At 57.6% G+C, this 69,124-nt stretch overlaps 1 protein-coding gene and 1 long non-coding RNA gene across 7 annotated transcripts; both read right to left on the reverse strand.

Annotated features, from left to right (window-relative positions):
* Positions 1–4,323: 4,323 nt before the first annotated feature.
* RPS6KA1 (ribosomal protein S6 kinase A1) lies at positions 4,324–42,366 on the reverse strand. Of its 5 annotated transcripts, none has more exons than XM_051856819.2 (22): positions 42,159–42,366; positions 36,689–36,733; positions 28,207–28,323; positions 27,895–27,976; positions 24,446–24,526; positions 24,232–24,311; positions 22,826–22,932; positions 21,760–21,797; positions 21,348–21,490; positions 20,978–21,048; positions 20,618–20,706; positions 19,570–19,634; positions 19,263–19,365; positions 17,812–17,942; positions 15,903–16,028; positions 15,620–15,709; positions 15,135–15,293; positions 7,743–7,904; positions 7,507–7,583; positions 7,251–7,368; positions 5,608–5,745; positions 4,324–5,203 (listed from the first exon to the last, which is right to left on the reverse strand). In XM_051856819.2, exons 1-22 carry the CDS (start codon positions 42,219–42,221, stop codon positions 5,081–5,083), a joined length of 2,208 nt encoding a protein of 735 aa, XP_051712779.1. In that variant the 5' UTR covers positions 42,222–42,366; the 3' UTR covers positions 4,324–5,080. The 5 variants fall into 5 exon arrangements, with proteins under 5 accessions (XP_051712779.1, XP_051712781.1, XP_051712782.1 ...); XM_051856821.2 differs by having other exon boundaries at positions 20,978–21,015; positions 42,159–42,355; XM_051856822.2 differs by lacking the exons at positions 36,689–36,733; positions 42,159–42,366 and adding an exon at positions 30,907–31,041.
* A 24,232-nt stretch (positions 42,367–66,598) lies between these two features.
* LOC138850707 (uncharacterized) lies at positions 66,599–68,436 on the reverse strand. 2 transcript variants are annotated; one of them, XR_011390829.1, is made up of 2 exons: positions 67,923–68,436; positions 66,599–67,128 (listed from the first exon to the last, which is right to left on the reverse strand). It is a non-coding gene; the product is annotated as an uncharacterized lncRNA (long non-coding RNA). The 2 variants fall into 2 exon arrangements; XR_011390828.1 differs by having other exon boundaries at positions 66,872–67,128; positions 67,942–68,414.
* Between the last annotated feature and the right edge of the window lie 688 nt (positions 68,437–69,124).

Consider the following 69,124-nt stretch of genomic DNA (forward strand, 5'->3'; position numbering starts at 1 on the left):
CTCGTGGCACTGCTTTGAGCTTTAGGGGTGACGTCTACACTGTGCCTGGTACAAAGCGGGAACCTAGGGAGTTGTGCCTACTACATTAACCAAATGGCCAAATCATAGATTGGCAGGTTCTTTGGTGGTTTGAGTGAGATTGAACTCCACGTGTTAACCAAGGAACTAGATGTTTGGATACCTAAATATTTAGGAATCCAGCTTTTGTTTTGTTTTTCGACCAGGGCTCGTCTCTGAAATAATCATGGAAAATGATACCCGAGAGGGTAAAATGCAAGCAGCCTTTGGGGACTTTGATGTCTGTGCCAACCATTGAGAATCTGAGTCTGGCCCAAAGGGGACACCTGAGGTCACCTGACAGTCCCCTGTGGGAACAGGAGTCTCCTCCAGGCCCCGACAAGCTGTCCTCGGTTCTCCCCACGTGCAGCCCAGGGACTCTGGGGCCGTCCGCAGAAAGTCCCCGGGGTCGCCCACTGTTTTTTTTTTTTTTTTTTTTTTTTTTTAAGATTTATTTTATTTATTTGAAAGAGTTACAGAGAGGTAGAGACAGAGAGAGAGGTCTTCCATCTGCTGGTTCACTTCCCAGATGGGTGCAATGGCCAGAGCTGGCTGATCTGAAGCCAGGAGTCAAGAGCTTCTTCTAGGTCTCCCATGCAAGTGCAGGGGCCCAAGGACTGGGACCATCTTACACTGCTTTCCCAGGCCACAGCAGAGAGCTGGACCGGAAGAGGAGCAGCCGGGACTAGAACCGGCGCCCATATGGGATGCCGGTGCTTCAGGGCTTTTAACCCACTGTGCCACTGCACCGGCCCCCCTGCCCACAGGTTTTCTGCTGTCAGGGACAAGGACTTACTGACAACAATGTCCTCTAATTGAGAACAGACCCCAGTCGGAGAGGAACTGCCGGACCACATGGCTGCCTGGAGGTAGGGGGCTTCCAAGACAGATCTGTGCCATGCGGAAGTGGTTCTTGGGACATTCTCAGAAGCAGAGAGGTGGGCCAGCCCACAGAAGGAGCGGAGTTTCAGAATCACAGATCCCAGCCGGAGTTCTGCTCCGCCTCTCAGCTGTGCCCTTGGGCAAGTCGCTAACGTGAGCCTCGGTTTTCCTGTGCGTGAAATGGGATGGATCCAGTCTTGCTCTCGTGAGCATTGAAGGAAGGAGGGAAAGCAGTGAAGGGATGATGGGAGGGGACGGGCCACAGGGCGGGGGCTCGGGGGTATCATGTGGGCCTTAGAGGCAAGAGCGACTCTCGAAACCGGGGTGCCTGCGCTGGCAATTTGCTCCCCCAAATTGCATTGTTACTCTCTGCCGGTTGTGCCCAAGGAGCAGGTGCTCAGGGAGGGAAGTTTCTGTCCTTTAAGCTGGTGACCGGAAAGCAATTTCGGATTCCAGCGAGGTTTTCTGGCGGGGAGGAGGGAGCTGGCCTTGTGGAAACTAGAGCGAGCTTAGTGGGACAGCACCCCAGTGAGGGGTCAGTGCTGTGTCCTCAGCCCGTGGGACCCCAACAGAGCCCTCTCAGTGCCCAGAGGGGAGCTGCTGGGTGTAGAACCTGACACCGAGGCCAGCCCCGACGCTGAGCCATGCCAGGATCTTAGCTCGTCACAACAGGACTGGTCCACCTCCAGAGCTCCGGATCCTTCATCTGTGAAGCAGGGGAGGGTGGGCCGAGAAGTGATGGAAGCAAAGGCCCGGCCCATAGGCCGCCAGCCCTGCCCCGTGGCACGGCCTCGCTCACGGGCTGTCACCCGTCTCCCTCGCCAGTGCTCCACCTTCGCATGCCGTGTGCACTGGGCAGCACTGCCTCCTGCCTTCTCAGTCCCCAGGACAGCCTTCCTCAACTCACATGCAGATCTTACCGAAATGTCGAATCCTGGGGTAGGCACCGGAGCTTGGCAGGTTCAGCTTCCCCCAGGACTTCCGCATCCCGTCACAGTGCCTGGGTTTGAGTCTCACCCTCGTTTCCTGTCCAGCTTCCTGCTAACGTGCCTGGGAAGGCATGATGGCCCAAGTCCTTGGGCTCCTGTCACCCTTATGGGAGACCCAGTAGCGTTCCTTGTTTCGGGCTGCAGCCTGGCTCAGCCCTGGCTGTTGTAGGCATTTGGGGAATAAATCAGGAGATGGAAAATATCTATCTCTGGCCAGCGCCGTGGCTCACTAGGCTAATCCTCCGCCTGTGGCACTGGCACCCCAGGTTCTAGTCCCAGTTGGGGTGCCCGATTCTGTCCTGGTTGCTCCTCTTCCAGTCCAGCTCTGCTGTGGCCTGGGAGAGCAGTGGAGGATGGCCCAGGTCCTTGGGCCCTGCACCTGCATGGGAGACCAGGAGGAAGCACCTGGCTCCTGGCTTCAGATCGACACAGCGAACCAGCCGCAACCCACTGGGTGAACCAACGGAAAAAGGAAGATCTTTCTCTCTGTCTCTCTCTCACTGTCTAACTGCCTGTCAAAAAAAAAAAAATCTCTATCTCTCTCCCTAACCCATAAATATTTTTAAAAATGCAGATTCCACCTATGGCCACACCACCCTGAACGCACCCGATCTCATCTAAAAATGTAGATTTCTGGGGGCGGGGTGCTGTGGTTAAGCGGGTAAAGCCCCGGCCTGCAGCGCCAGCATCCCACATGGGTGCCAGTTCCAGTCCCGGTTGCTCCACTTCTGATCCAGCTCTCTGCTAATAGCCTGGGAAAAGCAGCAGAGGACGGCCCAGGCACCCACGGGGGAGACCCAGATGAGGCTCCTGGCTTTGGTTTGGCTCATCTCTGGCTGTTGCAGCCATCTGGGAAGTGAACCAGTGGATGCAAGATCTCTTTCCCTCCTCCCCCCTCTCTTTGTAATTCTGACTTTTAAATAAGTAAATAAACCTTTAACAACAAAACGTAGATTCCCATGAATCAGCTCCCCGAGGATCTGGTGGCGCAGGTCCAGGGAGCACACGCTGAAAAGCCAGCGCTCAGCTTCACCAACTTTCTCCAAGCCAATGACTCAAATTCAGGTTTCTAGTCCAGACCTCTCCCCAGAACTCTAACTTCCTCTTTTTCTTCTTCCTTTTTAACAGTTATTTATTTATTTGAAAGGCAGAGATACAGAAAGAGAGAGAGAGAGAGAGAGAGAAAGACAGAGAGAAGATCTTCCATCTGCTGGTTCACTCCCCAGATGGCTGCAATGGCCAGGACTGGGCCAGGCTGAAGCCAGGAGCCAGGAGCTTCTTCCGGGTCTCCCACATGGGTGCAGGGGCCCAAGACTCAGGCCATCCTCTACTGCCTCCCAAGCCATAGCAGGGAGCTGGATGGGAAGTACAGCAGCCAGGACTGGAACCCACTGTGTCCTGATGCTGACCTCTCAGATCCCAGCTTCTGAGTCACTTCCCCAGATGGCCTTCCGTGGCCACACAACCCCTCACTCAGGTTGACTCTGCATATGCCTTACCAGGAGCTTACCTTGGTCTGCTAACTGTCCGTTTCTAGGAGGCATGGCCCATGAAAACAATGACTTTGCTCTCTACCTGGCTTCCAGTACCTGGAGCAGGGCCAGAGTACGTGGCCAGAAAACACTGCGAGCAGAGGTTCTCCTCTTGGAGCCTGCTTGCCTGTCATAACCTGGAGAAAACAGGATGGCAACAGGTTCGCAGGGCGCACAGTCAATGAGGCAGGGGCCGGCGTCAGCGCGGCAGTTAAGACGCTGCTTGGAATGCCCGCCTCCTATCTGGAGTGCTGGTTCGAGCCCCACTCTGCTCCACACTTGCTTCCTGCTAATGTGCACCCTGGGAGGCGGCAGGTGACGGCTCAAGTGCTTGGGTCCCTGCCACCCACGCAGGAGACCTGGATGGAGTCCCAGGCTGCTGGCTTTAGTCTGATCCAGTCCTGGCTATTGCAGGAATACGGGGAGTAAACCAGCAGATGGATGATCCCTCTCTCTCTCTCTTTGCCTCTGAAGCAAAATGAAGACAAATAAAAATTGAAAGAAGATTAAATGAGATAAATGCAGTGCCTGGCACTTGGAGCCCAGGGGTTAACAGGACTGTCACTGACACAGTGGGGTGATTACAGCTCGCAACACGGGCGGCATACTCCACGCGGATCTGCAAGAGAGCAGCTGGCAGGCTCCCAACGCACAGAAAAATAAGAGGAAAAAAGCCATAGCTCCACTGTTAGTAAGGCAGCAGTGGGATCCCCAGCCCCCACGACTCCCGCACACTTCCCACATGACCTTGGTGCAGCTGGGCTCACTGCCCCCGGCCCGTTTCCTGTCGCTGCCGAAGTCCCCGACACCCCATAGAGACGAGAGGGCAAATTCAGCCATGAAACGTGGAAGAAGGGAGCTGCTTCATCTTGACCGTTAAGTTTATTAGAAAGGCCGTGGACAGATGAACCCTGAGTTACCAGCTGAGGAAGAAACGAGAAAGCCCCCTGGCCCTGGCGGCCTGCCCTGGCCTCCCAGGAACTCTGTCCGGTGGCGACCCCAGCAGAAGTCCGCCCCAAAGTACTGTCCACGCCCTCTCTCTGCTGGTGCCCGGGGCCAGGAGCCGGCGGGGCCGGGGCCCTCCCCAGCACGATGTGGTCTGGACGCCCCCTGGGAGAACAGAACGGAAGAGGGGCTGACTCGGAACACAGGGAGTTCTGAGAGGCGTTGCGGGGCTGCCTGGAGCTATGTGCAGATGGCGCCGCATGGCCGACCGTGGGGGCGCAGGGCCGGCCTCCAAAGCCGCTCTAAGGAGTCCTGGCCACAGAGCGCCCAGCGTGACTCAGTGTCCCTCCTGAGGCTGTGCTGCCCCTCTCTGCTCCCAGAAAGGCAAATGGATCCTGCAGAAATCCATGGCGGTGGAAGCCGTTGTTTCCTTACAAACAAGGCAGGAGTCTGTACAGTGGATCCGCTTCGGCCAGCAGGGCCGGGGCTGAGAAGTCTGACCTGGGGAGGGACAAGGCACTTCTCACGTCCTCGCCGGGGTGACCTGCGCTGGCTGCCTCCGGGCCGCTCGGGGCTCCGAGTCGCTCTGGCCTCGAGACTCAGGCCTGCTCCCTCGGGCAGGGAAGACACCTCCATCGAGCTAGCACGAGCCTGCGGTCTGGACGCGCTGGGCCCTCACAGGGTGGTGGACGGCAGCTTCCTCACCCGCCGCTGGGCCAGGATGGACGACTCTATGGGCTTCAGCTGCGGGGTGGGCTTGGAGCTGTTGAGCGCGGAGTATGTGGCTGCCATGGCTCCCTGGGAGAGAGGGGGGAGGTGGGTTCACGGGGGTGTGAGAGGCGTGGCGGGGAGGGGACACGTGGCCCAGGGCCGGGACAGTCCCTCCTGGTGTTCCACAGCCCACGCAGATGGCTGCTAACCCAGGCGTGGTGGCATTTCTCAGTTGCTGGTCCCGCCTCTGCCATCAGACTGGATGGGCTTCAGAGGTCAGTGGCTGTGTTCCCCAGAGGCCGGGAGCCCGTGTGGGCAGTGACACCGCTGCATGTTAGCCTGCAGTGCCCCGAGTGCTGGGCTGTCTTTCCTCCCTGCCTCACTGTCCTACCAGTTACGGCATCTCCCGGTTCTGCGACCCCAGTCTCTGCCCAGGCCACCTGGGCCCGCTCCCCACCCGGCTGCCCGGCAGCACGGGCGTGGGGCTGTACCTTCACGAGCTGCAGATCCTGGTGGGACAGCTGGCTCTGGGGGAGCTTGTCCTTCTGCGTGATCCACGGGTGCTGCAGCACCTGCTTGGCTGTGAGGCGCCGGTGGGGGTCCACGTGCAGCATCTTGGACACCAGGTCCTGGGGTGGGGGAGGAGGGAGGGCAGCAGGGCTGCGGCAGCTGCGTCCCACGGGATGGGGGGTGGGGTGGAGGCAACACCTCCCAGCACCTCTGGCGGCAGCCTTGCCACCTGTTCTCCACACAGCCCAGCCTCCCCAGGCGCAGCCAGGGCATCCACTCCTTCTCTGGGCCTCTGCTCTCCGGGCACTTCCTCCATGAATGCCCTTCCTTTTATTTATTTATTTTTAAAAATGTATTTATTGGGTCCAGTGCTGTGGTACAGTGGGATAAGCCTCTGTCGGCATTGTCAGCATCCCATCTGGGCACTGGTTCAAGTCCAGGCAGCTCCTCTTCCAATCCAGCTCTCTGCTATGGAATATCTCTCTGGGATAGCAGTAGAAGATGGGCCAAGTCCTGGGCCCCTGCACCCACATGGGAGACCCGGAAGAAGCTCCTGGCTTCAGATCGGCACAGCTCCATCTGTTGTGGCCATCTGGGGAGTGAACCAGCAGATGGAAGACCTCTCTCTCTCTCTTCTGTCTGTAACTCTACCTCTCAAGTAAATAAATAAAATATTTAAAAAAAACCTTATTTATTTATTTGAGAGTCAGAGCTACAGAGACAGAGAGAGAGACAGAGAAATCTTCCATCTGCTGGTTCATTCCCCAGATGGTAGAAAACAGCCAGTATTGGGCCAGGCCAAAGCCAGGAGCCAGGAGCTTCCTCCAGGTCTCCCATGAGGGTAGCAGGGACCCGGTACTTGGGCCATCTTCTGCTGCTTTTCCCGGGTCTTAGGAGGGAGATGTGTCAGAAGCGGAGAGGCCAGGACACAAACCAGTGCCCTCACCCCTCCCTCTCTCCTTCACGTTCAAAAACCCATGTGGTAAGTGGGGACAGGCCTAAGGGTCGGGTCAGGCAGGCTCAAGTTCAAACGCAACTCTTCCACTCATCAAATGAGTGCCTGGGGCTAGTTATGTTAACTCTCCAAGCCTCAGTTTCCCCTCTGGGAAGCACAGATAAGTACATAAGTGCAGGGCTGTGTTGTCACTACAGTGCTCTACCTGTTGCTACTGCCACTCCTCTGAGAGACCCTCTGCCTGGCAGGGGCTCTGCTCTGGGCCCCCACGGCCCGGCCCCCTGGCCAGGAGCACCCGCCTCTCCCTGCTAACTGCGTCTCCCACCACACTAAGTCAGCATGGTTAGTGGCTGTACTCATGACGCTCTCGGTCCCCCACAGGGTCAGGACACAGGCAGGGCCCATGGACGATCACCACGTTACCCAAACACAGCGGGGCACGGTCTTCCACTGGAGAAAAGAGGCTTTCAAAGAGTTCATGGGAAGCACGCTTTGCGAAAACACTACGCATGCAGTTCAAAGTTCTTATACGAAAACAAACGTCTTCTAATTCCATTTTCCCATGAACTTGTCGAGGTCCCCTCGTACAGCACCGGGGACCCGTGGAACATCCCGTTGGGAGAAACCCGTTCAGGAGCGGCTGCAGAGCCCCGGGACGGCTCCACTCACCTTGGCGGCTTCGGACACTGTGTTCCAGTTGCCCCCGCTGAGGGTGAACTTCCCACTGCCGATGCGGCTCAGGATCTCCTCCGGAGTGTCGCTGGGCCCGTTGGCGAACGGTGTGTATCTGGAGGAAGCCACAGAGGCCGTCTGCCCCTTCGCCTGGGTGCTCCGGGGTGACGCTCCCACAGGCCGGGCTGCGCCTCTGCCACCGGCCAAGCGCCCCCCAGGCCCGATGCGGTGTGGAGGGCGGCCGCACACTCACCCTGCCAGCATGGTGTACAGCAGGATGCCCAGGCTCCAGATGTCACAGCCTTCATCATAGCCCTGGCGCTTCAGCACCTGGAGGGGGCATTAGTCTTAGCGGCCACATTCTCCCCAAAACGGTCCCCGCCATGGGCTGGGTCTTCCCCAGGTATCTGGGCCCAGGTCATACACACACAGGGGTCCTGCACAGCCTGGGGCCTCTGGGAGGGGACCTAAGGAGGCCGGGCCTCTCACCTCGGGTGCCACGAAGTTGGCTGTGTAGCAAGGGGTCATGAGGAGCCCGTTCTCAGCCCGCAGCTGCTTGGCAAAGCCGAAGTCACAGATGCGCAGGCACTCGGGGTTCCCCGACTCGTCCACGTATAGGATGTTGCTGGGCTTGAGGTCCCTGTGCACCACCTAGGGGCAGGGGGCCGCGGTCAGTTCTCGATGTAGGGAGGCTGCTCAGGGATGCAGAGAGGTCCAGCCCAGCTGTCTGGGGCAAGGACGGTCAGACACAGAAGGGGGGTGGGGGGGCTGGAATGGGGGCCTCGCGGCTGCTGCTGTCCCCTACTGGGAATCCCCATGCAGGCGTGGACAAGGTGGCTCGGTTGTAGCCCGCCTAACACCGAACTCCCCATTTCTCGCCTAAAATCTCATCACATAACCTGACCCAGCAGCAACTCCACCCTCGCTGGTGCGTAGGTCAAAGTCCGAGGAGTCATCCCCAAGTCTGTCTTCCCCATTTTCCTCAATCAACGCATCAGCAACCTCTGCTGACTTTCCCGTTAAACCACATCCAGGGAGCGGGCACGCAGCCACGCCCCACACCCGAGTGCTCGTGGTCAGTACCCGGCTCTGGCGCCTAACTCCGGCTTCCCGCTAGTGCAGACCCCGGAGGGCACTGCTGACGGCTCAGGTAACTGGGTTCCCAGCGCCTATGTGGGAGACCTGGATTGAGTCCCCAGTTCCCAGCTTCAGTGCTGGCTGAGTCCTGGCTGTTGTGGGCATTTGGGAAGTGAACCAGCTGATGAAAGTGGCCTGTCTCTTTACCTGCCTCTCAAACAAATAGCAGTTTAAAAATATAGCTATCCAGAGCCCAGCCGTCTCAGCCCTCTCCTGCACCTCCTGAACTGGCCCGGCTGCTCCCGCTTGCACTTCCTCCCGTGAGGGTTAACAAGGACCCTGTGCAACACAAGTCAGAGCTGCCATCGCACAGGGAACACGCCAAGGCTTCCCTTCCTAGGGACCCCCAGCTCCCCCCTGAACCCCCACCCACATCTCTCTGCTGCTCTCTGCTCTCCCAGGACCCCTCTCCCTGCTCGACCTGATCCGCCACATCAGCCTTTTCACTCTTCCTTCAACTGCCAAGCATGCACCTGCCCCTGGAACTTTTACAGGGTTTCCCTCTTTCTGGAAGACTGTCCTCAGCCATCCTCTCTCAGGTCTTGGCACAAATGTCACCTGATCAGTGAGGCCATCCCTGCACCCCAAATACAACACCAACCACCGCTCAGTACTCCTTAGTCTCCTTACCCGGCTTGGTTTTAATCTATGCACCCAGCACCGTCTGATTTTACATCTCACTTATCCTCTGAACCCTCCCACTGGAACGTAAGCTCCCTGGAGTGTTGGGTTCACAACTGTATCCCAGTACTCACAATGCTTCCTGTATTGAACATAGTAGGTGTTCAATAAGTATTGTTCAATAAGTATCAATGATACCCCTAAGACCATAAGCAGATGACTTATTTTTCGGGTCCCCATCTGCTCATCTGTATCCTGAGGGGCTGGGCCACCCCACTTTTCACTTTGCTGCCCCTTCCTCTCTGTGTGGTTCCATTCAGAATCAATCCTGTAGCTGCGAGTACAACGCCTGGAATGCTAACCTGAGCCCAGAATTTTCCCAAGTTCAAGCTCATGTATCACTGGATGTTCCTGAATCACGAACTCGACACGCCCTGCTCTAAACTCATCATGCACCCGCCTGGGAGACCGGAAGGAAGCTCCTGGCTCCTGGCTCAGCTCAGGCCGTTGCAGCCATCTGGGGAGTGAACCAGCGGATGGAAGACCTCTCTCTGTCTTTCCCTCTCTCTGCCTGTAATTCTACCTCTCAAATAAATTAATTAAGTAAAAGTCCCCACAGGTGACTGATGCCTGACCGCCAGTGTGTGTGTGGCGTGGGCGGAGGACATCCTCACGGGCCCTGAGCTGAGAGTCGCAGGCTGGGCGTAAGGTGCAGAGCCAGGCCGGGCAAGAACCCTGCAGAGCAGTCCAGAGGCACAGCTGTGCCTGGGCACCAGAGTTTCTAAAACAGTCAAATCGCCGACCCCGAAACCAGCAAACAGAAACAAACACCACCCCGCGTCCTGCAGGTCAAACGCAGTCAAGCAGCTGTGCTATGGGGCGGCCGGGCAGGTGTCCCGGCGTTGTCATCACAGCTGTGTGGTCTCGGCCGTGTCACTCACCCCTCTAGCCTCAGCCTCCTTGGCTGTGACACGGGGCTCAGTTCCCAGGTTGCAGGAGTGTTTAGCACAGGACTCGGGAAACGGCCCGAGGCCACTGTGGGGCTGGATGTTCAGACACAGTGACTGCTCACAGAGGAGCACTTACAGCAAGAGGGTCAGACGGAAAAGGAAAAGCAGGAGCCCGGGTGAAGAGCACAGACCTTGGAGACCCTGGGTCACTTACTGAGGCGTCCAGAGCCCCGATTCCCTCGCCTATGCAATGGAGAGAATGGTACCTTCCTCATGGCTTTGTTGGACCAACTAAGTGAGTGCAAACGCACAGTAGGGACAGCTGCCAGCAGCAGCAGCAGAGGGTGTGCGTTTAGGCCCCGGTGACCGGGCCACACGAGGTGAGGCTGTCCTGTGTGAATCAAGTTGTTAAAGAGGGACGCCCGAGCCTGGGGCCGCCTCTGCAGAGTCCGTGCCACAGAGGCTGCACCACACGGCTCTTCCTGGCAGGATGCAGACCTCACAGAAACAACCAAGAGGCAGGCGGGCAGCTCAAAAGACTCCACATCGTAAACAAACAGCTCCTGCAAAGATGAAAAGCGCAGACGATCCAATTTTAAAAAGGAACAATGGACGAAAGATTTGGACAGGCATTTCAAAAAAGAGGCTGTCCAAAGGGCAATAAACGTTAGTCAGCAGGGAAATGCAAATTGAGAACACGAGGAGGGAGCAGACGCCGGTGGGTGTCCGGTGTCCCCTGTCGGAGCGTGAGTGCCGGGGCTCAGTTCCTGGCTCCAGGTCCTGACCCCAGCTTCCTGCTAGTGCAGACCCTAGAGGCAGTGGTGATGGCCCGAGCGCCTGGGTTCCTGCCACCCGAGTGGGAGTCTGGGGTGGAGCTCCTGACTTCCGGCTCTGGCGTGGCCCTATGCTGGTTGTTGTAGGCATTTAGGATGTGAACCAGCAGACGGGAGCTCGCTTTCCCTGCCTCTCAGAAACAAAACAAAACTGAAAACCCACAAGAAGAAACTTCCCCACACCTTCCAAAATGGTGACGTTTACAAAGATGGAACACACGCAGTGCGCACAAGCCCTAGCACTTCCGCAGCTTCTGGTAGGAGAGCACTTTGGAAAAAACTGGCAAAATCTACTACAGATGAACATATGCACACGCGGCAGCCCAGCGATTCCACTGCTAGGTGTGCAACCAATATTAACACTTACACATTGCCACCAAGACAGAAGTACCGGAATGTGACAGTAGTGCGATTTGTAATAGTAAAACGTTGGGAACAACCCAGTATCTATTAATGGTGGAACGGACAGTCACACTGTGTGCACATGGTAGAAATCTACTCAGTGAAGAGGAGGCGTGCGTGCAGCCACACCGCAGCAGGAATGGATTCCAAGGACAACACTGATGCAGAAGCCTGGATACAACAGAGAATGTTGACACAGAATTCAGAAACGGGTGAGACTCGTCTATCAGAAGTTGGCTTCAGATGGTACCCAGTGGTGGCCAGCACTCGCAGCCCACATGCCTCTGGCGGGAAGGGCTCACTACCTGGAGGCTCCCCACCCTGGAAGGTTTTTGCTCCGAGCTTCAAATGACCCATGGGTAACTCACTGGCTCAGCTGGCTTCTAAACGTTCTTGGGGTAAGGAAACACAGTTACTGTCTGCCCTGACATGTCTAAACACAAGGCTGCTTGTGTTCATTTCAAAAACCACAGCCTCTTCAAACGTGACCATTAGAAGCACATGTTGGGGCTGGCGTTGTGGGTGGAGCCGCCACCTGCAGTGCCGGCATTCCATGTGGGCACCGGTTCGAGTCCCGGCTGCTCAACTTCCAATCCAGCTCCCTGCTAACGGCCTGGGAAAGCAGCGGAAGATGGCCCAAGTGTTTGCGCCCCTGTACCCATGTAGCAGGGAAGACGCTCCTGGCTCCTGGCTTCAGTCTGGCCCAGCCCAGGCCGTTGCAACCATTTGGGGAGTGAACTAGCAAATAGAAGATTTCTCTCTCTCTCTCTCTCTCTCTCTCTCTCTAATTCTGCCTTTTAAATAAATTACTTATTTGAAAGCATTACACAGAGAGATGAAGAGACAGAGAGAAAGAGAGAGAGAGAGAGAGAGAGAGAAACCACTTGGGTCACCTGCTTTCCCAGGCAGGTTAACAGGGAGCTGGGTCGGAAGTGGAGCAGCTGCATCTTGAACTGGTGCCCATATGGGATGTCGGCGCCGCAAACAGCAGTTTTACCCTCTGCCACAGTGCCAGCCCCAGTAAAATAAATCCTAAAAAAAAGGGGGGGCAGCAGAAGCACATGTGGTACACAAACTGGAGCTCTGGTTACGAGGTATAAAGTTTTTTCTCACAAACTCTAGTGAAATAACGGATCTGGGCAGAGATCATGAAAGGATCAACATGACTGATACAGTGCAAGGTGGTGTCACTGCCCCCACGTGTGTCAGATACACTACATCACAGAGGGGCCACTGCCCACGCGTGTGTCAGATACACTACATCACAGAGGGGCCACTGCCCACGCGTGTGTCAGATACACTGCATCACAGAGGGGCCACTGCCCATGCGTGTGTCAGATACACTACATCACAGAGGGGCCACTGCCCACGCGTGTGTCAGATACACTACATCACAGAGGGGCCACTGCCCCCACGTGTGTCAGATACACTACATCACAGAGGGGCCACTGCCCACGCGTGTGTCAGATACACTGCATCACAGAGGGGGTCACTGCCCACGCGTGTGTCAGATACACTGCATCACAGAGGGGCCACTGCCCACACGTGTGTCAGATACACTGCTCCACGGAGAGGCCGCTGCCCGGGGTGGGGAGCCTCGGCCTCTGAACCCTATTCCCACCTTCCCTCCAAAGACGAAACTGAATCTAATCCAGACTTCAACTGCAGAACAATTTCAGATTACAGGAAACAGAGCCAATGGAGGAACGATGTACGCGATGGCGCAGGCAGCGAGCTGCCCATTCCAGAACGCGGGCCATCCCCGAGGTCAGCTGGTCTCTCCGGGAAGTTGGCAGCCTGGCAAAGCAAAGTCTTTCTATGGCAGTAACATGGGCCCAGAGAGTTCACGGAACTCACCAGAGTGTGCACTTAACATCGGCTTCAATTAAAAGAGACTTAAGGCCGGCGCCGCGGCTCACTAGGCTAATCCTCCGCCTGCGGCGCCCGCACACCGGTTCTAGTCCCGGTCAGGGCGCCGGATTCTGTCCCGGTTGCCCCTCTTCCAGGCCAGCTCTCTGCTGTGGCCAGGGAGTGCAGTGGAGGATGGCCCGAGTACTTGGGCCCTGCACCCCATGGGAGACCAGGAGAAGCACCTGGCTCCTGCCTTCGGATCAGCGCGGTGTGCTGGCTGCAGCTTGCCAGCCGCGGCAGCCATTGGAGGGTGACCCAACGGCAAAGGAAGACCTTTCTCTCTGTCTCTCTCTCTCACTGTCCACTCTGCCTGTCAAAAAAAAAAAAAAAAAAAAGAGAGAGAGAGAAAGAGAGACTTAAGCGGCCAGTGTTGTGGAGCAGCAGGTTAAGCTGCTGCCTGTGACACCAGCACCCCATACGGGCACCGGTTCAAGCCCCAGCTGCTCCACTTCCGATTCAGCTCCCTGCTAATGTGCCTGGGAAGGCAGCAAGAAAAGGTCCAAGTACTTGGGCCCCTGCACCCATGTGGGAGACTGAGATGCAGATGCAGCTCCTGTTTCCTGGCTTCAGCCTGGTCCAGCCCTGGCCAGTGTGGCCATTTGCGGAGTGAACCAGTGGAGGTGATCTCTGCCTCTCTCTTTCTCTGTTGCTCTGCCTTTCAAATAAATAAATAATATCTTTAAGAGAGAAGGGGGGAGAGAGAGAGAGAGAGAGAGAGAGAGAGAGAGAGAGAGACAAGCTGGCTAAGAGATGAATGCAATGCATGAACCTTGCATCACTGTGATCCCAATGAACAGATCACAAGAAGACTTTCTGGAGGGACAGCAGAGGACGCATGGCCGAGGCCTGGGCACCACGTGAAGACAAGTCACGGCCATGCCTTCTGTCTGAAGGAAAAGGCTCACGTCTTTGGTTATAAACACACGTAAGGCGAGGAGAGGCCGGGGCCGGGAGCGCTCTCAGCTACTCCAGGTAGAGATGTTTATGGGTCAGGTAGCGATGTCTACAGCTTCCTCTCATGTGCACCCACAAAAATACAGACACACACACAGACAGACAGAGGGCGGGGGCAGAGGAATGCGGCCGACCGCCAAGAGTTGGCTCATCTCGGGGGAAATGGTCTTCATTGTACTCAAAGGCTGAGAAAAATACTTCAATAAGAAAGGGAGGGGAAAAGGAAGAAAGAAAGGAGGCGGGGAGGAAGGGAGAGCAGCAGCGGGGCTGGTGAGAACCTCCACAACTCCCGCTCAGCTGGGGAGAATGCAGGGTTCACTAGCCCCTTCTTTATGGCGTGGTCCCTGCCTGGTCTGGTCCCATTTCCCGCAGATGCCCACAGGGACCGTGGGGCTTTCCCAGCCAAGCCCCTGGTTTCCTTCCACGGCCACCCTGGGGGCGGAAGCTCCTGTCACCAGACGTTTGCAGAGAATGAATCCGCTCCAGGAGCTGAGGTGGCTTCGCTGGTCTCATGTCCAAGTCTAAGTTAAGAAGCCAAGGCCAGGGGCCAGAGCTGTGGGTTAGCAGATAAAGGGGCTGCCTGCGATGCTGGCATCCCATATGGGCACCGTCTCAAGTCCCGGCTGCTCCACTTCCAACCCAGCTCCCTGCTAATGCGCCTGGGAAAGCAGTGGAGGATGGCCCACGTGCTTGGGCCCCTGACACTCACTGGGAGACCCAGATGAAATTCCAGGCTCCTGGCTTTGGCCTGGCCCAGCCCCAGCTGCTGCAGCCATTTGGGGAGTGAACTAGATGGAAGCTTACTCTTCTCTCTGTTTCTCTCTCTCCCTCTCTGTGTCATTCTGCCTTTCAAATAAATGAACTAAATCTTTTTAAAAAAAAAATAGTAATAATAAACCCTGGCGTGGTGCCTGGCACACAGCAGAGACTGGATAAATGATGGTCTCCCCCCTCCCTCTCACCTGTCCTAGTCTCCCTCGTCAGGCTGGAGTGGAGATGGCTACCTCGGCGCCTGCCCGTGGGTCACGTCCTCTGCTGATGGGGTGACCTGGGCACCCCTGGTGCGGACTCACCCCCTGCGAGTGCAGGTACTCCACGGTCTTGCTGATGGTGTGCAGGACACAGCTGGCCTCCCGCTCCGAGAAGAACTTCTGCCGCAGGATCTTGTCCAGCAGCTCCCCGCCCCGCATCAGCTCCGTCACCAGGTACACGTGTTTGCCGTCGTCATACACCTGCGAGGACCTTACGGTCAGGCGCCGCTGCCCCAGTGCAGGCCTGGCCCCCTCGGACACCAGGTCCCCAGATCGGGGAGGAAGGGCACGGGCCTCAGGCATGCCTTCTGCTCTACGCCCTGCCTGCCTGGGCACCTGTGCCCGCTGGGCAGGGGGATGCGGCCACAGGTCCTGATGAGCAGGACTCTTATCCGTGGGCCAGACCAAGGGATCAAGGCCCCCCGCCCCAGGAGCATGGGGAGGAGAATCAGAAATCAAAGGCCCGAGACAAAATTCTGGAGAGTCCAGCGCTCCAGCACCCACCCGGGCTGGAGGACCCCACTCACGTCTTTCAGCGTGATGATGTTGGGGTGCTGCCCGTACCGCAGAAGAATCTCAATCTCTTCTGAGGGGTCCCGCTTACTCTTGTCAATGACCTGAAGAAAGAGGGTGCAGGTGAGCGAGTCCCAGGGGGATGGATCCCATGGATCCCACTCTGCAAGGCCCCCGAGTCTGAGCCGCACACCCATAGAGCCCCAGGCATCAGCCCTGGGCACCCGGGGTCCCAGCTGCATTGGCCTCAGCCCCAGCCCAGCAGCAGCCTTGTTTAAGACGCGGCCGCAGGCTCACCTTGACAGCGTACTCCGTGTTGGTGGCCTTGTGGACACAGCGCTTGCACACGGAGTAGGAGCCCACACCGATTGTCTCCTTCACCACGTAGCCATCGCTGAAAACAAGGTTCTTCCCATGGAGTTGCTGCGGGAGATGAAGGAGAGCTGACCCTGGGCTCCAGCATGCCAGCGGTCATCCCCAGCACCCAAGGTCTCAGTAGAGATGGCAGAAAGCCCCCAGGGAGAGTCAGAAGGCCTGGGGTGGTGTTGGCTGTGCAACCCTTAGGCAAGAACCTACCCTTCTCTGGGCCTCAATTTTCTTTTTAAAGATTTATTTATTTGAAAGGCAGAGCTACAGAGAAAGAGGGAGAGACAGGGGACAGGAGCTTCCATCTGCTGGTTCACTCCCCAAATGGTCCCAACAGCCTGAGCTGGGCTGATCCGAAGCAGGAGCCAAGAGCTTCATCTGGGTCTCTCACATGGGTTGGGGGGCTCAAGTACTGGCACCATCTTCCACTACTTTCTCAGGTGCATTAGCAAGGAGCTGGATTGGAAGTGGAGCAGCTGAAGACTCAAACTGGCACTCATATGGGATGCCAGCACCACAGGCGGCAGCTTTACCCACTATGCCACATTGGCAGCCCCTGGGCCTCAGTTTTCTATTCTGTGCAGTGGGCACACCTGTAGCCTGTCTGGGCTACAGTCTGCAGTCAGGGGGCAGTGAAGGGGGCAGGCAGGAGTCACAAGGCACTCACCGAGCGGGTGATGTTTCTGAGAAGCCTGGGCAGGCCTACAGGGACGCAGGAGTCGCAGGGGCCTGGGCGAGGTCCCAGCTCTGCACTTGCTGTCTACCCTTTCTGGGTGCCCCAGCCCAGCTCATGGGTGCCTGAGGGTCTGAGACACGAACAACAGCGACAGCCCAGACGGTGTTCAGTGGGCGCCGTGGGCCAGGCAGTGAGCGCCGTGAGCACTTCTAGCAGGTGCCACACGGCCCGGGACAGCCCTGGCTGGTGGTGGCATCGTCACATGCAGCCCGGTTTAACATCTGTCCTGGGCGGGTGTTTGGTGCCACTTGGGACACCCGCATCCCATATCAGAGCCTGGTTTGAGTTTTGGCTCCTCTGCTTCTGGGCCAACTTCCTGCTAACGTACACCCTGGGAAGCAGCAGTGACGGCTCAAGTACTTGGGCCCCTGCCGCCCACATGGGAGCCCCAGGTGGAGTTCTGGGGTCCTAGCTTTGGCCTGACCCACCCCGTGGGCATCTGGGGAGTGAACCAGTACATGGGAGATCTCTCTCTGTCCCTTTCAAATAAAATGAAAACAAATAAATAAAAATTAAACTCCTGAAACATATAAAAACAAAGCATTTGCCCTGGACAAAGGTGCCCCGTCTGGATAATAAATTCTGTAGCCGTGTCCGCTTCACGCATGCTAACTCAGGTCATCCTCACGGCGACACCACAGAGGAAGGGTTGTCGCTGCCCGTTCAGACTGAGACACGGGGGCCAAACTCTCACCCACAGTCCCTCACCCTGCACTCGTGCCTCTGAACTCGCAGCTTCCCAAGGAGCAGTCCGAGTGTCCAAACAGGGACCAGTGTGAGGACACACAAGGGCCCGGCCACCCATGCCTACCAGGCACCCAACAGCTCCCCCACCCCCGTGCCCCTGGGCGCCCTGTGGCATTCACCCAGACCCTGGCTCCACGCCAGGGCATTCAGATCCACACTGTCACCCACTTGTCAGGGCCACCTTGTGAGGCAGGCATTATGGTCCCGCTTTACAAATAAGGAAAGTGAGACTCCAGGGCGGGGAGGCTCCACGGCTTCCACGCTGGTGTCGGGGTTTGAGCCAGGCCGGGGCTGCGCTCGCTGCTCTGTGGTTTCTGGACAGAGAGGACGACGGGCGGCAGTGCCTGCCCCGCTCACCTGTACCACGGAGTGCAGTGGTGCCTGCGTGGCCCGGGACTTGCTGTCGTCCTCCATCAGGCCGGTGGCCACGAAGCTGAAGCCACGGAACAGCTGATGAGCACCGGCGCTAGGGGGGATGCCTGGGGAATCTGTGGGGGCGGGGGAGGATGTGAATGAGGAGGGGCCCCTGAACCCACGGGGCTCCCAGCCTGCCTCAGTAGTTGCCACAGTGGGAGCTCGGGCAGGGCCTGTCCGTCCCAGGTCTTAGCTCACCTGTGTGCACATGCGTTTAGACCAGCCCAGTCCCACCACATGAGGAACACAGGACTCCCACATCCAGCCTCCCGGTCAGGCCGAGACAGGCCATCCCTCCCCGGAAGCCTCCTCCTTGGCCTCCTGGCCTCGGGGCTGCCCCCAGGGCCCACCTTCCACAACAGCCAGAGCCCCCGCCCTGCTTTCAAACGCTGCCCTCCGCCCTGGGAAAGAGTCTGACAACTGAGCTCCTTAGGATCCTAGTCTCTCTCTCCCTCTCCAGGGCTCAGCCAGGCTGACTTCCCAGTCTTCAGGGGACCCCCGAGCCAGTGCCCACGTGGCCCCTCCCACCAGATAATCCACTCCCTGCGCACCGTTCAAGGCCCGGCTCACACACGCTCTGCTCTGAGTCTCGCCTCCCTGCTCCCCCGGCCCCGTCCCTGTGAGTCTAACTCCCCACAGCAGCCTGAACTCCATGAGGCTCTGTCTTGCTCACTGTCAATCCCCCGTGACTGGTGCACAGCAGGAGCCTTGTACACGTCTGTCTGCTAACCGGATAAAAGCGAGACAGTTTGCAGAAGTGCTGACTGCCCGTCCCCAGAGGAATGCAAGGTGCGTCGAGACCACCACCCCCTCTGCTAATAAAACACACCTCACCTGGAGGCCTCCCAGCACCGACATCTCACTCCCCGCTCACTGCCCAACTCTAGCCAAAAAGTTAGGCTTTACCAAGCTCCCTCCTTCCTGCAGCAGCCTCGGGGAATGAGTGGGTCTGTGGCCATGCCCAGGCTACGGACGAGTACGCCGAGGCTCGGCAGCCAGAGCCGGTTCCCACACTTGCCCTGACCCCTGGGCACCGGCACCCCTGCTCCGCCAGGCCGCTCTGCCACACGGTGCTGCAGGGCGGATTCCTTCCCCCTGACGTGAGTGTAAGCCGGGTGCCTTCGGTCTTCCCAGGCAGCTGGAAGACGCCGGGGGCAGGGGTCCTGCCTTTCCACTGCGGCCGTAACCACCCACACCCCCCACTCCTCACCCAGACACGAGGAGGCGTGCAGAGCCCCGGAGCGGGAGAGTCAGGCAGAGCGAGGCAGGTCCACAGTCAGGCACTCACCCTGCCTCCCACCCACCTGCCCCTGCCACGGCCCTCCAGGGTGCCCCTGGCTCCGTGCTACCCTCCTGTACCAGCCTCAGACAGACCAACCAGACGAGGGACACACCCTTGGGAGTGCGGGATGTGAATTCTGTGTCAAAGTAGAAGGTGTCATCGGGCTGGGCCACGGCCGGTTTGAAGGGCGGCTTGATTTCACGGCGATACAGCTTCTGCGAATGGATGGACACTCGGTCACCATGCAGGCCCAGAGCCCCGTGCAGGCCACGCTGCCCAGCAGACAGCCGGGTAACATCCCCCAGGAGGCCGGCCCCAGCCCCTGGGCCTCTGTGACCCGCTCCGCCTACATCTGGGGCCCCAGGACGCCCTCACCACGGACCCCAGGACGCCCATGGCCAGCACGCTCGGACACTCACGTTCCAGTCGATGGTGGAATAGAAGACGTGCCGCTTGATTTCCTCTGCCCCATCGGGGCCAGAGCCTGAAAGAACCCAAGCCAAAGGTCCAGCCTGGACAGTCCACCCCCCAGATACCCACCCCGCCCCCCGAGCCACCTCACAGTGCCCAGGGACCAGCTGCTGGGGCACGTGGGAGGGCAGGCCCACCAGGCCCCGCTCCCTCCCAGCGCTCACACAGGCCCGGGCTGCCTGCGGCCTGTTCAGCAGTTTCTACTTTCTGGAGCCTCTGATGATGAAGCTCCGATGTTCTCATGGAAGAAGGAAGGCCCAGAGAGGCTTTGCAATTTGTCCAGGGCCACACAGCAAGCACAGAAGCTGGATTTGCGGCGAGCTCTACAGAGGGCTCCCAACCACCCCTGGCTCAAGCCTCGTCTCTGTTCCTCTTTACCTGCTGTCTTTTCAACCAGGAGACAGGCCCTCGCTCCACTCAATCCCCGGAACCCTGGACTGGGCCCACGGAGGCGAGCGCACCTGCACACCTACTGTGTGCCAGGCTTGGAACAGGAGCTCACCGAAGCATGTGGGCCCTGCGGAGGGGCCTGACATCCCCTCCCTCGGAGACGAGGAGCCGGGGGCCCGGGGGCCCGGGGGCTGAAGCCGGCTGCCTGGGCCCCTTGCTTCCTAAGCGGCATTCATTCACTCACACAGGCTGTGCGCCCGGCAGCGAGGACCCGACACAGGGCTGGCTGGGACCTGAGCCTCTGACTCCTGAACTCCTGCGCTTCCTCTTGTGCCAGAAGCCCTGGCAGGGAAGCTCTGCGGGGCCTCTGTCCTTGTCCCCAGAGGGAGTGGGGATGACTCAGTTCCTGCCACCCCCCCCCCCCCAGACAGGTCCACCAACACCCCCTACACACTGAGCCAGAGGCAGGGTGGCCGGCGGCATTGTCTGCCCACACAAAGGACAACGGCCCTTTTCAGCCCAGATGTGGCCCCGGGGCCCCGGCTGCGGCGCTGCCCAGCTCCCCAGCTCCCGCCACCACGGCCCCTCCTGAGCGCCGCCGCTTACCCAGCCGGTTGGCAGGATTCCGTTTGAACAGGGCTCGCAGGAGGCTCTGGGCTTCAGTGCTCAGAAACTGGGGCATGCCGAGCTTCGCCCTGAAACAGCCCCCGGCTCTCATCAGCGCTGGGCCCCGCCCCAGAGGCCCCGGCTCCCCTCCCTGCCCCCCTCCAGGCCCAGCCCCCAGCTCAGTCCAGACAAGCCAGCCACCAGCTCAGCCCCCAGAGCGGTCGGGGATCCCGGTGGATGCGAAGGGGGTTCTGGCAAGCACAACACTGTGCCCATGGGAGGGTCTCATACTCTAAGCCCCCAAACCAGGGCCTGGGGATGGGGGGGACCCTGAGCTGTCAGGGCAGGGCCGGTGCTCACTTGAGAATCAGGTTCATGGTGTCCTTCCGGTCCTTCCCCTGGAAGGGCAGGGAGCCTGTCAGCATCTCGAACTGCGGAGGGTAGGAATCTGCTCAGGCTCTGATCCTGTCTCCCACACCCCGCCTCCTCCGCCCCGTCCACTCTGCTGCACTCCCAGGATTCCTGCTGGCCACCCAAGTCCACCCACAGCGAGAACCGCGTGGGTCCCTCCACCCTCTGCCAGCCCAGACCACCAGGAGCGGCACTGGGGCGAGGCCCAGGGCCGGGGAGCCCCAGGTGGGGGTCTAGCCTGGAAGAAAACCACAGCACAGCCACGAGAGGAGAGACGGGGGACCGAGGGCCGAGCTTGGGCTAGTGCCTGGGCGCTCACCATCAACACCCCGTAGGACCACCAGTCGGCGCTGTGGGTGTGGCCCTGGCGGTTGACGACCTCGGGGGCCATGTACTCCACTGTCCCGCAGAAGGAGTAGGCCTTCTTCTCGTGGTCGATGGCCTCCTTGCTCAGGCCAAAGTCTACAGCATGGACAGAGGCCGCACCTTCAGGACGCCTGGCATCCCTGCAGCCACCCGTGGCACACCCAGAGGGCGTCACCCCCACGGCATTCCAGAGGCTAGGTGGCTGGCAGCGGGGATGCGGGTTCCAGGCCTGGGGCCTGGGCCTTGGATCCCTTCCAGGTACCTGGCCCAGCCTCACAGGAGAATGAACCGTGCACACAGCACAGAGCTCCCGGGAGCCTGCTCTGCCCTCCGCTGGGACCCCGGGGCAGGCGCCCTGCACTCACCAGTGAGCTTGATGTGGCCCTCCTCGTCCAGAAGAATGCTACAACAGAGACGGGGGTCAAGGCCTCAGCTGTGGCCACTGTGTGGTCAGTGGGACCGAGGTGCCGTGAGACACAGGCCCAGCCCACAGGAGGTGCTTTTTCCAGTCTATCTGATGACAGGTCAGAGGGGTGGGTCAAGAGGGACGGGGGTCCTGGAGTGCTATGCAGATGTGTGGCCTTTTTTTTTTTTAGAATGCAGACAGAGGTAGAGGAAAGACAGAGGCCTAGAGACCAAGCGACAGAGAAAGATCTTCCAACCACTGGTTCACTCCCCAAATGGCTGCAACAGCCAGGGCTGGGCCAGACCAAAGCCAGGAGCCAGGAGCTCCACCTGGGTCTCCCACATGGTGGCAGGGACCCAACCACTTAAGCCATTATCTGCTGCCTCTTAGAGTGCATATTAGCAGGAAGCTAGAATCAGGAGTGGAGCCTGGGCTCAAACCCAAGCACTCCAACATGGGACACGGGTATCCCAAGTGGTGCCTAAACCACTGTGCCAACACCCACCCCTACCTCTTTTGCTAATCCTTGAAGCATCCATGTGAGGTGGGTACTGCTATGGCCCCACGGGATGAATGGGAGACAAAGGCTCAGGGAGCTAGAGCAGGTGCAGCCAGGATTTGAACTCAGGTCGCCTAACTGTGGAGCCAGACCGCATTCCACCTCCCCGCCTGCCCCTGGCTCCCGAGTCACTACTGCAGGGTGTTCAGGTATTCAAGGCAACTGTCGAGGCTGTATTAAGGAATGACCTTTCACGGCAGCATCTCAGATGGCACCGCTGGGTTAGTAAAAAGGTGGGCAACACACCTGCGCGGAAGGTGCTCGGCCCTGGGAATGGCGGCCCCCGAGGCGAGCTGGCTGCCCCTCCCACTCCACCCCACCCATCCACGCCCAGCCCAAGATGGGTGCCGTTTCCCAGGAGAGCCACCCCCCCCCCCCCATGGAGGTGACCCTGTTCTAGAAGAGGCCCCAGCCCTTGTCTGTGCACCCCCGAGGGAGGCCAGGGTGGGGCTGGGGGGTCACTCACTTCTCAGGCTTGAGGTCTCTGTAAATGATGCCCAGGCTATGCAGGTGGTCCAGACCCAACGCCAGCTCGGCCAGGTAAAACTTCACGTCCTCCTCTGTGAACATGACCTGCAAGAGGCGCGAGGGGCTTCAGTGGGCCCTGGGCAGGCAGCAGCTTCCTTGTCCCTAGGGTCTAGCCTCCTCGGCCCTCCGTATCATCACGGGGTTTGAAGTATGAAATGATGGCTGCCCAGGGTGGTGGTCTTTGTCGGGAAACAGCCCAGGGGTCCCAGGGCCGAAGCCTGGGAGGAACTGTGTTGTTGGCCCCTGCAGAAGGACTGGTGCACAGCTATGAACTAGGACAGGAGCTTCCCACAGCCTGGAAGGAACGCAGCGAGGCAGGGGGCATGGTATCCAGAGCGGCGGCGATTCAGAACACACCTGGGATTTGTTTGCAGAAGAAACATGGGAAGGTTCAACAAGAAACCAATAAAAATGTTTACTGATAGGGGATACAGGGCACTGGGGTAGGAGGAAGCCTTCCCCATAAATATTTTTCTTTTGAATCATGTAAATGTTTTACCTATGCAAACACCGCAATAAGGTTTAAACCAACCCCCCCCCCCCCACCCTTGTTTTAAAGCTTGGTTCTCTTTAAAGTTGGAATTGTGTTAATGACCGTATTTTTCGTATCTGGCTCAAAATCCTTTTATATCAGTTCAAAATCTTTTGGCTAACAGGTGGGACAAGAGTGTGCGAGTCTCCCGCTTTCTCGGTGCATCTGGGCTTCTTTTTTTTTTTTTTTTTTTGACAGGCAGAGTGGACAGTTAGAGAGAGAGAGAGACAGAGAGAAAGGTCTTCCTTTGCCGTTGGTTCACCCTCCAATGGCCGCCGCGGCCGGCGCGCTGCGGCCGGCGCACCACGCTGATCCGATGGCAGGAGCCAGGAGCCAGGTGCTTTTCCTGGTCTCCCATGGGGTGCAGGGCCCAAGCACCTGGGCCATCCTCCACTGCACTCCCGGGCCACAGCAGAGAGCTGGCCTGGAAGAGGGGCAACCAGGACAGAATCCGGCGCCCCAACCGGGACTAGAATCCCGTGTGCCGGCGCCGCTAGGCGGAGGATTAGCCTAGTGAGCCGCGGCGCCGGCCACATCTGGGCTTCTCCTGGCTGCTCCCAGCTCTGCCCAGGGCAGCCTGGAAGAAGAAAGACACACAGGGGAGAGGCACCCTGAGCTCCCCCCAGTCGGTGAACATCAGACCCAGGGCCTAGCCCTCCTCCATCCACTGGGGAGGAACTCTCGGAGGCGCTGCCAGGCCGGACAAGGCCTGGATCAGGTTCACCTGGGGAGGCCTAGGTGGCTCCACACCCAGGCCGTACGGGACCCAGGAGTGGGAGGCCTTGTGGTCCGTCAGTGGGTTATCTGCTCACCTCTTTTGAGAGCCGTGTGAAGAGGTCCCCACCGCGCAGGAAGTCCAGAATGAGATAGAGCTTGCCCTCTGTCTGGAAGGCTGGGGAGAGGGGCAAGAGTCACCGGCCGTGTGACCTGCCCCTCAGCCTGCAGGTGGGAGCTTGGACAGTGTAGACCACCGGCCAGGGTGAGCGCGGGCTGGTGCGGGAGTTCGGGGAAGGGCTGCAGTCTCACCATAGTGCAGCTTCACCACAAAGGGGTGGTTCACGTCGGCCAGGATGTCCCTCTCCATCTTGGTCCGGACGCGGTCGCGCACTGGCCAGAGGAGAGGCAGTCACCCGGTGCCGGACACACGGCACACCCACTCACTCCCCAGGGCCACCCGAGGGCTCTCACTAGACCCGAGCTCCTGGGGCTCTGTGCCCCAGGCTTTGGGGACGCTGACTTCACACTGCCTCCTCCGTTCCGGGTCTGGTCCCGGCTTCCAGGCCTGCTCTCAGCCCCCAGCCCTCGGCAGTGCCCATCTGTCTAGCCCTGCGCTCCAGCACGCCTCCGGCCAGGCTGAACAACCCGTGTCCCTCTGCACCACGCTGTCAGAGCCCCACATCTTCCCTGGCACCTCGACCAGCCCCTGTCCTCTAGCAGACAAAGCCCAGATTCTAGAAGCGGCTGGCGCGGATGCTCACCCGGGAAGCTGACTAGGGAGACAGATTCCCTGGGCCCAAGACTCTGAGCCACAGGTCTGGGTGGGCTTCCCCACATATTTTTTTATTTTATTATTTTTTAAAATATTTATTTATTTATTTGAAAAGCAGAGGCAGAGAGAAAGAGAGAGAGGGAGGGGTCTTCTACCCACAGGTTCGCTCCCCAAATGGCTGCAATGGCCAGAGCTCGGGCCCATCTGAAGCCAGGAGCTTCTTCGGAGTCTCTCATGTGGGTGCAGGGTCCCAGGCACTTGAACCACCTTTACTGCTTTCCCAGGCCATTAGCAGGGAGTTGGATCAGAAGTGGAGTAGCCGGGACTCGAACTGGTGCCCAAATGGGATGCCAGCATCATAGGTGGAGGCTTCACCCGCTACGCCGCAGCGCCAGCCCCTTTCTTATTTTTTTAAAGAATAGAAGTTGCAGGGCTGGCGCTGTGGCGTAGAGGGTGAAGCCACCGCCTGTGACACTGGCATCCCTGAGTGCCGCTGGTTCAAGTCCCATTTGTTCCACTTCTGATCCAGCTCCCTGCTAATGCACCTGGGAAAGCAGCAGAAGATGGAGATGGCCCAAGTCCTTGGGTCCTTGCACCCACATGGGGACCCAGAAGAAGCTCCTGGCTCTGGCTTCAGCCAGGCCCAGCCCTGGGCCGTTGCGGCCATTTGGGAAGTGAACCAGCAGATAGAAGATCTCCCTCTCTCCTTCTCTCCCTGTAACTCTGCCTTTCAAATTTAAAAAAAAAAAAAAAAAATATTTAAATATTGGGGCCGGCACTGTGGTGCAGCAGGTTAAAGCCCCAGCCTGCAGCACTGGCATCTCATATGGGAGCCGGTTCAAGTCCCGGCTGCTTCACTTCCAATCCAGCTCTCTGCTATGGCCTGGGAAAGCAGCAGAAGATGGCCCAAACCCTTGGGCCCTTGCACCCATGTGGGAGACCTGGATGAAGCTCCTAGCTCCTGGCTTCAGATTGGCTCAGCTCTGGCCATTGCAGGCATTTGGGGAGTGAACTAGTGGACGGAAGACCTGTGTGTGTGTGTGTGTGTGTGTGTGTGTGTGTCTTTACCTCTCTCTGTAACTTTCAAATAAATAAACCTTTACCAAAAATATCTTGATTCAGACATCAGCTGGTCTTCCTGCCCTCAGTCAGGTCTCACCTCCCCCTTAGCCTCCCAAGCTGGACGAGGGCCTTCCAGCTACTTCTGACCAGGACTAATGTCACTTCAGGCTAACTTCAGACTAAGAGTGCTGGACTTCCTCTTCAAAGCACTGGCTTTTGTTCATTTGCATTAGTTAAGAGAGAGAAAGAGAGAGCATGAGAGAGTGAGAGAGTGAGAGACAGAGAGAGAGAGGGACTGCACTCTCATCTGCTGGTTCACTCCCCAGTGTCCACAATGGCCAGGGGATGAAGAACTCACTTAAGATCTACCATGTGAGTGGCAGGGACCCCACTATTTGAGCCATGACCTGCTGCCTCGCGGGGTCTGCCTTAGCAGGAGCTGAGTAATGAACCAAGAACTGCTACAGGGGGTGTGGCCTCCTATCCACCAGGCCTCACGCCCACTCCCTCAGAACACGTTTTATCTTCTAGTTTAACGTAAAATTTTTAAATGTATGCTTTAACTATTTGAAAGGCAGAAAGACAAAGACAGAGACTGATCATCCATCCGCTTGTTCACTCTCCAAATGACCACAACAGCCAAGGTTGGAACTGGCCAAAACCTTGAGCCAAGAACTCTATCCAGGTCTCACTCATGGGTGCCAGGGACCCTAGTACCGGAGCCATCCCCTGCTGCCTCCCAGGTGTGCATCAGCAGGAAGTCAGGATCAGAAGCAGAGCGGGACTGGAACTCGGGCATTCCGAGGGGGTCCCAAGTGTCCCAGGCAGCATCCTAAATCCTGGCCCCGTCGATTTTAATTTCTGTACTTCCCTCACTGGGTACAGCAGGGACCACACTGCCGTTAACTCTGGTCACCATTTCCTGAACGCACCTTGTCCCAAACCCCTCTCCAGTTCCTCCTTCCTCCATCACTTTTCGGCTGGAACATTCCTAATTCATCCCTCACGGCACAGCTTGCACGGCTACGGCTTAGGTGTCCCCCTGACCTCTGGACCTGCCCTCTAGGAGATCTGGGGACGGGGAATCAGCACTTCTGCAAACTGTCTCATTTTTATCCGGTTAGCAGACAGACGTGTACAAGGCCCCTGCTGCACCCTGACCCCGAGCTCCTGGACATCCATGCCCACCCGTCACAGTAGCAGCTGCACCTGTGTCCGGCCCCTCCCACTCAGCCCGAAAGCCCTGCTCAGCATCCCTCCTGGGAGACGACTCCCACACGAGCTGGCTGGCCTTGGGGCACCACAGCCACCATCATCAGCCCCACAGAGAGCCCTTAAAGGCCCAGAACATTCTGAAGGGTGATACTGCCTGTGCGTCCCACAGCACCCCCAACCACTGCTTGGCTCTGACCCCACCTGGTCAGTGGCTACACAGCCAATGTTCGATCCAAAGTTCCACTACTGACCACTGTCACAAGTCCCCGGGACCCCAGAGGGCTCAGGGCTCCCTCCTGAGCCTCTGCCACCCACCTCTGGGCCTCGCCTCCATCGCCCTCTCTTATCTACCCAGCCACTCCGCTGGGCTCCCTCGCGCCCTTCCCCACCCTGAGCTAGGAGGCCGGACAGGGCTCCCTCAGACTCCAGCAGCATAGTGAAGCAACTCGGCTGACAGTGCACCTCTGTCTATCCAGCGTGATGCTTGAGGACCTCCCCACCCCCAAACACCCTGTACTCGGCTCACTGCCTCCTTCCAGACGCTTACCGTCAGCCACAGTCACTGGCACTTGTCTGGGGTGGGGCGGGGGAGAGGCAGCCGGTAGTGGACCTGTTTCTCCACCTCCCCAGCAGGTGCACCTGAAGATGGTGCTCCCCCACCCACCGTGAGACCCAGCCTGGGTTCTGCCCAGGGCCGCCCCTCACTCACCTTTCAATGTCGCCTTCTTCAGCACCTTCATGGCATACAGGTGCCCACTGTCAGGCCGGGTGACCTTGCGCACCAGGAAGACCTGAGAAGGAACAGGGGGAGAAGCTGGGGAGGGCCCTTGGCCTGTGGGTCCCCATCCTCCAGGCCCCAGGTTGATCCGAGCTTCCCAGAGCTCCAGGATGACCTTTTGCTCTCCCTGGCTACCAAGGTAACCTCCCACCCTTATCCTCCATCCTCGGGGTCGCAGGGTGGCTCGGGCCCCACCTCTGACATGACCAAGGCTGCCCTCCCGGCTGTGGGCTCACAACTCACTTTGCCAAAGGATCCCTGTCCCAAAACCTTGAGGAGCTCGAAGTGGGACGGGTCGGCCTTCTCGGAGCCAGCCTTGACGTGGTGCGTGATGGAGATCTCCTTGAGGACGCCCTCATCCTGGAGGAGACACAGAGCCGGTGGGCATGGTGGCCCCATCCACGTCCACTCCCCCCAGACCTCGGCAGGCCGAACACACAGCTCTCCGACGGTGCCAGCCTTCAGGCTCATCAATACCAAAGCATCTCAAAGGCAGGGCAAGTACCGGCCCGGTGAGGCACTGCTCCTAAGGCTCCTGCTGCTCTGACCTGGTCAGCCCAAAATGACGCGGCTGGCCAGGCTGAACCAACCCCAGGCTCTGGCTGAGGCCCAGAGACCTGCCCCAGGCCTGCCTGCCGGGGCTAGCCTCCCCCTGCTGTTTTGGTTTGGCCACAATAGGAAATAAGCTTTGTTCTGCTAACCAGGAGGTAGAGACGGGCCTTTGCTCCCAGTCAGGATGGGATGAGGGGACTGCTACTGGGACATCCCCATCAACCCAGTCTACAGCATGAGGGAGTTAAGGCCAGCAGCTCCGCACCCCACCTGCACAAATCCCCACCACACCAAGCTATCAGCAGCCCCTTGCCACGGCATAGCTGTTCTAGGCCCTTCTCCCCTCCCTCTAATGTGCCGGTATTACCCTGGAGCCCAGAAGGGGCCTCTCTACTTCCCCCGGAAGCAGGCCTGGAGAGTGTCTGGTGACCCGGCAGGGCCAGGTCTGGGCCAGGAAATCCCGAAGCCACCTTAGGCCAGCCTGGCTGCCTTTTTCAAGGACGACAGCTGGGCCGGGACCAGATGCTGGGCACACTCACCGAGTCCTGCTGGGGGCCAGAGCCAGGGCCAGGAGCAGGTAGCGAGGTCTGGCCGACCCTCGGCCGCTGCTTCCTGGGCAGCCAGGGGAGCAGGGCCCAGAGCCGCAGACGGGGCGGCTTGGGATCCTGCTCCATCCGCCCAGCAGGGCCACGGCACCATGGCAGGAGTAGGCAGTGTCTGGGGCTGCCACAGAGGTGGCCAGGCCCAGGCGGATGTGCAGGGTAAGGGCGTGGGGGCTGGGCCCAGCCCAGGGCAGCCAATCACTCGGGGCCTGTGGTTTCCCAGCTACAGGCCTACACCCTCAACCACCTTCCCTTCTTCTCTCTTCCCGCCTCTCCGGTGCCTGAGGGCTGCCCTCTGGCCCTGCCCCCATACTCCCCTGTGGGCCTGCAAAGGCAAAGCCCAGAGCCAACCCGTCTGCTGAGCAGATAGGTGCCCACCAGAGGCATGGGCCTGCCATGCAGCAGCAGATAAAAAGAGACATACGCCAGGCAGAGGCAGGCACCCAAGAGGTGGAGACAGATAAAGATGGGCGTCCAACAGGCAGAGACATAGAAGGACACGTACCCAACAGGCAGAGACAAGAGGGAACACACCCGCAGCAGGCAGAGACAGACAGGGATGGGGACCCGACAGGCAGAGGCAGGAGCAACAGGCAGAAGTGGACCAAGACCCAACATGCAGAGGTGGATGGGATCAGAACTCCACAGGCAGAGGCAGATGGGGACAGGAACCCAACAGGTAGAAACAGAAGCCATGTGGATCCATCAGGCAGACAGATGGGAATACCAACCCAACAGCCAGAGAGAGAAGGGCACACGAGCCCGACAAGCACCCGGCATGTGGCGTGCACCCAGCGGCAGCAGGCAAGCACTCCTCGCGGGGACAGAAAGTGAGCAGCAGAGAGAGACAGCCAGCTAGGGAGCCAGGGAGGGCCCGGCAGACAGACAGACACCAGGGCAGAGGGGGGCTGGCACCCACAGTGAGAGACACTTGGGCAGGCAACAGGGCAGGGATCCTCAGGAAAGGGTTAAGTGCAGAGCTGTGGCTTCTTGCTGGTGCACCTGGGGGCGAGGAGAGAGACGGAGGGGACATAGCCTGAAGCCCCCGGCACAGCACTCAGGAGGACAGCTCAGCACTCGGGCAGGTCCGTCTCGGAGGTCTTCTGTCGCCCTAGAATGTTCTTCCCATAGGGCCTGAGAGGGCCCCAGGACCAAGGGAGTGGCTGAGGGAGCCTCTGTCCTCCTGAGTGAGACTGATGGCTTTGACTCGGATCCAAAAACCCCAAAAGCTCTGCTCTCCATTCTGGGAACAAGAAACTGAGGCCCAGAGGAGAGTGACTCCCTCAAGCTCAAAGCAAACCAGCGGCAAAGCCAACTTGAACTCGGGTCCCTCCCCTGGTTACTGCCTGACCCGGGGTCAGGAAAGGGTGGGCAGGTAAGTCAGCCAGAGCCACTTCCTGTCCAGCCCAGCCCGCCCCCTCCTCGGCCCTGGGGTCCGTGGGGACTGCCCACCCCAGGTCCTGGCCCTCTCTTTAGGAGGTCCTCCCTGACAGAGGGGACAGTGGGTGTAACAGCCCCACCAAAAGCTGCCCCTGAGCGTGACATCCTGATGGGACAGCGGAAGCCCTGGCTCAGAGAGGGGCTGAGGTGGGTCAAGGCCTCGCGGCTTCCCTGGCCACCCCACCCTGAGATCCACGCCTCCGCTTTACCCGCCCGCCTCCGACTCAACAACACTCCCTGGGGACAGAGGCAGTCACCCGGAAACCCCAGGGGACACAGCCACCGCACACCCACTCCTCGCCCACAGTCGCGCGGCAGGCGCTGCTAGAGACAAGCCACCTTGGCTCACCTTTCCGGGAGAGGGGAGCGAGTCTCTCTGAGCCCCGGGGCAGTCTGCCGGGGTCTGCATGGTGAGGCTCCGGCAGCGGCCAGAGGCCCTGGTGCTGCTTACTTCTGCTTTTCGTAGCCTTCCTCACCCAGAAGGCAGGGTCCCCGGGCCCCCTCCTTCTCACTTCCCTCTCGGCAGGGAGGACGGACAGAAGTCGGGTCAGGCTCCCATGCGGGGGTGGGGCTGGGGGGACGCTGCAGACCCCAAGCTGGCCAGTCCAGGGAGCACCCCTGGACACACCCCTCTGACTCTAAGAAGGGGAGACACAGTTTACACAGAAGTCACCAGGCGGTGAGGCATCCTGGCCCCCAGAGACGCCGGGGACAGAAGTCAGCCAGGCCCGGCCACAGCTCTGGCGCTCCTTCCCACATCGCGACCTTCCACAGCTGGGCCGGGACAGCCCTTTCGACGTGGCCTCGCTCCTCTAGTACACCCATCGGGACCGACCCGCACAGGGGCAGGCCGATGATAGAAGCCCTGTCCACAGACACCCGCGTGTTGGAATCCACACCCCCACCGGTACACGCCTGCCCCTTCCTCGCGCCCGCGGAGTCGGCTAACACCCTCTGAGGGGATGGCCGGGATGGCCTGCAGGGCGGGGAGGGAGGGCTCACTGCTTCCTCCGTGGAGGCTCAGAGGCCAGGGCAGCCCTGGGAGCCCCCAAACCTCGGAACAGTTTATTCCCCGAACCCTCAGGCCCTCAGAAGCGGGAACGAAGGTCTGTGAGCCAGCCGAAGGGGCAACAGGCAGAAACAGCCTCAGGGTGTGGGGCCTGAGGTCTCTGGGGCGGGAGGGGGAGGACAGCCCACATCCCTTGGTCCCTGCCCTCTCACCTCCCCACCCCTGCCCCCAGATACTTCCTCTTATTTACTTCCTCCCGCGGGGCAGCTGGGAGAGAAGCCCAGAGCCCCCAGCCCGATGCCTGGGCCTTCGGGCCAGCTGCAGCCGAGCCCACCTGCCGGTTGCTGGCCAGAGAGGACACCCACAGCCCTTCCCCAGCCGACAGCATCTGCGGGGCCTCCCAGGTGCCGCCTCTGCTGGGACACAGGTTCCCAAGTATGCCTCCCAGCATGCCCCTTGGCAGGTGAGGACGGGGCCGCGGTTCCGGGTTCCCTTGCAGAGGGCGGCCGGCTGCAGGTACTTGGCCAGGGCTGGCGTGGGGTGACCACGTGGCCGTGCCTCCTGTTGGCTGAGCATTCACAGCACATGGCACGCTCTCCTTCAGCTTCTGCTCACGCGGATTCTGCCAGGCCTGGGCTTGGCACTGAGGCTAGGATCCTGTGCCTTAGCTCCAAGGGGAGGCGCCTGATCCCCCCTTCAGAGTAACAAGGCTAGGCTCAGAGAGAAAGTGACCCGCCCAAGCCACGCACACGGCTAGAAAGGAGAGCTCAGAGTGCCAGCAAAGGCCATTTGCTTCTCGAGCCTCCGTCCTGAAGGGCGGCCAGCAGTGACAGGTCCTGAGCCCCTGCCCTGTCCCAGGCCAGGAGGTGCAGAAGCTAAGGCAGGTCCGGCCTTGTTCTCAGTCAACTCTAAAGAAATTCACAGTAGCAAAGCACAGCTGTCCCCGGGCACGGCTGCAGTCAGGGTGCTGTGGCCACCCAGAGGTGGGCACTGCCAGGGTGGAGGAGGGTGGGCCAAGGTCTGCAAGGCCTCCCAGAGAGGGGCAGGCTCTTGATCCTTGAACTTGCTAAGGACAAACAGGTGTCGGCCAAGTCAAAAGACACGCCAGGGAGAGGGAGATCCGCGTGGGCCAGGGCGTGAAGCTGGGCGTGCGCGGTAGGGCTGAAGAACCGGCCACGCGCTAGCAAATCTCTTCCCCTGTGCGGGCCTCAGTTTCCCTCTTTGCAGAATGAGGGTGAAATGACAACTTCTCCCTCCAAAGGCTTTTTCTGTGAGCAAAACGGGCCACGGTGACAACAGGGCCATTCTAAACACAACTGCTCCCTCGTTTGGTTGGGCGTCCCGCTGCGGGGTCTCCCCTGGGCAGGCTGAAGGGATAGCACCCAGCCACACGGAGCCCCAGGTACAGGGAGGGAGGGCTGGCAGCCCTGGGACGTTCTTCCCCACACCTGAGGCTGCCCGGGCTCCCCAAAGCCCACAGTCACATCCTGCCTAAGCTCCGGCCAGGGGAGCCCAAGGGATCCGGAGGGATCAGGGTTTCATAAACAGGAAGAGAGGAGGGGAGGGGGGACGCTCCGCTCTCAAAATAGCCCTGCAGGCGCTTCAAAGGGGTCTGGCTCCAGAGATAGCCGGGGGAGGGGTCTGGAGTGTCCAGTCTGCTCCCAGGAAGGGAGGGGGGAATGGCGCCCCAGTGTGCCCGGGGGTGCCAGGTGTGCCCAGGTGCTGCCACATCCCGCTGAGAAAACCCCAGGCCCCTCTGCCTGAAATCAACAGACAGACAAGCATGAATCACACGGGGTGGGGGGGTGGGGGCCCTGGGGTGGGTGCTACTCTTTCTGAGGAAGAGAACCTGAGCCGCTGAGGGGCGAGACGCTCGTGGAGGTCACAGGGCAAACGAGAAACGGGGCCAGGACTCTGCGCTCAGAACGCCCAGCTCCCGAGTCCTTTCCGCCTCTCCTCTTCCTTCTGCCATATGCCAGCTCTGTGGGGAAGGTGGCCCAGGCCCCAAGAGACCCCAGCCCATCGTCCTCTGGCACACACAGAGTGACCATCTGTCTGGTTCACGCTCAGCCCCGGGCTCCGGTACAAGCAGCCGGGTCCCCTGAGGTGTGCTCATGCCATCACGTCACTGAGGGGAAGGTGGCACACCTCCCTGGCAGCACGGGGCCCGCACAGGATGGAGGTCCCCCATCACCACGCAGCACCAACCAGGCAGCTCTCCTGTGTCCACCTTCCCCCAAAGATGGGGTGCCCCCTGAGGGCACGGGGCGCTGACTTCACTTTCAGATCCCCCAGTGCCACAACAGCAGGCACCAAAAGGCTGGCGAAGCATAAACTGGCCCATGGCCAGCTCATTCCACTGCACGGTTGCCAGGTTCTCAGGTTGAGCGCCCCCTGGTGCACTGGGCCCAGAAGTGGACCCTTGGGGTCACAGAAACTCACTGGGCTGAGAGGCACACAGGCCGCCTCTGGTCCAACAAGACTTGATTCCATCACCCACCACCTAAGGAACGTTGGGCCTCAATTTTCTCATCTGTGAAATGTGCATAGTAATCGTCTCTGCCTCTGAGGGTGTAGTGAGAACTAAACAGAAAGTTCCTGGTGTGGCGCCAGGTATGGGTGGAGCTCCTTCTCCTCTTCCTCAACGTGGCACTCAAGGCTCTCCAGGTTGCCTCCCCCTCCCCACCAGAATCTTCTGCCCCAGAGTAAGAGCGACAGCCTGGAAGCAAACAGAGGCTACCCGCCTGGCCACGTTCCTGCCTTCTCCCAGCTCGTCCCCGGAGGTGAGGGGCCTGCACTCATTCCCCCATAGCTCTAAGCTCCTCAGCCACCTGCAGAACCTCACCCTCGAGACCGGAACCTCCTGGGTCCGGCATTCTGGCACAATAGGCTAAGCCGCTGCCTGGGACACTGGCATCCCTGGTTCAAGTCCTGGCTGCTCTGCTTCCAATCCAGCTCCCTACTAATGTGCCTGGGAAGGCAGTGGAAGATGGCCCAAGTGCGTGGGCCCCTACCACCCACGTGGGAGACCTGGATGAGGCTCCTGGCACCTGGCTTCAGCCAGCCCCAGCCCAGCTGTTGCAGGCATTTGGAGACTGAACCAGCAGATGGGAGGTATCTCTCTCCCTCGTCCCCCCCCCCCCAACTCTCTCTGTCAACTTTGCCTTTCAAATAATAAATAAATATATATTTTAAAAAAACACTTCTGGAAAAAACAAAAGATATGAACATCCTGGTTCCTCACTGGGGAACTACGTTTTGTTACCAAGCAATTAATGGTAGCCACTGTGCGGAAAACACTCCAGACCCGGGCTGGGATAACCCAAGTGGCCCAGTCCATGCTACTTACTGATGTCTTCTATGATTATTTTATTCATTTATTTTTAAAATGTATTTGAAAGGCAGAGAAACAGAATCAGAGACAGTCAGAGAGAGATCTTCCATCCACTGGTTCACTCCCAAAATGTCCAGAACAGCTAGGGCTGAGCCAAGCCAAAGCCAGAAGCCAGGAGCCAGGAGCCCCATCTGAGCCTCCCACGTGAGTGGCAGGGACCCATTTACCTGAACCATCACCGGCTGCCTCCCAAGCAGGAAGTTGGAATCAGAAGTGGAGCCAAGGGGCTGGCACTGTGGCGTAGTGTGTAAAGCCGCCGCGTGCAGTGCCGGCATCCCATACGGGCACCGATTCAAGAGCCAGCTGCTCCACTTCCAATCCAGCTCTCTGCTGTGGCCTGGGAAAGCAGTGGAAGATGGCCCAAGTCCTTGGCCCCGGCACCCACACGGGAGAACCAGAAGAAGCTCCTGGCTCCTGGATTTGGATCGGTGCAGCTCTAGCTGTTACAGCCATTTGGGGAGTGAACCCAGCAGATGAAAGATCTCTCTCTCTCTCTCTCTCTCTCTCTCTCTCTCTGCCTCTCTTTCTATTTAACTCTTTCAAATAAATAAATAAATCTTAAAAAAAAAAAAAAAGGGGGGAGCCAAGACTGAAACACAGGCCTCTGATATGGGATGCAGATGTCCAAACTGCGTTAGGTGCCAAATGTCCACCTATGCTGCTGGCTTCTGATGGCCCCAAGTTGCCACAGAAACCAACAGAAGGGTGGGATCTTGCTTCGCTCTCCCTGCCCCACCCTACTCAGCTGGTCACTTTATCTTAAGAAGCTGAGTCAAGGTAAATATCAGTATCAACCCTAAATTCATCTCAAAGGTCAAGTTCTTGGTAGGTCTGGCGCTCAGGTAGACCAGCCGGAACGCAGGGCTACAGCAGGAAGTGGGGCTGAGCAATACCAGGCCTTCCCATGCCAAGTGTCAAGGCCATGTGTGCCGGGCAGTCACAGCCACACGTGTCCTTCACGTCACTCCTGTGAGACAGGCACGACTTTCCCCACTGCACACGAGGAGGCGGAGACTCAGAGGGAGGACGGGCGTCAGGCCAAAGGCCGGGGGTGGAGCCGGGACTTGAACCCACGTTGGCTGTAACGCTAGAGCCCACGCTCTGCATCTCCACGGCCAGTGTCTCCTGTGACTGCACAGCTACCCGGAGATTTGGGTTTTCCCAGCACAGAGAATGCCCAGGGGACAAAGGCCACACAACACCAGAGGAGTTACAGGAAGGAGTCTAAGGAAAGAGAGAGCAGGGCTGAGGGACTGAGCCTGGGTGGCCACCTGCCGGGCAGTGGACCTGGTTAGACTGGGGATGCCACTGGGTCCCCCCAGCCCACGTGCCCACATGCAGTCAGGCCCAGGTCAGGTGCAGTTCTACCAAGGAAAGTAGCACAGTGGACCGAGCGTCACCTGTCCCTCCCCAGGCTGTCTCCTGAGAGCCAGCCCAAACCATGAGTGGACAACTGAGGCAGCGTCCTAGCCTGGGAGGCAAGTGGCCAGGGTTCCAGCTGCTAACCCTTCCAGGCCACAGTCTGTCAGCTCTGAGGGAGGATTTAATGGCTTCTACACCCAGGTGGGATCACAGGACAGCTGAGCTGGGCAAACATTTGGGCCAAAGGCTGGGGACCTCACACTCAGACAGGACGAGCACAGGTTTCCTGCCACCTCCAAAGCCATGGAAATAGTAACCCCCACCCACCAACCCGGGCCCAAGCCCAGGGTGCGTGCTGGTCCTCACCTTGGCTGGCTCAAGTCCGGCTTCTTCCCCCGAGGCCTGGCCATTCTGGAAAAGAGAAGGGAGGGGGGAGCACTGTCAGAGCTCACCTGCACAGGAGAGAGATTCTGCAGGGCACCCCCAAGAGCCAGGGGCTCCCGGAGGGAGGGGCAGGAGTCTGGGTGGGTCTCCTCCTCTGCTTTCATGGGGAGGGCACCCGGGGCCAGCATTTCCCCCGTCACTCTCTGCTGAGCAAACAGCTCCTCTCGGAAGTCTCCGCTGAGACATCACCAGCTCCCAGTGAGAAGCAAGGGTCACGGGTGCCAGAGGCAAACGGTGTGGCTCTGTGCATGCTAATCAACGAGAGGCCTCAGTTTCCCCAACCTGCAACACGGGGGTGGAGAGAAGGATGCAGCCCGCTCCGGGACCCTCCCCTCCTTTGACAGGCAGATGCTTGCTGCCTCCTCCACGCCCCTGCATTCTTCCACGGCCGGCACCGCACTGCAGGCACTACACACTCTCCCAGGCCAGCCCTTCCCAACACACGGGCGCCCCAGGAGGGCAGAAACGAGGGCTTGGTGCTAACAGCTGCTCTCTTCCGAACCCCTGCCACATGCCAGGCTGGGCACAGTGCCTCACACCTGTGGCACCATCAATCCTCGTGACAGCCCCAGGGGGGTGGGCCCTTGCTCCATCTGGCTGAGAAGGGAACGGAGGCTCCCAGGGACCCACCGATGGTGCCTGAGGTCACAAAAATGGAAGTGGGGATTTGAAGTTTAGTCTAAAACTCAGGTTGTGTTCAAAAAAGATTGTTTTGCAGAGCAGCCCACAGCCCAGCCAGGGGAGCTACCTGCAGGGAGGGGCAGGTGCCTGAGTGCACCTCCGGGCAGTCCTACAGACTTCACCCCCAAGGTGGGCACACCGCGGTGCACCAAGCCTAGGCCATCCGGTGAGCAACCTACTCTACGTGGGCTCTGGGAAGCAGAAGAGAGCTGTCCCACCCCTCCTGGCACCGGGAGGCGGACAGGAGATTTCCAACAGCTAGGGAGACCCAGCCTAAGGCGGGTCAGGACTTTGGAGCCAGGAGCTGGGTCCACAGGGCAGCTGGGGCCCTGCTTGGCAGCAGCAGGCACAGCTGTGCTCTGCCCATTACATAATCTCCCTGCCCCTGGAGCAGCTCCCCCTGCCACTCCCAGGACATCCTGCCCCATGAGCCCCGTAAATGCCCCTAATCCTCCCCAGGGCCAAGTGTTCTGCAGGTCCCTACACACACACACACACACACACACACACCCCTCTCAGCAGCCTGGCAGAGGGAGGCATTGGCCAGGGTCCAGGGTGGTGGTGGGGTAGGGGAGCACTTGCAGTCTGGGTTCTACCTCTCCTAGCATCCTAGACTTCCACGGTTACCCACTCACCCCTGCCCCAAACCCTCATCCTCCCTATATCAGATGCTACCACTTCATTCACTCACTCACTCACTCACTCACTCACTCAGTATGGACTAACAGCCTCTGTGTACCGGCTCCAAACCTTTCTATGGCTTCCCATGGCCTGCGGAATAAAGTCCAGCTCCTTAGCAAGGAATCCAAGTGCCCAGCACAATGACTGTGCATATGGGTTTGGGAACTTGACCTTGTGGATTCAAATTTTGGTTTGCACCCCCTGCATGACCTGAGGAGACTACCTGATTTCCCAGAGCTTCAGTTTCCTCATCTCTAAAATGGGGATAAAAGTCATGAACCTCATCAGGCAGCTACAAGAAGCAAATGAAATCACATCTGTAAAGTACCTGCATGTAGCCCGTCTGCACACAGTAACCACTGTCGCCATCGGCCCATACTGGTGAGCTGGACTGAACAGTCAGACTCTGCACAGTCTGCTAGCATTTGTCTGGTGGCTCCCTCCACCAAGAAAATCCTTCCTGCCTTGTCACCCCGGTGAACTCCTGGTCTTCTCTCAGGACTGAATTCAAACGCTGCCTCCTCTGTCCACTAGCCTCCTCCCTACTCTCTGCCCCCACAGCACTGAGCACCCTGCAGGTTAACTCAGGGAGGGGCCGAGACTTGCCCATCAACCTCTCTGGCCTGCAGCCAGGGTCCAGCATATAGGATATCAAATGAACATCCGGCCCAGCAGAGAGAGCTGGCCGGTTGGAGTAGGTTCTCCGACTCCCATTTATCAGCTGAGGTTCAGAGTTAAAGGGACGCAGCCAAGGCCCCTCAGCTGGCAGATGGCGGACGTGGTACCTTAACCCAAAGTCACATGGCTGACAGCCCAGAGACTGGATGAGGGAGGGCAGGCGGAGGTGGGTGGGTAGAGATATGGATTTCTTGAGCAGTGGCCTGGATGACCCAGGGGACCCCGCAGGTCCGGTCTGGCTGCCTTCCCTCCCTGGGTCTCTAGCCCAGATGCCCTCCTGATGGCACGGCCCTCCCGTGAGAGCCGGTGCAGATCTCTAGGGGGAATGGTGGCCCTGGAGAAAGGACTGGGGGGGAGGCGCTTGGAGCCCCAGCCTGGTGGCTGTGAGGGCTGCTGGCAGGAGCACAGCTGTGAAGCCAGCAGGACAAGGTCACTGACCCTGGCCTCACACCTCCTGGCCTCAGTTTCCTCCTCTGTACCACGAAGGCAGTTCTTAGGGACAGCTGCGCTGTTTGCAATAGTGCTTGCTTCATACGGGCTGACAGTGAATGAATGAATGAGGACGACGATGTTGACCTTGTAGAACACCAACGGGAGGACCTTGGCTAACAAGCCTGGTACAGAGTGGAGCCCCTCGGCCTCTGAGGGGATGCAGACGCACGCTCTCCCTCCCCCTGCAGCCAGCACTGCTCCGGAGGGCAGCCGCAGGACCCCACCCCACCCTTCCCAGAGGTCAGAGCTGGGTTCTGAGAGATGGCCTTCCTTCCCACATCTCGGGCAGAGGGGCCCGGGCAGCTTCTGGCGACACTGGGCAGCAGATGGAGGAGGACAGCACGTGCCCGCAGGCAGGAAGCAGCTCCGGGAGCCGGGTTCTGAGCCCAGCACTGGCAGGCCTGCACATGGCTAGAGGCTGGGGGCCAGGTGCCAGGACACCGCCAGCTCTCGGCAGAGGCTGCCCAGGGCCCCTGTGGGCTGAGACGGCGGCCAACATCCGGAGCCGTCCTGGAGTCCCTTCCACCTGGGCCGCCTGGACCCAGGTCTTCCTCTGCCTTGAGCTAGAGCTTTGGGCTCCAGTCCCGTCTCTGACACTGATTCATACGCCAGTTCTCCAAATGGGGGTCATAGTCCCTTCCTTGAGAAGTTGCCGTGAGAGTTAAAACAAGGTGACGGGGAGAGGCGCGGTGGGTGGCGCGTCCTAGAGCTCCGTCCCGGGCAGGAGTGAGCCCGGGGCAAGGCCCGGCAGAACACTCACCCACACCTCTGCAGGGTTGACTCCACCCGGGCCGCACCCTGGGCCAGGCCCTGCCTCCCAGGGCCCATTTTCGGCAGCAGCATGGGGAGGACAGGGCAGTCCAGATCCCAGGCTCCTGCCAAATGCCCAACCAGCCCCTGGCCTGCCCCCTGCCTGGCCAGGAGCTGCCGCCGGTGGCGCCTATACCTGCAGATCAGGCTGCTGTATCGCTTTCAGGTCACCTGGGCTGAGAACAGCGAGGCCCTGTTCTCCAGTGAGAACAGCCCAACCGGCACCCTGGCCGCCCCGTGGCTCCTGTTACCCAAACAATGACACCAACTGCTTGGCACCTCCATGGCGGGGGTGGGGGTGGGGTGGGGGGTGGAACAGGCGCAGGGCCCAGGGCCCAGTACCCTCTCCAGCCCGGGGAAGTGCAGGCTAGAACCCAGCCCCTGCCGTGCCGCTGGGGAACTAGGCAGCTGAGCACCGGGAGTCACACGGCATGTCCAGGGCATCTCACACACACTCACCACCCCCACCCCGGCACAGCCTGGGAAATCCGCCAGTCTCTACTCGGCGTGGACTTCAGGTGCAACGGCACCCAAACAGAGGTGAATCTCCCACTGAAACCAGGCCCCCGCCTCAGGGATCCCCAAAGAGAAGCCGGAAGTGGGGCCCTGGATGGAAAGGAGCTCCCTACAGTATAACCCGAGGGAAGTGCCTGCCCAGGCCTCCCCAGGCACTCAGTCCTACCCTCCTCTGGGAGGCCATGGGTGCAGGGGTGTGCTGGGAATGGAATGCACCTCTGAGCACCCCAGGCCCAGTTGGGGGCAGGCAGTAACAGGGGCTGCGGAGGGTGGGGTTTCTCACCTCGGAGGGTGAGTCAGCTGGAGGACCTCGGAGTGCAGTGTAGGGCCAGTAAAACCCCGTGGCAGGGATCCCAGAGCAATTTACTCCAAATTGCGCCTTCAGGTTGGTTACCTAATCCTGCCGCGCCCACCCTCCGGGAGCCGGTGTTGGCCATCCCTTTAAAGGGGCAGCACATTCTGGGCACTGGAGACCTCAGGTCCAGACCCTGAGCTCATGAGAGGCAGGGCTCATGGTGGCCGCTCTAGGTAAGAGAGGACAGAGGAAGGGACCCAGACAGGGCACAGAGGCCCAAGCCAGGAGAAACCACTTTGGTTCCTGGGGTCAAATGAGGTCTCCACCTGCTCTCTGTATACCCTCATCTCACCGGCTCCCCTAAAGGTGTGTGTGTGTGGGGGGGGTATCACCTGCCCACTCCTCATCAGCAGGCCAAGGAAAAGTTTTCAACCTGCAGGTTCAGGATCTTGACCTTGGCCCTGACCCTGGGGTCAAAGGGCATAAGAAGAGGCAGCCGTCTGTATGCTTAGTGCTCCTGGCATCAGAACTCTCAAGACAGCCGCTGCCTCTGGGAAAGAGTGGGTGGCAGAGGCCAACTTCCTGAGGACCGGGCCCTTCTTAGGGAGGGAGGCAGGCAGGGGGTCCCGCTCCTCCAGGTCTAGTACTCTGATCTTCACAGCCTGGGGCGGGGGACACAGGTGTCCTCTGGTCCTAGCCTCGGGGTAAAGGAACCCGGGAGTTCCAAAGCCCCAGAGACAGGATGTCATTCCGCATGGCACAGCTGCCAGGGGTCCAGAGAGGCAATCCGTCCAGGGCCAGCAGCCGCGAAGGCAGAAACAGGAGCTCTGGAGGGAGGCCACGGGGAGAAGGGGGGGGGGGGGCGATGCCCCTTGTTTCTTGGTGGAATCCTACACACCTGGCATCCCAGCGCTGCCGGTCTGCACTGATGCTGGGAGCTCACGAAAGCCGCCGGGACGGGTCCTAGGGGTGTGCGGTGGAGGGGCCACACCTAAGCACCCTATGGGATCCCCTTTCCCGGCGAAAGCAGGGAGGGTCCCCAGCGCTCGGCGGAATTGTCCCTTGCACAGGCACACCCGGGGCACAGGGGGGTGGAGCCCGGCAAGAGATCGCCGGGCACTGGCGCGCTCGCGGGCGCCCGCCGGGCTGCAGCGGCGCCGCGGGCCGCCCCGCCCCTGTGCGGATCCGGGCTCGCCGGCCGCCGGCCGCCGGCGCCCGTCCCCCGCCCCGCTCACTCACCTCCGGGTCCAGCGGCACCAGCTCCATGAGCGGCCAGGGCTCCTTGAGCTGGGCGAGCGGCATCGCGCCGCCGCCGGGCCGCCCGCGCTCCTCCGGCGGCCCCGGCTGCGCCGCCTCCCGAGCCCCGGGGTCCCCGGCTCTGTGTCCCCGAGCGCCCGCGCGCCCCAGAGCCCCTCGCGCTCCGGCTGGGCCGCCCGCCGCCGCCGCCGCCGCTGCCGCCGCCGCGGCACTCGCACTCCGGCTCCCTCCGTCACCCGGCGCCGCCGCGACCATTGGCTACCTGCGCGGGGGGCGGGGCCACCCAAGCCCCGCCCCAGCCCCCGCGGCGCGGCATTCCCGGCGCGGACCCCAGCCCCCGGCGCGCCGCGAGTGCCGGCCCCACCCGCACCGTGCGCCCCTAGCCCGCGTGGCGTGGCCCCGCGGGCCCCTTCCTCCGCAGGCGTGTCCCCTGCGCCCACCACGCCGGGGCCACCCGTCTCCGCCCCTCAGCTCGTGTGGAATCCCAGTCCTGATGTCGCCCCCCGCCCCACCGTCCCCACCCTTCTACACACACATCCACACTTAGTGTCCCGGGCCTGATCCAGGCCGAGGCTTCAAAGGAGCCGGGCCCGGCTCCGCTCAGGCCTTCTCCTCACCCAACCCCAGGTGTGCCTCCCGCCCTTCTGCAAGTTTCTGCCCCGCACGGAAGCCCACCCTGGCGTCTCCAGGCGATCTCAGGGCCGCAGCCCCCAGGTGGGCACCTACGCTCTGCCACGGCCGTGGGGCCCCGCAGCGCCCCCAGAGTGAGTCCCGCAGCGCCCCCAGAGTGAGTTGTTCCATGCCTTTTCGCAGTCTGTGCCGTGCCCCCTCGCTTGAGGGCGCCCTGGAGCATACGGGGCAGCTGCCCGCCTCGGAAGCAGACAGGCCCGACCCAAGGGTGGGACTTCATGTAAAAGGCAGAGGAGGGGGCTTCACCCTGGGGAGATCCAGTGCCTGCCTAAACAGAGGTCTTGGGGGCATGGGTGCTGAGACTGGGTCTCAGGTGAGGGTGGCGGGAGGGGCTCGCTGCCTCACCAGCGCGAGACTGGTCAGGTGTTTGTGAAGGTGCAGGGGAGGCTCCCAGAGCCAGGCTCTACCAGCACACCGCCCGCCACCCAGGTCCCAAGTCAAACAGGCTCCCAGAGGTGACGTGGTGTGGCCAAGGCACGCACCAGGGCTAAAGAAAAGTGGGGACGGGCGTTGCGGGGTAGCGGGTGAAGCCGCTGCCTGCGACGCCCACGTGTCCACGGCGCCCGCGCTGGTTACTTGGTTGCTCAGCTTCAGATCCAGCTCCCTGCTGATGCGCCTGGGAAGGCGGCTGGGGTACTGCTGCGCGTGTGGGAGACCCCGGGAGGAACTCACTTGGTATCTGAGTGGACAGGACTCTGTAGCTCTGCCACTTCCTGAACACTGGGAAACTCATTTTGTGTCTCTACATCTCAGTTTCCTCACCTGCAAAATGGGCGCTGTAACCTCAGTCTTCTGGGTATATAGTGAGGGCTACGTGTACTTTAATTCAATGCAGTATTTATGACCGTGTGTTACACATCGGGCCCTCTTGCTGAACATGTCTTGTCAGCCAGGCCTCCTGGGTACCGTGAATATAGCAAGGCAGGGACAAAGTCCTTGTTCTCAGGGGTTTGCACTCCTTCGGTTCAGTCACAGCAGGCGCTGCCAGAGCGTGCCCTGTGGACTAAGCACTTGCCTGTATTAACCAGTGTGCTGCTCGGACAACCTGCAAGGCAGGTGCCACATCTCACCAGTGTGCACACCAGGAAACCCAGCACAGAGAGGCCACCGTCTCATTCTCTGGGTCCCTCCAGAGTTCACGCTCTTGGTCACTCACTCTCCACCTGCCTGAGGAGCAGAGGTAGGGGCTACACCGAAGGCAGCCTGCATGAGCGACGGCAGCCATGGTTGATGTCAGGGTCAGGAGCCCCCAGCTGCCGGGACACAGTTTGCCATGCTTCAGTCCCTGCTGCCAAGGCTTCAAGTGGTGACACCTAGACACTGACGAAAAAATTATTTGTTCTTGGGGCTGGCATGGTCGCATAGCAGGTTAAGCTGCCGCCTGCAATGCTGGCATCCCATGTATGAGCCCCGGTTCAAGTCCTGCTTTGCTTCCAATCCAGCTCCCTGCTAATGTACCCAGCAAGGCAGTGGAAAATGGCCCAAGTATTAGGGGCCCCTGCCACCCACGTGGGAGGCTGGGATGGAGTTCTGTGCTCCTGGCTTCCGCCTGGCCCAGCCCTGGCCATTTGGGTAGTGAAACAGCAGATGGAAGATCTCTCCCTCTCTCTCTTTGTATCTCCTTCTCCCTAACTCTGCCTTTCAAATAAATAAATAAGTCCTTAAAAAGTATTTGTTATTTGGGGCCGGTGCTGTGGTGCAGTGGGTTAACGCCCTGGTCTCCCATCCCATATGGGCACCCGGCTGCTCCACTTCCTGTCCAGCTCTCTGCTATGGCCTGGGAAAGCAGTGGAAGATGATCCAAGTCCTTGGGCCCCTGCACCCAAGTGGGAGACCGGGAAGAAGCTCCTGGCTCCTGGCTTCAGATAGGCCCAGCTCCAGCCATTGCAGCCATCTGAGGAGTGAACCATCGGATGGAAGACCTCTCTCTCTCTTTCTCTCTCTCTCTCTGCCTCTCCTCTCTCTGTGTAACTCTGCCTTTCAAATAAATAAATAAATTTTTAAAAAATTATTTGTTATTTGAAACTCAAATTTAATAGAGTATATGTATTTAAGAAAAGTTTGTTCTTACTTATTTATTGAAGAGGCAGAGAGACATCTCTCATCACTGGCTCATTCTCCAAATGTTCACTGTGGCTGCGGCTGAGCCAGGACTGGAGCCAGGAGCAGGAAACTCGGTCCAGGTCTCCCATGTGGGCGGCAGGAACCCAGCGACCGGAGCCATCACTGCTGCCTCCCAGGACTGCGCTGGCAGGAAGCTGGGATTGGGAGCGGGAGCTGGGACAGTAGCCCAGGCAGTCGGATATGGGCCAGGGGCCTCTCAACCACCAGGCTGAACGGCCACCCTCATGGATGATTTATTTACTAAATCTAAGAATCCACTCACAGCTCCAAACAGATGGCACACAGGTGCCAAACGTCCAACTTGCAGCCAGCTTCGTCGGAGCGACACTGAGCCGAAGTGTTGCTGGCACCCTGAGGAAGGCGGAGGCTGGGCCGTGGGGGCGGGGTGCAGAGGTGAGGTTTGGGCACAGCAGTGGCTCTGTCTGGAGGCCGCCCCTTTCCTGGGGCCCTGACTCCCCTCCTTCCCTGCTCACAGGACGCCCCCTGTCACGTGCATGGTCTCCCTGAGGCCTCAGTGGTTGATAGTTCCAACTTTCTGTGAATGTGTGTCATTTCCCACGTCCCCTCCCGCGTGTGTGGGAGAGGCGGTGGTCCTGCTGGCCCAGGGGGAGCCCAACTGGGTTCTGTCTGGGGCATTGGATGGGTCAACCTGCCTGTCCCAGAGAGGGAGCAGTGGTCACTCAGCAGGGAGCTACAGGGGGAACTGTAGCCCACAGCGTGCTCATGCTCACTTCCCTCTCCTGGCTGTCCGTCAGCTCTGCCACAGGACTTTTGCACGTGCTGCTCCTGGTACTTGCCACAGTCTTCTCTCCCTCAAGGCAGCGCAGCTCCACAATCACTTCTTCCAGGACGGCTTGTCTCACCTCCCCGTTCTCCACCCCCGCAGCCGTGGCCGCCTGTTGTGCTTCTCAGAGCTGGACTGTCACACGTGCCTCTGGACCAAACGTGCTGCGAGGGCAGTGATGGGGTCTCGATGGCTCTTCGTGGCCTCCCTGTCACCTGACCCGCATGGCACGTGGAAGCTCAAAGAGGCTAAGTGATGTGCCCACCAGCACCCAGCTGCCACTCAGACCACCACTCCCACCCCAGGCTCTGAAATCCTGCCTCTGAGGGTTGAGGACATGCTTCCTGGTAATAACAGTAACAGTAACGAGGTTAGAACAGGTTGTTCCGGGTGCTCCTGGGGTGTTTGTCAGTGAGTGACTCATGAGTATGACACATGTCGCGGGACACAGGTCCTGCACTGTGGGGAAGAGGAGGTCCCTCCAGTAGGGAGCAGGAGCCCGGCTGACAGGGGCAGAGGGCTGGGGGATACTGTGTGCGTGCAGAGAGGAGGGTGTGGCACATGAGCCCCCACAGTGGGGGACCGGGGCGGGGGCTCCTCCCATGGGGAACTCCTTTAACAGTGATCACCATGGGGCAGGATGGGCTCGGCATTGGCTTAAAGCTCATTTATTAATTTAGAAAGCAGAGAGAGAGGGCGAGCAAGAGAGAAAGAGGGAGAGAACTTCCATCCATTGATTCCTCCCCAAATACCTGCAACAGCCAGGTCTGGACCAGGCTGAAGCCAGGAGCCAGGAGCCAGGAGCCCAGAGCCAGGAACGCCGTCCAAGTCTCCCACGTCGGTGACAGGGACCCAGGACTTGAGTCAGCACTGCTGTCTCCCAAGGTGCGCATTAGCAAGAGGCTGGATCTGAAGTTGAGGCTGACTCCCTCGCACACGCTCCGTATGGAATGCGATGTCCCGAGCCAATGCCTAACCCTTGCCACCACAACTGCCTGCCCCTTGGCTCAGCATTTAAATAACAAGAATCACCAGCTCAGGGCTCTTTGAGGGAGCTCCACGTGGCCAGCCTGGAGCTGAGTGCCCCGCAGATCACCCCGACAGCACCATGAGGCAGAAATCCCTGTCCCCATTTTCCAGAGGAGAAAACCCAGGCTAGAGAAGGCCAGATTGCCCCTGGTCAGACAGCTTGTCGCACTTCTCTGAGAGCTGAAAGCCAGTGACTTAAGCCCCTCACTGGGCTAAGCCTGAGAGAGTGCAGGGGTCCAGGCTGCAGGCAGCGGGGACAGGGCAGGGATGCGGCGCGGTCTCCTGTTTGCCTCCTCTGGGTCTGCGGGATGGCAGTGGTGTTGGTCCCTGGCCTGAAGCCCTCCTGCAGCTCCCGGGTCACACTGGAGACAAAACCCCAGAGGAGAGCCCGCACCGTGGTGTAGCAATCCAAGCCTCCACCTGCGGCTCTGGCATCCCATATAGATGCCGGTTTGAGTCCCGGCTGCTCCACTTCCAGATCATGCAGACCTAAACCAGCTATCTAGTTACATCAAACCCAGCCCAGGCCAACACAGGCATCTGGGGCGGGAACCAGCAAAGGGGACTCTAGTAAACCTTTTGAAAAAAAAACATATAATTCAGGGGGCCAGCGCTGTGGCGTAGCTGGTAAAGCCACTACCTGCACTGCCAACATCCCACGTGGGCACCGGTTTGAATCCCAGCTGCTCCACTTCCAATCCAGCTCTCTGCTAATGCTCCTGGGAAAGCAGTAGAAGATGGCCCAGGTCCTTGGGCCCCTGCACCCATGTGGGAGACCCGGGAGAAGCTCCTGGCTCCTGGCTTCGGATCAGTCTGGATCCAGCCATTGCAGCTGGAATTATATATAATTCAAAGGGAGACCATTTCGTGAGATGTGAAAATTATCTGGACTTCAGATTTCAGGACCCACAACTAAAGCTGCACTGGAGTGCAGTCACACTGCTTCCGTCCTTTCTCACTCCACTGGCAGAGTGGCGTGGCTGCTGCAGGACCCACATGGCCCGCAGAGCCCGGGACCTGCCCTTGCTGGCACTTTAGGAGAAAAAGTCAACGACCCTGCTCTAGGAACTCACATTCTCTCTGGGGAGACAGACCACGGAGCAAGCAGGCAAGCTCGTTTTGGGGTGCTGTGGAGGACAAGAGGCAGCTGGCACCAGCGTCTCCTCACACCCCACTTCTCCTGAACCTCCTGCCCCTGCAGGACAAATGCTCCACGTAGCTGAGCTGTGACACAGCAGCAGGGCAGCCCAAGTCACGGTCATCAGCCCCCTGCCTCGAGGCCTGGAGGATCCAGCGTTTCTACCACTACCAGATGCACTTCCTGGCTCCTAGATCCTGGATCCATGATCAACTTGGGCCGTGCTGCAGAAGAACATCACCCATGTCATCAAAGCCGGGCCCCTGTGCACCTGCTACCAGGCCCATGCCTCCCTCTACGAGAAGGCTTTCCTGGATGGCCTCCTAGGGCCTTATAGGGCGAGACCTGGCTAAGGATGATGGTCCCCTTTCCACCCGAGGATCCTGAGAGGTGACCTGACTTACCCGGGGCCACACAGCTTGAATTCGCTTGTGAGGTCAGAATTGGACAGCAGTGACGTTGTTGGCATTGGAGGCGGCCTTTGGGATCCTAGCCGGAGATGGGAAACTGTGGCCCGAGGCAGAGGTGAATCAGGTGAGGGTGGTGGCGAGCCTGCCATGTACAAGAAAGAAGGCAGGCATTGTCTGGAGAGGGTTTACAAGCGCTGCAAGCTGGGTAGGTCGGTTTTTATTGTCATCATGCCCTGGCAGCTCTAAGCAATGTTGGTGACAAAATCGTCCTGTTGGTCAAAGTTCTAGATCATCGCTGGGGTTGCTGTGAATTTTCTAAGGATATGTATATACATACTCTTCCAATTAGTACTTTTTGATCATCAAACCTTTTAATAAAAGATTCTACCAGAAGCTCATCAGTAGTCTCAGTTGTCGTAAGTTGGCCCCCAGCGCACGAGCTCAGCCACATACCTTCAGTTCGGGGTTCCTGATGGGTCGGAGTCACTGGTGTTCACTGCAGGAGCAACTCCAGCCCCTGTAGCCCTGCATAAACAGCAAATCGGAAAACAACAGGGTGGCACAATGACTGTAAAAAGGAAGGGACAGGGGCCTGCACTGTGGGGTAACAGGTTGACCTGCAGCCTCATGGAGACCCAGAAGCAGCTCCTGGCCGCTGGCTTCGGATCTGGTCGTTGTGGCCACTTGGGGAGTGAACTAGTGGATGGAAGACTGATGATATCTCTCTCTCTCTCTCTCTCTCTCTCTGCCTCTGCTACCTCTCTGTAACTCTGCCTTTCAAATAAATAAATAAATAAATCTTAAATAATAATAAGCTGCAGCCTGTGACGCCAGCATCCCATGTGAGACCTGGTTCGAATCCTGCCTGCTCCGCCTCCGATCCAGCTCCTTGCTAACACACCTGGGAAAGCAGCACAGAATGGCCCAAGTGCTTGGGCCCCTGCACCCATGTGGGAGACCCAGATGAAGCTCCTGGCTCCTGGCTTTGGCCTGGCCCTGTCCCAGCCGTGTGGGGAGTGAACCAGCAGATGGAAGATTTCGCTTTCTCTCCCTTCCTCTCTCTCTCTGTACCCTGCCTTTCAAATAAATAAAATAAATACAGTTTTAAAAAACCAAGGAACAAAATTGGAGTTCCCTTAGTTCTGTCATTCTCTGTGGATCATTCTGTGACCCTGTGGAGATTGTTCTTCTGGAGGTAAACTTGTGTGTGTGTGTGTGTCTATTGTGTGTCTGTGTGTGCATGTATGTGTCCGTGTGTGCGCATGTGTGTCTCTCTGTGCATGTATGTGTGTCTGTGCGTGCACGTGTCTGTGCGTGCACGTGTCTGTGTGTGTGCATGTGTCTGTGTGTGTGCACATGTCTCTGTGTGCATGTGTCTGTGTGTGTGCACATGTCTGTGTGTGTGTCTGTGTATGTTCCTTTTTATAAAAAATACATAAATGTGGGGCTGGAGCTGGGGTATAAGGGGTGAAGCCACCACTTCTTCTGCTGTCCTGCCTGCTCCTCTTCCAATCCAGCTCCTTGCTAACACACCTGGGAAAGCAGTGGAAGATGGCCCAAGTGCTTGGGCCCCTGGCTTCAGCAGCCATCTGGGGAGTGAAACCTCAGATGGAAGATTTTCTCTCTCTCTCTGTAACTTTTTCAAATAAATAAATCATCTTTAAAGACATAAATGTAACTAAAAATTGGTCTATTACTTTTTTCCTTTTGAACTGTAATTTCTTTTAAAAATTCATTTATTTTAGTTGAAAGGCAGAGTGACAGAGAGGAAGAGACAAAGAGAGGTATCTTCCATCCACTGGTTCACTTCCCACATGCCCACAACAGGCAGCACTGGGCAGGCTGAAGCTAGGAGCCAGGAACTCCACGTGGGTTTCCCTGCGGGTGACAAGGACCCACATGCTTGAGCCATCATCTCTGCTTCTCTGGTGCGTTAGCAGGAAGCTGGATGGAGCAGAGGCTGAACTCATCACAGGTACTCTGCAAGGGCTGCAGCTTAATCCACTGCACCACAATGCTTAGCCCTAACTGAAATTTTTATTTTATTTTTTTAAGATTTATTTTATTTATTTGAAAGAGTTATAGAAAGAGATAAAGACAGAAAGAGAGAAACATTTTCCATCCACTGATTCACTCCCCAAATGGCCAGAATGGCTGGAGCTGGGCCGATCTGAAGCCAGGAGCCAGGAGCTTCTTCTGGGTCTCCCACGTGGGTACAAGGGCCCAAGCACTTGGGCCATCTTCTACTGCTTTCCTAGGCCATAGCAGAGAGCTGGATCGGAAGTGGAGCAGCTGGGACTCCAACTGGCACCCATATGGGATGCCGGTGCTGCAGGCCAGGACCTTAACCTGCTGTGCCACAGCACCGGCCCCGCAATTTTTATTTTTCAAACAGTTTTATTAGCCTGTGTGTTTATGTGTCTGAAGTTCAATAAAAGAAAATTTTCACTGTGTTTACTCTCTGGCTATTATCTGTATCTGTTTTATTTCCTGATTATTAATGAAAACAATTCTCTCATTTGAAGGCAGAATATGAGGTGCCCTGTGTGTCGTATACCCTGGGTACACCATCAGCCTGAAGACAGCAGGACCCATGGCTGCCAGAGTCCCTCCATCATAATCAGGCTGAGCACCTGTTTGCTGCGAGGCACTGTAAGTTTGACATGCGTCATTTAACTTTTCAATAAGAGGGGTCGATCGCCGCTTCTGGTGCCAGCTCACTGTTAATGCACACTCTGGGAGGCAGAGATGACGGCCCAAGTGCTTGTGTGCCTGCTGCCCATGGGGGAGACCCAGGTGGAGTCCTGGGCTCCTCCTGGCTTCAGCCTGGCCCAGCCCTGGACACCACAGGCATTTGGGGAATGAACCAGCAGACGGAAGACCTCTCTCTCTCTCTCATTCTCTCTCTCTTTTTTCTCTGTCATTCTTTCAAGTAGATAAACATAAATAAACACTTTTTTTAAATGGATTTTTTAAAAATTTAAAGGGCTGGGGCCGGTGCTGTGGTGCAGTGGGTTGAAGCTCTGGCCTGAATTCTGACATCCTATATTGTGGGGAGCAAACCGGACTAGACTGTTACTGGAATTAAGACTTATTCTATGCATCTGCTCTCCCACAATATGGCGCTGGGAGAGAAGTAAACAGCTTCCGCACAGCTGCCTCCAGTTCAACCAATTAACTGTAGGACTTGCTCCTGATTGGAGAGCAGCGTACTCGGCGTGTGGGCAGCCGAGTTGGGATTGGCGGAGGAGGACTATAAAGGAGGAGAGAGACGGCATGCACCGGGAACATCTATGGGGAACATCTAAGGGAACCCGTGCAGCCCCCGAGAAAGCCGGTCGGCGGTGTGCCGCTCCCCTGCGGAAGTGGGGAATGCGGCCAGGGGGAACTGCCCTTCCACGGAGGTGGAAGGGATAGTAGCCAACCCGGGAAGAACCAGCAGCAAACCCGGGGAGGGCCAAGCAGACGAAAGAACAGCGCAGGGTCCTGTGTCGTTCCTCCATGAAGAGGGGGAGCGACATAATGGTGCCGTGACTCGGATAGGAAACCTAACTCGGATAGGAAACCTAGGACGGATAGCAAACTTAGGAGGGAAGAAACGGGAAGAAGCAGGAAAATACCAGAGAGAGAGACTAGCAAACAGCCTAGGGAAAAGCCGGACGAGGTGGGTGCCGGAAGAAGCTATTGAAAGCCTAGGCATAGATTCGGATACGGATTACAGGGGGAAGCTGGGAGAAATCTCTAAGGTCGAAGGCGAAAGTGAAAGCTAGAACAAACAGACTCGGATGAGGACTGTGGGGAGAGGCCAGGAGAAATGAGGGAGGAGTATCGTTGGAGGAAAGCTTGGGGAAACATACCGGGTAGAGAAAAATGTTAGGGAAATTGAAGCCGTGGGGGGCAGGCCGAGGCGGATACGAAAGCCACTTTGGGATTCTCAAGTTAGCCCGGGAATAGGGGGCGAAAAGTTGAAACCAGAAGCTGAAACGTGAGCCTGGTTGGGATCCGTCTGATTAGCCCGGGGAGCAAAGGACGGGAAGCCAAACCGTGGGGCGGAGACGTACGCTGGGTTGAATTCGCCAGGCTAGCCCGGGGAACTTGGATTGAATGCTAGTGGTGGAGACGCAAGCTACGCTGTGTTACTCGCGGAAGCCGCCGCGTGCAGAGAGAGCACGGGGCGTGAATAGATAGGGAACGCTGGCGTAGGCCGTGGTTCAGACGCGAAAGGGTTAAGCGTGGAGACCGCGGAGCGCGCGAAGCCGAGCCGCGCAAAGCCGGGAAGCTGCGCAGATGAGAGAGGCGCGCGGGCTGAAGCGGCGCAGAGCCGGGAACCCGCCGGCGGGGCGAGGTGCCGGAGAGCCGCAGGGATAAGAGAAACAGAAGTTTGGAAGTGGAGTGAGAGAAATGGGAATGTTGGAAGATAGAAGTAAAATGGGAGAAATAGGAATGCCCGGAGATAGAGAAATAGAGAAATAAAAAGGCCTCCCTACAACACTGCACTGTGAGAGCTTGGATTCGGTCTGCCTGATTAAGTGAGGCGATGAGCACGATGAGCACCTGCGGCGGCTAGCAGCTTATGCGCTGCAGGTCACCGAAGACAGGCACGAATTAACATCAGTAAAGCTTCCCCACAATGCAACAATTAGGAGGCTTGGATTCGGTCTGCCTGATTTAAGGCGGTAAGCGCCAGCAAAGCTCGACCAGAGTATGAGCTGCAGGTCACCGAAGATAGGCACGAACCAACACTAATAAGTCTCCCCCACAATAAGGCAATGAGAAGGCTTGGATTCGGTTTGCCTGATAGGTCTTGTAAGTCCCCTGCAGGCAGAGCAGAGCATGCGCTGCAGGGCACCGAATACAGGCACGCATCAGCGCCTAAAAACCTCCTCACAACATGGCGAAGAGAGGACCCGGATTCGGTTTTCCTGATTGATAGGACTTGTAAGAGCCTGTGGCAACTCTAGCAAGTAGAGCAGAGTGTGTGCCGCGGGACACCGAAGACAGGCGCGTATCAACGCCAAAAATAAAAAGAAAGGGGGATCTGTGGGGAGCAAACCGGACTAGACTGTTACTGGAATTAAGACTTATTCTATGCATCTGCTCTCCCACAATATGGCGCTGGGAGAGAAGTAAACAGCTTCCGCACAGCTGCCTCCAGTTCAACCAATTAACTGTAGGACTTGCTCCTGATTGGAGAGCAGCGTACTCGGCGTGTGGGCAGCCGAGTTGGGATTGGCGGAGGAGGACTATAAAGGAGGAGAGAGACGGCATGCACCGGGAACATCTATGGGGAACATCTAAGGGAACCCGTGCAGCCCCCGAGAAAGCCGGCCGGCGGTGTGCCGCTCCCCTGCGGAAGTGGGGAATGCGGCCAGGGGGAACTGCCCTTCCACGGAGGTGGAAGGGATAGTAGCCAACCCGGGAAGAACCAGCAGCAAACCCGGGGAGGGCCAAGCAGACGAAAGAACAGCGCAGGGTCCTGTGTCGTTCCTCCATGAAGAGGGGGAGCGACACTATATGGGTGCCAGTTCCAGTCCCGGCTGCTCCTCTTCCGATCCAGCTCTCTGCTATGGCCTGGGATAGCAGTAGAAGATGGCCCAAGTGCTTGGGCCCCTGCACCCACAAAGGAGACCTGGAAGAAGCTCTTGGCTCCTGGCTTCGGAGCAGCTCAGCTCCAGCTGTTGCAGCCATCTGGGGAGTGAACCCGTGGATGGAAGACCTCTCTCTCTGTCTCTACCTCTCTCTGTAACTCTTTCAAATAAATAAAATAAATCTTAAAATAATAAGAAGGGCTGAAGCCAGTGAGGACAAGTTATGCAAGTGCAAGATCAGATCTGTCCTTATGTAGAATTTTGATATTTTGTTCCTCATGGATTATTTTTTGCATTTGAGTTTTTAAAATATTAAAAATCTTAATTGATTACTGAGCTTTTTGGTGCTCCCTTGAATTTTGCACCCAAGACAAGTGCCTCATTAACCTCATCTGAGTCCTGGCCTTGTTTATGTGATCCTCACTGTAATACCACAAAACATGTGCCATGATTACCCCCATTTTTTTTTTTTATTTTGACAGGCAGAGTGCACAGTGAGAGACAGAGAGAGAGAGAAAGATCTTCCTTTGCCGTTGGTTCACCCTCCAATGGCCGCCGCGGCCGGCGCACCGCGCTGATCCGATGGCAGGAGCCAGGTGCTTTTCCTGGTCTCCCATGGGGTGCAGGGCCCAAGCACCTGGGCCATCCTCCACTGCACTCCCTGGTCACAGCAGAGGGCTGGCCTGGAAGAGGGGCAACTGGGACAGAATCCGGCGCCCCGACCGGGACTAGAACCCGGTGTGCCGGCGCCGCTAGGCGGAGGATAAGCCTAGTGAGCCGCGGCGCCGGCTGATTACCCCCCATTTTACAGATAAGAAAACTGAGGCACAGTGATTTGGTCAGGAACACAAAGGTATTCAGTGATGGCACTGGTACACGAACTTCTCTGACTTTATTTTTTTAATTTTTTAGTTTTAATTTTTATTTATTTTTTATTTTTTTGACAGGCAGAGTTAGACAGTGAGAGAGAGTGAGGCAGAGAGAGAGTTATAGAAAGTGAGAGACAGAGAGAAAGGTCTTCCTTCCATTGGTTCACTCCTCTAATGGCCGCCACAGCCAGCGCTGTGCTGATCCGAAGCCAGGAGTCAGGTGCTTCCTCCTGGTCTTCCATGTGGGTGCAGGAGCCCAAGCACTTGGGCCATCCTCCACTGCCCTCCCGAGCCACAGCAGAGAGCTGGACTGGAAGAGGAGCAACCAGGACTAGTACCCGGCACTCCAACCGGGACTAGAACCTGGGGTGCCGGCGCCGCAGGCGGAGGATTAGCCAAGTGAGCTGCAGCACTGGCCGAACTTCTCTGACTTTAGAGCCCATGCTTTAAAAAAAAAAAAAAAAAAAAAAAAAAAAAAAAAAAAAAAGATTTATTTACTTATTAGAAGGCAGAGTTTCAGAGAGAGAGAGAGAGAGAGAGAGATGGTCCATCCTCTGGTTCAATCCCCAAATGACCACAACAAAGAAGCCACAAGCCTATAGGTCCATGTGGGTCTCCCACGTGGGTGCAGGGCCCAAGCACTTCAGCCATCTTCCTCTGCTTTCCCAGACACAGTAATAGGCAGCTGGATTAGAAGTGGAGCAGCCCCACTTCTGATCCTGCTCTCTGCTATGGCCAGGGGAAGCAGAGGAAGATGGCTGAAGTGCTTGGGTGGGCCCCTGCACCCACGTTGAAAGACCTGAAGGAAGCTCCTGGCTCCTGGCTTCGGATGGGCCCAGCTCTGGCCATTGTGGCCATCTGGGGAGTGAACTGGCAGACGGAGGCCTCTCTCTCTCTCTCTACCTCTACCTCTACCTTTCAAATAAAGAAATAAATATTTAAAAAAGGAAAAGAAATGAAGCAGCCAGGACTCCAACCAGCACCCACATGGGATGTTGGCCACAGCACTGGCCCCCGAACTTCTCCTTTAAGTCTGTTTTCCTGTGAACTTTGTGAAGCATTCTCGTGTCTATGTGATCTGCCTGCTCCCGTGAGTGTGGACTTGGAATCCAAGCCCCAGAGAGGAAGAGGCTTCACAACTCACACAGTAGCCTTGTGACAAAGCTGGGCTCCGAGCCAAGCCTTACACAGCCCTGGGCCACAAGAGACAATTGTGAGTGACCTTGAATGTGATGGGAGCTCAGAGAGGGAGTTCCCCACTCGAACCCGTTTCCCGATCACCTCCCAGGCTGGCATTGTTGTGGGCACATCCGTGTCACCTCCGCGGCGATCCACCCAGCCACCCTTACCAGCCGGCACCAACAGCTCCATCCTGCAGGCGAGGAATGGTGCTCGATTAGGTGGCTTTCCCCGCATCTCACCGCAAGTCTGTGACAGGTTTCCCGAACTTCCACTCGCTACTTCTTCTTTTTTTTTTTTTTAAGATTTATTTATTTATTTGAAAGTCAGAGTTACACAGAGAGAGAAGGAGAGGCAGAGAGAGAGAGAGAGAGAGAGAGAGAGAGAGAGAGAGAGGTCTTCCATCCACTGATTCACTTCCCAATTGGCTGCAACGGCTGGAGCTGTGCCGATCCAAGTCTTCTGGGTCTCTCACGTGGGTGCAGGGGCCGAAGGACCTGGGCCATCTTCACCTGCTTTCCCAGGCCATAGCGAGAGCTGGATCTGAAGTGGAGCAGCCGGGACTCAAACCAGTGCCCATATGGGATGCTGGCACTACAGGTGGTGGCTTTACCCACTATGCCACAGAGCCAACCCCTCGCCATTTCTTTTGGTTAATATTTCTTTAATTGCGGCTGCCGTTGTAGTGTAGTGGGTAAAGCTGCTGCCTGTGATGCCAGCATCCCATATAGGCACCAGTTCATATCTTGGCTGCTCTACTTCTGATCCAGCTTCCTGCTAATGCACCTAGGAAGTCAGCAGAGGAGGGTCCAAGTGCTTGGGCCTCTGCACCCATGAAGGAGACCCAAAAGAACCTCTTGGCTCCTGGCTTCGGTCTGGCCCAGCCCTGTCCGTTGCAGCCATTTGGGGAGTAAACCAGCAGATGGAGGATCTCTGTCTCTCTTTTCCTCTCTCTTTAACTCTGCCTTTCAAATAAATAAAAATAAACCTTAAAAAATTTTTTTAAATGTTATATATATAGAGAGAGGGAGAGGGAGAGAGAGAGAGGGAGAGAGAGAGAGAGATCTTCCATCTACTGCTTCACTTCCCAAATGGCGATATGGCTGGAACTGGGGCAGACTGAAGCCAGGAGCCTGGAACTCCATGCAGGTCTCCCACGTGAGTGGTGGGGCCCCAAGCACTTGAGTCATCTGCTGCTTTCCCAGGCGCATTAGCAGGGAGCCAGATCAGAAGTGGAGAAATCAGGACGAGAGAGAGGTTTTCCATGTGCTGATTCACTCCCCAGTTGGCCACAATTTCTTTTTAAGATTTATTTATTTCGGGGACGGCGCTGTGGTATAGTGGGTAAAAGCCACCGCCTGCAGTCCTGGCATCCCATATGGGCGCCGGTTCGAGACCCGGCTGCTCCATTTCCAATCAAGCTCTCTTCTATAGCCTGGAAAAGCAGTAGAAGAAGATGGCCCAAGTGCTTGGGCCCCTGAACCTCTGTGTGAGATCTAGAAGCGCTCCTGGCTCCTGGCTTCGGTTTGCGCAGCTCCCGCCATTGAGGCCAATTGGGGAGTGAACCAGCAGATAAAAGACCTCTCTCTCTCTGACTTTCAAATAAATAAGTATTTTATAAAAAAGATTTATTGATTTATTTGAAAGTCAAAGACAGAGAAAGAGTTTCGAAAGAGCAGGGCATAGCGGCTGGGCGCTACAGGGAGGCCAGGGCAGCTGATGGTTGTGGCCCGCCCCTCCTCCCCGCCTACCTCTTGTCTCCCCCACCACCACCACCCTGGCTCCCTCATGACCGCCTGGATCCTCCTTCCTATCTGCCTGTCAGCATTCTCTATCACTGGCATATGGACTGTGTATGCCATGGCCGTGATGAACCGCCATGTGTGCCCTGTGGAGAGCTGGTCTTACAACGTGTCCTGCTCTCCTGAGAGCAAGGGGGCCCTAAGACCTGCTGCACCCTGGATGATGTCCCCCTCATCAGCAAGTGCAGCACAAATCCCCCAGAGAGCTGCCTCTTCAGCCTCATTGGCAACATGGGTGCTTTCATGGTGGCCCTGATCTGCCTTCTGCACTACGGGCAGCTCCTGGAGCAGAGCCGGCACTCCTGGGTTAACACCACGGCACTCATCACGGGCTGCAGCAACGCCGCGGGCCTCGTGGTGGTCGGCAACTTTCAGATGCCCTCCTGCCCACCCAACCTGCCCCCTTGAACTCTCCCATACAGGGCCTGGTTGCCTGCAGGGGCAGCAGCACCTCACTCCCCAAACGGCCACAACAGCCAGGGCTTAGCCAGGTCGGAGCCAGGAGCTTTTTCCAGCTCTCCCACGTGGGTCCAAGGACTTGAGTCATCTTCCTGTGCTTTCCAAGGCCATTAGTAGGGAGCTGGATTGGAAGTGGAGCAGCTGGAACTACAATCAGAGCCCACATGGGATGCCAGTGCAGGTGGCAGCTTAATCCACTGTACCACAGTGCCAGTCCCCCTCACTAATTCTTGACATAAACTCCCTTCTAGAACAACACTTGCTCACTCCTGCTCGAGTCATCTCTTAAGTTTGTTCATTTCTTTCCCCAGGAGCATGCTAAGATCGAGTAACCTAAGAGCCAAGACTGAAAGATCTCCAGAGGGGATAAGTGTGTGGCCTAGAGGTTAAGATGCACACGTGTCTCATCAGAGGGTCTATGTTCGGTTCCTGACCCCAGCTTCTTGCTGATGCAGACCCTGGGAGGTGGCGGTGATGTCCCAGGTGACTGGGTTCCTGCCCTTGTGGGAGACCTGATGGAGTTCCTCTTAGGCCCCAGCTCAGCCCGGGCTGTCCCGGGCATTTCAGGAGTGAACCAATGAATGGGAGAGTATTCACTGTGTATCTCTGCCTCTCAAATAAATAAATTTATTTTCAAAAGAAACACATAGTAGGGGGCCGGCGCTGTGCCTCAGCGGGTTAGTGCCTTGGCCTGAAGCACCAGCATCCCATATGAGTGGTCATTTCGAGACCTGGCTGCTCCACTTTTAATCCAGCTCTCTGCTATGGCCTGGGAAAGCAGTAGAAGATGGCCCAAGTGCTTGGGCCCCTGCACCCGCATGGGAGACCCAGAAGAAGCTCCTGGCTCCTGGTTTTGGATCAGTGCAGCTCCGGCCGCGGCCGTTGCGGCCAATTGGGGAGTAAACCATCAGATGGGAGACCATTCTCTCTCTCTGTGTGTGTAACTCTTTCAAATAAATAAATAAATCTTTAAAAAAAAAAAACACACACACATGGTATGCAAGGATGCATGGATTTCATACTGCACTAAGCTTAATTCCATTTTCCATAAACTTTGGGCAGCACCCGTGTATACGCCAGGTGTGGGGCAGCTGCCTTCCACAGGACACGTACACGTGTTTATCTCCGTTCTCTAAATATTCCACAGTCGCCTCACTTTTTCTTCCCATACAAGGAATTGCCTTCTCTAGGCCTGGGTATGATTATAAAAAATTTCTGACAGGGCCGGTGCTGCGGTGCAGCGGGTTAAAGCTCTGTCCTGAAGCATCCCATACGGGCACCGGTTCTAGTCCCGGCTGCTCCTCTTCCAATCCAGCTCTCTGCTGTGACCTGGGAAAGCAGAAGATGGCCCAAGTGCTTGGGCCCCTGCACCCACGTGGGAGACCCGGAAGAAGCTCCTGGCTCCTGGCTTCAGATCGGCGCAGCTCCGGCCATTGCGGCCATCTGGGGAGTGAACCATTGGACGGAAGATCTCTCTCTCTCTGCCTCTCCTCTCTGTGTGTGACTCTTTCAAATAAATAAATACATCTTGTAAAAATAAAATAAAATGTCTGAGAAGGTGGGGATCAGGAGCCCCAAGGAAACCAAGGTGCGGAAGAACTGCCCACAGTCACACAGCATCAGTGATGGACTTGGGGCTCTGTCTAAGGTCTCTGCTCCATTGCACTGCTAAGCTGGCCTTTTCCTTTTTTGTTTTCCTAAATTAATTATATATTTGTTTTAATTTTATTTGCAAAACAGAGAGAGAGAGAGAGAGAGAGATTAAAACAAGAGAGATATCCATCTACCGGTTCACTCCTCAAATGCGTACAGCAGTCAGTGCTGAGCCAGGCCAAAGCCAGGAGCCTGAAACTCTATCCTGGACTCCCACATGAGTGATAGGGGCCCAAGTACTTGTGCCATCTTCTGCTGTTGTCCCAGGCTCCTTAGCAATGAGCTGGATCAGAAGCAGAGTGGTTGGGACTCCAACTGGCTCTCCAACATGTCATGTGGGCGACCCAAGTGGAGTCCTTTTTTGTCGCTCCCCCTCTTCATGGAGGAACGACACTAAACCCTGCCTAGGCTTCATATCCAAGTCACAGCACCATTATGTCGCTCCCCTTCTTCGTGGAGGAACGACACAGGACCCTGCGCTGTTCTTTCGTCTGCTCGGCCCTTCCCGGGTTTGCTGCTGGTTCTTCCCGGGTTGGCTACCGTCCCTTCCACCTCCGTGGAAGGGCGGTTCCCCCTGCCACTTTTCCCCACTTCCGCGGGGGAGCGACACACTGCTGGCCGGCTCTCTAGGGGGCTGCACAGGTGTTCCTTCAGATAGATGTTCCTGGTGCATGTTGTCTCTCTCCTCCTTTATAGTCCTCTTCCGCCAATCCCAACTCTGCTACCCACACGCCGAGTACGCTGCTCTCCTCCAATCAGGAGCAGGTCCTGCAGCTTGTCAAGTTGGCGAGAGGCAGCTGTGTAGAAGCTGTTTACTCCTCTCCCAGCGCCATACTGTGGGAGAGCAGATGCATAGAATAAGTCTTAATTCCAGTAACTTAAGTCTAGTCTGAGTTGCTCCCCACAGATCCCCCTTTCTTTTTATTTTTTGGCGTTGATACGTGCCTGTCTTCGGTGCCCCGCAGCACACACTCTGCTCTACTTGCTGGAGTTGCCCACAGGTGCTTACAAGCCCTACCAATCAGGCAAACCGAATCCAGGTCCTCTCTTCACCATGTTGTGAGGAGGTTTTTAGGCGCTGATGCGTGCCTGTGTTCGGTGCCCTGAAGCGCATGCTCTGCTCTGCTAGAACTGCCTGCAGGTGCTTACAAGCCCTACCAATCAGGCAAACCGAATCCAAGCCTTCTCATTGCCGTATTGTGGGGAGACTTATTGGTGTTGATTCGTGCCTATCTTCGGTGACCTGCAGCTCATACTCTGGTCGAGCTGCCTGCTGGTGCTTATCGCCTCACTCATCAGGCAGACCGAATCCAAGCTCTCTCATTGCCGTGTTGTGGGGAGGCTTTATTTTTCTCTATTTCTCTATCTCCGGGCATTCCTATTTCTCCTATTTTACTTCTATCTGCCAGCATTCCTATTTCTCTCATTTTACTTCTAAACTTCTGTTTCTCTTATCCCTGCGGCTTCCCAGTGCCCGCCCCGAGGCTGCTTCCCGGCTCTGCGCCGCTTCCCGGCGCCTGCCCTGCGGCGGCTTCCCGGCTCTGCGCGGCTTACCGGCTTCTATTCGCGCCCCATGTGCTCTCCCCATTCGTGTCCCGTGCGCTCTCTCTGCGCGCGGCAGCTTCCGCGAATCACACAGCCTAGCTCACGTTTCCGCCACCGGTATTCAGTCTAAGTTCCCCGGGCTAACCTGGAGAAATTCAACCTAGCTCACGTCTGCGCCTTTCGGTTTGGCTTCCCGTCTTTTGCTCCCCGGGCTAATCTGACGGATTCCAACCTGGCTTACGCGTCCGCCTCTAGTTTTAGCTTTTCGCCTTTTGCTCCCCGGGCTGACTTGAAGAATCCCAAGCTGGCTTACGTCTCCGCCTCAGCCTGCCCCTGCGGCTTCATCCTCCCTAACATTTTTCTCTACCCGGTATGTTTCCTAACTTTTCTTCCAACAATATTCCTCCCTCACTTTTCCTGGCTTCTCCCCACAGTCCGTGTCCAAGTTTCTTCTAGGTTTCACTTTCACTTTCAACCTGCAGTCCGTATCTGAGTCTAAGTTTCTTCTTGCTTTCACTTTAAATCCTAACTTCTTTCCCACAGTCCGTATCCAAGTCTATGCCTAGGCTTTCAAAAGCTTCTTCCGGCACCTTTTCCGTCCGGCTTTTCCCTAGGCTCTTTGCTAGTCTCTCTCTCCGGTATTTTCCCACTTCTTCCTGTTTCTTCCCTCCTAGGTTTTCTTATCCGAGTCACGGCACCATTATGTCGCTCCCCCTCTTCGCGGAGGAACAACACAGGACCCTGCGCTGTTCTTTTGTCTGCTCGGCCCTTCCCGGGTTTGCTGCTGGTTCTTCCCGGGTTGGCTACCGACCCTTCCACCTCCGTGGAAGGGCGGTTCCCCCTAGCCACTTTCCCCACTTCCGCGGGGGAGCGGCACACCGCTGGCCGGCTCTCTAGGGGGCTGCACAGGTGTTCCTTCAGATAGATGTTCCTTGGTGCATGTTGTCTCTCTCCTCCTTTATAGTCCTCTTCCGCCAATCCCAACTCTGCTACCCACACGCCGAGTACGCTGCTCTCCTCCAATCAGGAGCAGCTCCTGCAGCTTGTCAAGTTGGCAAGAGGCAGCTGTGTAGAAGCTGTTTACTCCTCTCCCAGCGCCATATTGTGGGAGAGCAGATGCATAGAATAAGTCTTTTTTTTTTTTTTTTTTTTTTTTTTTTTTTTTTTACAGGCAGAGTGGACAGTGAGAGAGAGAGACAGAGAGAAAGGTCTTCCTTTGCCGTTGGTTCACCCTCCAATGGCCGCCGCGGCTGGCGCGCTGCAGCCAGCGCACCACGCTGACCCGATGGCAGGAGCCAGGAGCCAGGTGCTTTTCCTGGTCTCCCATGGGGTGCAGGGCCCAAGCACCTGGGCCATCCTCCACTGCACTCCCTGGCCACAGCAGAGGGCTGGCCTGGAAGAGGGGCAACCGGGACAGAATCCGGCGCCCCGACCGGGACTAGAACCCGGTGTGCCGGCGCCGCTAGGCGGAGGATTAGCCTAGTGAGCCGCGGCGCCGGCCAGAATAAGTCTTAATTCCAGTAACTTAAGTCTAGTCTGAGTTGGTCCCCACACTTTTTATTTAAGCATTTTAAAGATTTATTTATTTATTTCAAAGAGTTAGAAGACAGAAAGTTCTTCCCTCCACTGTTTCACTCCCCAGATGGCTGCAACAGCCGGGGCTGAGCCAGGCCGAAGCCAGGAGCTTCATCCGGGTCTCCCATGTGGGTGGCAGGTGTCCTAATACTTGGGCGACCTTCCACTGCTTTCCCAGGCCATTAGCAGGGGGCTGGATCAGAATGCTGGTGATGCAGGCAATTTTACCTACTATCCCACAATGCCAGCTCCCCAAGTGGAGTCTTAACTGCTGTGCTAAACACCTACCCCAAATAAAAGGACTTTTAAGGCTAAAGGTAATAAAATTGGGAGAGAGCATACAGACCAAGAAATAGAAAAGCTCTGAGCTTCTTAGAGCCCAAGTAAAGGGGGAAACAACAGCCAGCCTGGCCACGAGGTAGTTGTAAATGATCCAACGAACCAGACCAGTTTCTTAGTCAAAGGTTTACCAGTGGCAGAGACTTCTTGCTTGGTATGTCCTACCAGCTCCCCAGTGCGCGAAGGAGGAGGGCCGCCACCTATCCTGACCTGGCTATCACGAGGAACTAGAGAAGAGCTGGAGGCAAACGAAGGAGGGGCAGGGGGTGGACCTCCAGAATAAAGGGTGGGGACCAGGAGAGATGGGTGAAAGAGGTGGAGCATTCTAGGTGGGGGCCACAGAGCAAACAAGGGCAGGAAGCCTAGTTTATTTCCATAAAAGAAAAAATGCACAAAGTGTACAAGAGCCCGAATAAAGCAGTCTTTTCTCCCTCGTCACCTAAAAGAACCTGATCCAACTCCTAAAGCACCAACAGGAAGCCGAGCTCTGCAGAGGTTACACGGCCCATCCTATGGCAAGACGTTCTTTCTTTAAAAAAAAAAAAATTATTTATTTGAAAGGCAGAGTTACAGAAAGGAGAGACAGAGACAAATCTTCCATCGGCTGGTTCACTCCCCAAATGGCCACAACAGTGAGGGATGAGCCAGGCTGAAGCCAGGAGCCAGGAGCTTCACCCAGGTCTCCCATGTGGGTGCAGGGGCCCAAGTACTTGGGCCATCCTCCACTGCTTTCCCAGGTGCATTAGCAAGAGCTGGATAGGAAGTGGAGCAGCCGGAACTAGAACCAGCACCCATACAGGACGCCGGCACTGCAGGCAGCACCCTTACCTGCTACGCCACAGCACCGGCCCCAAGATGTCCTTCCACAATCCTCCCAAATTCACGGTAAACCACTAATGCCCCAACTGTCCCTTTCTGTCCTTCTTTCCCCCAGGCCCCGCCCAGACCTTCCCTGCTCTCAGGAGACCCCCAAGGCTCTGCATGCTTCTGCTGAGGTCCATCTGTCCCCTCTGCCTTCTTCACAAAGACTCCTTAGAACCCGGGCTGGGAGGAAGGAGGAAAATCCAGGAATATTTACATGTAAACATTTCTTCCTGTGGCAGAGGAAAAAAAAGATTAGAAGGAAATCCACCAGCATGTTAACGGCCAGCAGAACTTTGGAATCAGATAAAGCTGGGCCTGGTTCCTGGCTCTGCCACTCTTTCCAGTTGTGTCACCTTGGGCAAGCCTCGCTGGAGAAGTCTCTCTCACCTCTGACTGCTGTTCCATGAATCACTCTGCATGGTGGCTAGTATATAGGAAGCCATCTGTGGCGTGTAGTGACAAAAAAGTTATCTTGAGCTGGTAGGAATTCGGTGAACTTTATCAGTAATGTATTTTTGCCTTTGTTAATATTTATATAGGGGCTGGTGCTGTAGCATAGTAGGCTAAGCCTCCGCCTCAGTGCCAGCATCCCATATGGGTGCCAGTTCATGTCCCAGCTGCTCCTCTTCTGATCCAGCTCTCTGCTAAGGCCTGGGAAAGCAGTAGAAGATGGCTCAAGTGCTTGGGCCCCTGCAACCATGTGGGAGACCTGGAAGAAGCTCCTGGCTCCTGGCTTCAGATAGGCCCAGCTCCATCTGCTGTGGCCACTTGGGGAGTGAACCAACTGATGGAAGACTTTTCTGTCTCTCCCTTTCTCTGTAACTCTACCCCTCAAATATTTTAAAAAATATTTTATTACAAATATTTTACACTGAACACTTATTTGTAATTTAAAATAAAAGTAGCTGGGGCAGGCATTATTGCACAATGGGTTACACTACCACTTGGGATGTAACATCCCATATCAGAGTGCCTGACCCAGGTCTGGCTACTCAGCTTCTGATCCAGCTTCCTTCTAATGCATTCTGCAAGGCAGCAGCAGATGGCTCAAGTGCTTGGGCCCTGCCACCCACATGGAAGGCCTGGATGGACATCTGGGTTGTTGGCTTCGGCCTGGCCCAGACCTGGCTGCTGCAGGCATTTGGGGAATGAACCAGAGGATAGAAAAATCTCTCTCTTTTGAAACATGTGTTTTTAAAAAATAAAACACCATCGGGGCCAGCGCTGTGGTGCAGTGAATAAGGCTGCTGCCTGCAGTGCCGGCATCCCATGTAGGCGTTGGTTTGAGTCCCGGCTGCTCCACTTCCAATCCAGCTCTCTACTATGGCCTGGGAAAACAGTAGAGGATGGCCCAAATGCTTGGGTCCCTGTGCCAGTGTGGGAGACCCAGAGGAAGCTCCCAGCTCCTGGCTTCGGATCGGCGCAGATCCAGCCATTGCAGCCATCTGGGGAGTGAATCAGAGGATGGAAGACCTCTCTCTCTCTCTCTCTTTAACTCTGACTTTCAAATAAATAAATAAACACCATAAAGATTATCAAATACATAGGCATAAACTAAAGAGGACTCAATAAACTGTGGGTATCCACATTCTGGAATATTATGAACTCATTAAAAATAATGAAGCATATCTGTGAGAAGCTCTCAAAAAGAATCATCAAAGAATAGGTATTATGGGCCAGCGCCGCAGCTCACTAGGCTAATCCTCCGCCTTGCGGCGCCAGCACACCGGGTTCTAGTCCCGGTCAGGGCGCCAGATTCTGTCCCGGTTGCCCCTCTTCCAGGCCAGCCCTCTGCTGTGGCCAGGGAGTGCAGTGGAGGATGGCCCAGGTGCTTGGGCCCTGCACCCCATGGGAGACCAGAAGCACCTGGCTCCTGCCTTTGGATCAGCGCGGTGCGCTGGCCACGGCGGCCATTGGAGGGTGAACCAACGGCAAAGGAAGACCTTTCTCTCTCTCTCTGTCTCTCACTGTCCACTCTGCCTGTAAAATAAATAAATAAAGAAAGAAAAAAGAATAGATATTATGGGGGCCAGTACTGTGGCATAGCAGGTTAAAGCCCTGGCCTGCAGCGCCAGCATCCTATATGGATGCCGGTTCTAGTCCCGGCTCCTCCACTTTCAATCCAGCTCTCTGCTAACGTGCTAGGGAAAACAGAGATGGTCCAAGTATTTGGGCCCCTGCACCCATGTTGGGAACTGGATAAAGCTCCTGGCTCTGGCCTGACTCAGCCCTGGTTTGGGGGAGTGAACCAGTGGATGGACAATCTCTATTTCTCTCTCTCTCCCTCTCTCTCTCTATATATATAACTCTGCATTTCAAATAAATTTTTAAAATAAATGAGTATTATGAAAAATCACTATACACAGACTTCAAATTTTGCACCAAAATACACCTTTTAATTCCATTTTCCATGACCTTTTGAGGTATCCTCGTATTGTGACATAAAAAAAACTCCGCAGTAAACACAGAATGAGAATAGCAAGTTACAAAACAATCTGTGTAGTATGATCCTTTTGTACTAGTATATATGAGTATATATACACTAATATATATAAATACATATTTATAAATTCTCTTACGTATGTCAACACAAAAAGGGTTTGAAAGATACTCAATATCATGGCTATGTCAGCAGTGAAAATGAGGATTTTTCTTTTTTTAAATCTATATTTAAGATTTAAAAAAAATATTTATTTATTTGAAAGGCAGAGTTACAGAGAGGCAGAGGCAGAGACACAGAGAGAGGTCTTCTATCCGCTGGTTCACTCCCCAGATGGTCACAACAGCCAGAGCTACGCAGATTGGAAGTCAGGAGCCCGGAGCTTCCTCTGGGTCTTCCATGCGGGTGCAGGGTCCCAAGGACTTGGGCCATCTTCTACAGCTTTCCCAGGCCATAGCAGAGAGCTGGATCAGAAGTGGAGCAGCCGGGACTCAAACCAGAGTCCACATGGGATGCCGGCACTGCAGTCGGTGACTTTTCCCACTACGCCACAGTGCCAGCCCCTAAATCTTTCTTTTTTTTTTTTTAAAATATTTATTTATTTATTTGAAAGTCAGAGTTACACAGAGAGAGGAAAGGCAGAGAAAGAGAGAGAGAGGTCTTCCATCCTCTGGTTCACTCCCCAGATGGCCACAACAGCCAGAGCTGTGTCATTCGAAGGCAGGAGCCAGGAGCTTCTTCCAGGTCTCCCACATGGGTGCAGGGGCCCAAGGACTTGGGCCATCTTCCACTGCTTTCCCAGGCCTTAGCAGAGAGCTGGATCGGAAGTGGAGCAGCCGGGTCTTGAACCGGCGCCCATATGGGATGCCGGCGCTCAGGCCAGGGCGTTAACCCACTGCACCACAGCGCCGGCCCCTGAATCTGTATTTCTTTGAGGCTTAATTTTAAAAAATAAGATGCATGGCGCTGGCCTTGTCGCACTGCGGGTTAAACCACTGCCTGTGAGGTTGGCATCCCATGTGAGTGCCAGTCCGGTGCTGCTGTTGTGGCCACTGGGGAGTGAACCGGTGGAGGGGAGAACCGTCCCCCTCACCCCCGCAACTCTTCCTTGTTTCAAAGAAGTAAATCTTTTAAAATGCATGAATTACTTGTAAATAACAATAAACAAAGTTGTAAGGGAAAAACAGGCAGGGAGTTTCCTGGTGTATCAGGCCTGTGGCAGAGCACGCCGGGCAGCAAAGGATTCCACGCACCGCACCTGTCCACTCCCCGCGCACCTGGGGCTCCGGCCAGCTGCCGGGTCAGCAACCACACCCTGTCCTCCGGCCCCTGCAGGAGGAAGAGTCGGCCCCGGTGGCCTCCCGGGGACGCCCGCAAGCGTCCGCGCTGAGGGGAGGCAGGGGTGCGGGAGCACGGGGGATCCCTCCAGTCGCGGTCGTCACGCCCACGAGGAAGGAGGCGCTCCGAGGGACCACCGAGTACGAAGGGCGACGGCCCCGAGCCCGCCGACACCTGGGGGCCGCGCCCGGCGCGACGCCGGCAGTCCTCCGCCGAAACCGCGGCCCCGGATCGAGCCCCCAGGCCGAGTCCCGCGATTTCCGGGCCGGTTCCAGGCGAGCGGGGTTCTCCCCGCCTCCGCTCCGCGCCCCCACCTCGGGCCCGTCTAGCGCTTGGGCACCGAAACCGGGCCCACCGCAACCCGCGAGCTCCGCGCTCCCCAAAACCGCTCCCGGCCACCCCGCCCTCAGGCGGCCCGCGGGCCCGCCACTTCCGCATAGTTCCCCTCCCGTCACCCCACGCGCGCCGAGGCCCCGCCCCACGGCCCCGCCCCGCACGTGCGCGCGCCGCTCCGCCCGCCTCCCCCACGTCCTCTCTCCCAGGGCGGCGCCGTCGGGAGTGGGACGAGATGCTCGGCGTGCGCGTGGCGGGCTCGGGTCCGGGGCTGGCCTGGTGCGAGCCGGGTGGTCGGCGCGGGACTTGGCGGACAGCTGGGGGCGGCCCCGGGACTGGTGTGGTGGGCGGAGGGCGAGTCTCGTGAGCGGGAGGCTGGCGGCAGGGGTGGAGATGAGCTTCGGCGAGGTCCGCCCTCAGACCCGGCGGTTGGCTCGCTGTGGGTGCCGTGACCTGACCTGAGGGCGGCCGGAGAGCCGGCCCGGGAGGCCCCGCCCCGCGGCGCGCAGCGTCCTCCCGCCTCAGGTGTGGCGCGGAGCTCGGCGGCTCTGCACCGCCACCTGGTGGCCGCCCGCGGCGGCGCTCGCCTGGCGCGCCGGGAGCCCTGAGCGCCCGGGGCCACCGAGGCGCCGCTGTGGACCTGCAGCAGCCGCCTCCCTCCTCTCTCAGTCGCCTGGCGTGGTTGAGGAGGGGCCTCCGACCACCGGCAGCTTCTCCTGAGCACCTACTGTGTGTAAGGTTCAGCGCGGGCTGAGCCGGGTAATGGGAACTTTGTGTTCTGTCACCCAA

Source organism: Oryctolagus cuniculus, chromosome 7 (assembly GCF_964237555.1).
Source record: "Oryctolagus cuniculus chromosome 7, mOryCun1.1, whole genome shotgun sequence".
NCBI lineage: Eukaryota > Metazoa > Chordata > Mammalia > Lagomorpha > Leporidae > Oryctolagus > Oryctolagus cuniculus.

Coding starts and splice junctions, on each gene's coding strand:
- RPS6KA1 (XM_051856817.2), bottom strand. CDS start 29,189: ATGGAGCAGGATCCCAAGCCGCCCCGTCTGCGGCTCTGGGCCCTGCTC. Junction 27,977..28,206: donor GACAGGGATCCTTTGGCAAA/GTGAGTTGTGAG, acceptor GTTCCTTCTCAG/GTCTTCCTGGTGCGCAAGGT. Junction 21,798..22,825: donor AGAGACCTCAAGCCTGAGAA/GTGAGTGACCCC, acceptor TCTCTGTTGTAG/CATTCTTCTGGACGAGGAGG.